Source organism: Gastrolobium bilobum, unplaced genomic scaffold (assembly GCF_033153095.1).
Source record: "Gastrolobium bilobum isolate Gb01-03AN ecotype WA unplaced genomic scaffold, APGP_CSIRO_Gbil_v1 utg7600, whole genome shotgun sequence".
NCBI lineage: Eukaryota > Viridiplantae > Streptophyta > Magnoliopsida > Fabales > Fabaceae > Gastrolobium > Gastrolobium bilobum.
The window spans coordinates 1-54,894 of record NW_026897674.1 but is presented as its reverse complement, the minus strand read 5'-3'; the positions used below and the strand labels follow the sequence as shown (position 1 = coordinate 54,894).

General features: G+C 33.5%; 3 protein-coding genes and 1 pseudogene across 6 annotated transcripts; 3 read left to right on the top strand and 1 right to left on the bottom strand.

Annotated features, from left to right (window-relative positions):
• Nucleotides 1–2,851: 2,851 nt before the first annotated feature.
• Nucleotides 2,852–4,956, bottom strand: LOC133309235 (SWR1-complex protein 4-like). The gene is made up of 4 exons (XM_061509991.1): nucleotides 4,845–4,956; nucleotides 4,648–4,734; nucleotides 3,870–3,935; nucleotides 2,852–2,905 (listed from the first exon to the last, which is right to left on the bottom strand). The coding sequence occupies exons 1-4, from the start codon at nucleotides 4,953–4,955 to the stop codon at nucleotides 2,852–2,854; spliced, it is 318 nt and encodes a 105-aa protein (XP_061365975.1). The 5' UTR covers nucleotide 4,956.
• A 9,866-nt stretch (nucleotides 4,957–14,822) lies between these two features.
• Nucleotides 14,823–16,263, top strand: LOC133309234 (coumaroyl-CoA:anthocyanidin 3-O-glucoside-6''-O-coumaroyltransferase 1-like; annotated as a pseudogene).
• A 15,865-nt stretch (nucleotides 16,264–32,128) lies between these two features.
• Nucleotides 32,129–33,553, top strand: LOC133309233 (coumaroyl-CoA:anthocyanidin 3-O-glucoside-6''-O-coumaroyltransferase 1-like). Its single transcript, XM_061509990.1, has one exon. The coding sequence runs from the start codon at nucleotides 32,129–32,131 to the stop codon at nucleotides 33,551–33,553; it is 1,425 nt and encodes a 474-aa protein (XP_061365974.1).
• An 11,092-nt stretch (nucleotides 33,554–44,645) lies between these two features.
• LOC133309186 (probable receptor-like protein kinase At5g38990) lies at nucleotides 44,646–46,686 on the top strand. 4 transcript variants are annotated; one of them, XM_061509923.1, is made up of 3 exons: nucleotides 44,646–45,015; nucleotides 45,232–45,941; nucleotides 46,014–46,686. In XM_061509923.1, exons 2-3 carry the CDS (start codon nucleotides 45,290–45,292, stop codon nucleotides 46,493–46,495), a joined length of 1,134 nt encoding a protein of 377 aa, XP_061365907.1. In that variant the 5' UTR covers nucleotides 44,646–45,015; nucleotides 45,232–45,289; the 3' UTR covers nucleotides 46,496–46,686. The 4 variants fall into 4 exon arrangements, with proteins under 4 accessions (XP_061365907.1, XP_061365909.1, XP_061365908.1 ...); XM_061509925.1 differs by having other exon boundaries at nucleotides 44,646–45,055; XM_061509924.1 differs by having other exon boundaries at nucleotides 44,646–45,055; nucleotides 45,222–45,941.
• Nucleotides 46,687–54,894: the final 8,208 nt, after the last annotated feature.

Here is a 54,894-nt window from a genome sequence, read left to right as displayed (position 1 = left end):
CTTCTATACTTAACAACCACTCGCCCAGACGTATCATTCTCAGTACAACAACTGAGCCAATATGTTGCAAATCCGATGACCACCCATCACACACCAGCGTTGAGGGTCCTTCGTTACTTAAAAGGTTCCCCAAGAAAGGGTTTATTTTTTCCTTCAAATAATGCCCATAATCTCTCAGCCTTTGCAGATGCGGATTGGGCTTGTTGCTTGGATACACGACACTTTGTTACTGGTTTTTGTGTCTTCATTGGCTCTGCTTTGGTCTCTTGGCATTCAAAGAAACAGAGCACAGTTTCACGTTCTTCTACAGAGAGGTTGAGTATCGCTTTCTTGCTAGTTTGACGTGTGAACTACAATGGATTCACTTCCTTCTTCAAGATCTCTGCTTCTCTACAACAAAGGCCACCTTTGTTTTTTGTGACAATAGATCCGCTATTTATCTTGCTCATAATCTCGCTTTCCATGAGCTCTCTAAACATATAGAGCTAGACTGCCACATTATACGTGAAAAGATCACTAGTGGTCTCATCCATTTGATGCCAGTTTCATCTTCAGCACAAGTTGCTGATGTTTTTACCAAGCCACTGCATCCTCAACCATTTACCACAAATATTTCCAAGCTTGGTCTCATTGATATCCATCGCTCAGCTTGTGGGGGGTATTGACCAATAATAATGCCAGCTAGGATAATGACATAACAGATTGTTTTTTTTTCCAGTTGTAACTGTAATTAGTCTTTTTCTTCTTCGATGTAATATAAATAGTGGATCTTAAGTTGTACTCTTCATAATATCAATAACAGTTTTACTCTTCAGATTCAAAGCTTTCTTTTCTCTCTGATCCATTTCTTTATATTGTGCTTGACGTTTGACGGGTAAATATTTTCTCGGCACTGTATTTCTTTTTGGCATTGTTTCCATTCTAAGAGTTTCTTTACAGATTGATTTTCAATGGATGGTTTTAACGTTTTGAAATTTTGAAACGTTACATGCGTGTTAAATTTAAATTAAGTAATAGTAATTTGCAACGTTTCACTTAAATTAGGATTTGCAACACTAGCTATGAGGAGTAAGCTACTTGGAGAAAATGGTATTTATGAGGCAGTGAGTGTTATTGGAAACACGGTTACAGTTCTGCAGGGTGATCCTATGAAAGGGGTTGAAGCGTTTGCGTCAGCAAGGGAAAAAATAGAGTTGAACGTGGAGCGGGTGTTGAAAATCGCAGGATCACCAAAGATGAACTTGTATGAGACTGACTTTGGTTGGGGAAAGCCCAAGTTGCATGAAATACTTCATGCAGATGATGGTGCAACAATCTGTCTTTCTGATTGTAGGGACAAAGAAGGTGGCGTTGAAGTTGGGGTATCATTCAAAGGAATTCAAATGAAGAAATTTAGGATGTGTTTGGCCGGGTGAGTTTTATTTTATTGTCTAAGAAAGTTCACATGGGATTTAAAGAAGATCATATTTGGTAGGGAATTTTTAAAAATTTGCCTATGGTTCTAATTTGGATGAGAATGTGACATGTTCTAATTCAGTAATTTGTATAAGAATGTGACATTGTGCATAAAATCTTATCCAGATTACCACTTGAGAATACCACCCTATAAGTTAAGAAGTTTTTAATTTGTGTGTGTGTGAGTTATGGTCATGTAATTATAAGTTGGGACAATTTCAAAAGCCTCCTCTATAATGTTTCTTAGAATCATGTTCCTTTAGGGGGCGTTTGGTTGAGGAGAAATTTCTTGAATACTAGGGAAATGTAATTGATAGGGTAATAGTTGGAAAGTGAGATAGGTAGGGAAATGTAAATAAATTTGTTTGGTGGGAAAAAACTTTACTGGGGAAATTAGGTAACTTTTATAAAATCTATGTTTGGTTGGAGGTAAAATATAGATGGGAAAACAAGTTGGTATTACGAAAATAACCCTGATTTTAAAATCATGTAATTTCTAACCAGAAAGTCTGGTTGGCTCCCTGTGATGACTGATTGTATTACTTTTTTATTTAACGTTTATTTTCTGAATGCCCATTACGCATGCTTGATTAGGAATTGAGTTTTATGAACTTTGTTGGAATATAATTATTTCTCCATTTTATGGAAACCACATATTATTCATTTGAATTTTTCACACCAATTATATTGCATTTGATTGGTACTGTTTCGGTATCTGCTGTGTTATACATCTTTTGTTGACAATATCTAACTTTTCTTTTTATCAAAATAGTAATAATGATGATGATAATAATAACAACTTATCTTATTTGGACCCATGCTTAGGATCCTGGCGTCTAAACATGTAGTTTAAAAATTCTTGTATCTATACCATTCATGTTGATTGGTAATTTGGAGGCTGGTTGGTTGTTGCCCATGGAAGAAGTGCAATTTTGTTCGATTAAAAAAAAAAGGTGCACTTTTGACAACATTCATTATTCTCTCCTTACAATTACGTCGTACTCCGTCTCGATTTTTCTTGCAATAACGGATGGCATCTACGCCTTCACAGTAAATTTTGTTCACTTCGAACATCATTACTTCATTTTTATTTTTTTTATGAAGCTTTTATTTTTTAAGCTTTCCAGAATAAATAAATTAAAGCTATTTCGAGAGAGTAGTAAACTAAACATTTTTCTGATACGTATGTAACTAGAAACATCAACTTAATTAAAAGGAAGCAAGCATAAAATAGTAACTCTGTATTGTGTTGATAACCATCTTACTAAAATCCAACATCATTGTCATTTGAGTACACACATTGAATGGAGAAGTAATTTGAACCTGGTTAACATATCACATTTATATTAAATTACAGAGTTAAGATGCAACAAACAAAAAACAAAAAACAGAAGTATCACAATGAAGCCACACTGCCTTCATTAAGGAAAGGTCCATATACATAGTCACACTGCATTCATTAAGGAAAGGTCCATATACATAGGAATTACATCTGACTTCAACGCAGAATATTTACTTCATAAACCCTACATCAAACACAGTAGCTTGAATGGTTCATGTTGTTAGCCTTTGGAGTTTATCTGGGAAGACATAGATCATCAAATTTTCACATCATCAAGAGGCAAACATCATAACCTGATGCATGAGCACTTTGTCAATGCCAATGAGAAAAGAACTCCAATGTTCTTCTCCACAGCATGACTTTTTCCCCGTTGTAGCATGACAAAAAGACTAGGACACAATCAAAATAATGAGGCAAGCTAAAATGTGAGGCAGTTGGCAGTACATAATGCACAAAATGAAGACCGTGCTGACAGAATAAATACCAATGAGTGAAACTGACAGACATAAAAGAAGAATATTGTAGAATGTCAATATGTTTCAACTTTCAACTCTCAAAAGAGCACGGATTAAGGGTGAGTAAATTTATAAATGAGAAGCGCAATTGAGTAACAGATTAAGGGTGAGCACATTTAACACTTCATAACAGAGATACATGTAAAAATACTTGAAGAATGTCAATATGTTTCAACTTTCAACTCTCAAAAGAGCACAGATTAAGGGTGAGTTAATTTATAAATGGGAAGCACAATTGAGTGTACAAAAGAAAAAGACACAAAGCGATGCTAGGTTCAGATATACAGAATTCTCCAAATTGATCACAAATTTCCCCCTTTATTTACAGCTAACTTGATCATCAGTGAAATATAAATAATTTACCAACTAGCAATTAAACAATGGGGAAAGATCAACTTACAGCAGTGTAAGTCTTACACCTAATCCTAGTTGTTGATCTATGTGCATTTAACGACTATTTCCATGCTGATAGATAACATTGGGTGTAAGTCTTACACCCAATATTTCCATGTTGATAGATAACATAAAGTTTTGCAGAGACTAACAGAAGAACTTACCCAATGGAAAAGCTGAAGATCATCTTTACGAGCAGAATTTGTGAAAGGAAGCCATTGCCAAGTGATCTGAAACATCAAAAGATCAAATGTATAATAATAACATCACAATGTCAGTCGAAAATGCATTAAGATAAAATGTTAGACAACATACATCATTTGGTATTTTCTTCTTCAAGAGATTTTTAAGCATTAGCTTATAGGTTCAGAAACACACATGAACAACCTATACATTCCTCAACCTACATTGTCACAAGTAACAATCAAGCTAAACTAAAATGAAAATTTTCCACCTGCATGATTGAGTATTTTGCAAAGAAACGTTACCCTAGTATAGCTCATTCTTCGTTTGTAAAGCAAAACAGTTTAAATGCGTAACCAAATATAAGAGGACATCTTATTACATGCTTCTTCTTCTTTTCATTTTTGGGAATCTTGCTTTCGTATGCCTAATAATGTTTCTTCTTATATCCTAGGTGGAAAAAAAGAGAGTAAAGACAAAGTAACCTCGTAAAACTATGACTAGGTTCACATGCTTCATTAATTAATCTATTTTACAATGCATGAGAAATAAGCCAAACTGAGCATCCTGTATCACTAACTGTATAAGATAAGAAAAGTGTACAGCTTCAAACCCCAATTTTGGTCAAACTCACTAACATGACCATGCTGTATCACTAACCAAAGCTCCAACAAACAATTAGGGGGTGAAAAAGGAGAACATGTCAAACAAAATTCAATTAAAGAAAAAAGAATTATTGAAAAAAAGAAGAGAGAAAACCTTTTCATTTGATGGAGGCCTTTTTTTCAATTGAGACGAATCAACAGCAGGCATAAGAGCTGTCAATCCACCCGTAAGCGCATACACCTACAAATTTTCAGCAAACCAGCCCAAAAAAAATGTTAAGTTGGCTAAACCCTAAGGTGCAAAAAAATAAACGGAGTGTAGATTGGTGAAAACAGAAAGGGAAAGGGTACCTCCCGCGAAATGCCATCTGGTTTTCTCTGAGATTCTTTCTGAGGTCGAGACTTCTTCTCCAGAGGTGGGAAGGAATTTTTGGGTAATCCCTGGATGTCCTTCGCATCCATAGAAAAACCTCCCACAGCAACCTCACTTCCTGCTCACTGATGATGCTTTCCTTTGGTTTTCAGACCAGAAAGAAGACGATGGTGAAGCCTATTTTGCAGACCCATTCGCTTGCATGCTTCCTTGTGCCTCAGTGCAAGTCTTGGTCTTTGAAAGTGACAACTCTAACAAGTCTGCTTATTGCTTTCCTGCGACATTGTCCTTTCACGCGCAAACAAGGGGTACGCTCGTTTTTGGCTTTGTTTAGTGGGTGAGAAATTGTCGAGGTTTTTGGCAATACCACCTGGTGGGAGGAGTTCTTTGGCCGACTTTTTGAGGCGAAATAGCTATGCATCTACGTTTCCTATGAATCACATTTAGGTGGCTAAATCAGGAACCACCCTAAACCAAACGTTTACTTCTTATATTCCCACTCATCAGATATCTATCATTCTGAACATTTACCCTAAACCAAACACTCCCTTATGGTTTTTTCTTTTGTTATTTACGCCCAATATTTTTTTCCATGTAGTTCACCTTCTAATTTTGTTAAAACTTAAATTAAACTATCAATTTTACCCTTATAAAAAGAATAACTATAGAGATGAGAATTTTATACTGTAATGTTGTTTTTTATTCATCCAACTTTGATTGTTTTCTAAAATTTATACTAAACTGTTAAAATTAATTTCATCCCAACAACATTGAGAGAAAATTTACAATAAAAGCAGCAAGTTGACAACTAATTTCAATCTTTCAATAAGACGAAATATTCACAATATCATTTACAAGAATGAATGCTTAGAACTATTATTTTTCTTCTTACAAACTTATATATCTTTCATAAAAAAAATTAAGTTATATAAATTTATTAATATTTTAAATTTAATAAATAAAATTAAAGATTACTTAAGTAATCAATTTATATGTGAATATTTTTTTATGGGTTCAAAAATTAAAATGAAAAAAATTGTAAGTCAAAATATAAGTAACAAAGAAAATAAAAATACTGGAAAATATATTAATATATTAAGGAGTAAATTTGTCTATTAATATATAATACTCACCAACATTACGCTAAATCTAGGAGCAAATACAAATAGATGAGAAGTGAATTAATCACGAGTAAAACATGAAAATCTAGAAAAATTTAAATAAACGAGTAGCCGATTCAGTTAAAAGAAAAGAGTTGAATCGGCTCCTCAATTATCATAAATTGAATTAAATGGTTAGCTGATTGACTTAAAATACAAATAATATGAATTAAATTGAACTCTTGCTAACAATAATTGTGAATAAAATACAAGTCAATTTTTTTTAAAGATATATAAATTTGTAAGAAAAAAATAATAGTTCTAAGCATTCATTCTTGATAACAATGTTATGACTATTGTTTTGTTGGAAGATTGAAATTAGTTGCTAACTTGCAACTTTTATTGAAATTTTTCTCTCAACATCGTTGAGGTGAAAACTTTGTTGAGAGATTGATATAAATTTTAGAAAACAATCACAGTTGGATGAAAACAATAACATTGCATAATAAAATTCTTATCTTTACAATGATTATATTTACATGGGTAAAATTGATAGTTTAATTTATTTTTTGATAGAGTTAGAAAATAGGCTGGATGGAAAAAATCATAAAGAGATAAACAATAAAAAAATAACCATAAAAGAATACGTAATTTAAAGAGAAACCACAAGGGTTTTAAAATTTTAATTAAACTTTTCCCTAATAAATTAAGCAGTTTTTAATTTCTATGCGACAATAAATTGTAAGGATCTTGAAGACCTCTTATGCATTATGGAATAAATATTTTGATGATGACAAAGGGTTTACAAAAAGTCTCAAATTGAAGTTGAATTTTGAAGATACAAGTGGTTAGGTATTTTTAGATATTTTGTTTACTGAATTCAAAAAGTTTTTGAAAAAGTTTAGAACACATATTCACCCCCTCTAGGTGTTCCGTAAGCGTCCTGTGTAAGAAGTCACTTGCCCAACAAGTGGTATCAGAGCTTAGTGCTATGAGTGATTGGCTATCTGCCAAAGAGTTAAAGATCCTATGGCTTCTTTCCATCAGGATATTCCTCTTGAGGGTGGTTCCACCTATCGCCCTCTGTTTTTCAATAGGATTGATTATCCCTACTGGAAAACAAGGATGCATATTTTCCTTGAGTCGGTAGATCTTAAAATTTGGTATAGTGTAGAGGAAGGATATCAGCCTCCAACTAGACTAGATGACAATGGTAAAAGTGTGCTTAAAAAATACACAGATTTTACTAGAGCAGAATTAGAGAGTGCCCAATACCACTCAAAAGCAAAGAACTTAATAGTTAATACACTTGGTAAGGATGAATACTACCGAGTATCTTCATGTAAGACCGCACGTGAGATGTGGCTCATTTTAGAAACAACCCATGAAGGTACTAGTGAAGTAAAGCGTTCTAAACAAAATGCATTATCTAGAGAGTTTGAGCTCTTTGCGATGTATGAGGGTGAGTCTATATTTGACATGCAAAAACGTTTCATGCATTTAGTTACATCAATGAATGCTTTAAATATTTTTCATGATGATGAATTGTTAGTTAACAAAATTTTGAGATGTCTTACTAAGGAATGGGATGCAAAAGCTTCGACTATCTATGAAGCTAAAGATCTCTCCATAATGTCCATTGCTACTTTATTTGGAAAGCTTTAGGAGTACGAGTTGGAATTAAATAGAAGGGCTAACCGTGAGCTTAACAAGAAAAATTCAAAGAGTATAGCTCTAAAAGTTTCTTCTTCCCAATCCAAGGAAAGTAAGAAAAGTATTGATACTTCTTCAAGTGAATCAAGCACCTGTGAAGACGATGAAATGACAGTGTTCGTGAAAAAGTTTAACAAGTCGTTCACCAAGTTCTTCAACAAAAAGTTCAACAAAAGGAGAAGAAGGGCCAATAACCCAAGTAGAAAAGAAAGCAACTCAAACAATGCTTGTTTTGAGTGTGGAAAGGAAGGTCACTTCCAAAAGGATTGCCTGAAAAAGAATAAATATGACAATGGCAAGTTCAAGAAAGGTAAGAGCAAAAAGAAGAGAGCTTACATGGTATTTTCGGATGACACTTCAAGTACTACAAGCTCCTCATCAAGTGAACAAGCAAACCTTTGCTTAATGACACAAATTGAAAAAGATCAAATCAAGGTATATTCTAGCCACTCTTCTAGTTCTATGTGGGATTCTGATTCAGTATGTGATTCTAATTCAATATGTAGTTCTAGCTCCTCTTGTGATACCTCTTCTATGGTTGGTCCATCATATGATGATTTGTTGTATGCTTATAAGTGTTTGCAAGTTGAAAATGAAAAATTAACCTCTAAGGTTAAGAAAATTAAAAATGAGAAAAATTGCTTGCAAGACAAAGTTGATAGTTTGACCACCATTGTAAATGATCTAATGAAAGACAATGAGGATTTTAAAAATGAAAATATTTTCATGAATTGTCTTGTTGGATCATGTGATGATGTGAACCCCCCCTTCCACTATTTCATGTACTAAATGTGTTGAATTATCTAATGAAGTGGATAGTTTGAAGGTAATGGTTGATAGAATGACTAGTGGGAGATATAACTTGAATGTTCTCCTTGGTAGACAAAGGGTTGAGACTACAAAACATGGACTTGGTTTTCACAAACCTCCATTTGCTCAACCAAGAAAGACAAACCATTATCCTCTTAGGTTCATGTCTAAACTACCATTTAAGAAATGTACATATTGTTGCATGAGTGGTCATCTTGTATATCAATGCAATATTAAGAAATGTGGCCTAAACAGAACTAATCTTAAGTGGGTTCCTAAGAGGACTATAAATGTGAGCAACATCGCTTCAACATCTTATAGACCTCAACCTAACACATCTAGCATGTTCTGTAGCCCCAAGGTTAAGAACATGATATATGTTCCTAAGAAAACTTAGTGAGCATGTATGCATCATGTGTCATGGACTATTTTTTTTTTTATAAATCATTTTGCACATGATGTCTAGTTGTTGTTTGGTGTTTAATATGACATGCATAAACTGTTTTTAACTCATCTTATGTTATACATGTTCAATATAAATGTTTTATATGTGGATAGAAAGCCTATTTCATGTACTACATGCCTATAAAGTTGAATAGTTCACTATTTTAATCTAATATTCAATTCTGTCAAAATAGGACAACAAGCCTATTTCAATGTATCTTTCACAAATAATGCTTATTAGCAATCATAAATGAGTTATCCTTCATATAATGCCTATTATTCATACTTGCACTATTTGATAAATGCTTGATCTTGCTAATATGCCGAGAAAGGGAAGTGTGGAAGATGATGTTGTAGGTATTTGAAAGAAAATGGAAATGAATGAAAAGATGAAGATTACATTGAAGAAATTGGCAAATTGAAGAACCTCTTAGACTAAGCCCAAAAGTTGCAAAGAATCAAAACTTGATACAAGACATGGGTAATCTTTGAATATATGATATATTTGTTATATGTCTTATCCATCTTTAATCCTTATTATATGCTATAATTGATTTTGATGATGTCAAAGGGGGAGAAAATATGAATATCATCAAATTGAGCTTATGAGCTTATGCATATTGATGTGCGTCTAGCATATGATGCTTTCTAACTTAAAAGAAGCAAGGAATTAATCATAAATGTGTGAAAAAAGTCATAAATGCAAGAAATATTGATTATTCCTTCTCAATCATTCTCTCACTCAATTTATGTGTTTTAATAGCAGGAAACGCCACAAAAGGAAGCAAAAGAGAGAAGTCCAGTTTTCCAGCTGGCGCACGGTGCGCGGGACCTAGCGCACGGTACGCCAGCTTGGCGCACGGTGCTCGGGACCTGGAGCACAGTGCGCCAGATTAGCGCACGGTGCTCGGGACCTAGCGCACGGTGCTCGGGACCTAGCGCACGGTGCTCCAGCTTGGCGCACGGTGCGCGGGACCTGGCGTACGGTGCGCCGTTTGACAGCTTCAATTCTTTTTCTCATGCAAAGTGCGCCAGACTTGGCGCAAAGTAGCGATATTTTTCAGTGTTAATCTGATGCGAATTACTCAAAAATGGGGCCCAATTGGAGAGCAATTGAAAGTAGATTTTCCCAAAACCTAATAAAAGGATTAGAAACAAAGGAAGGAAGAACTTTTTGACAATCAAGAAGAGAAAAACAACAAAGAGAGTGGGAATTCCTTGGAGCTTCTAGGAGATTCAAGGATTCGATCATCAAGACGGAAGAGCTTCATCTTCCTTTTCTCTTTTAGGTTCTAAATGCTATTTTCTTTTCTTTTTATTTTGTCAGACATGAATATGTCTGGCTAGTTTTATTATTGTGGTAAGGGTCACAACCCTTGATGTGAACCCCTTGTGATTTGGTTAAATTTATATTCATCTATGTTAATTGAGTTTATTTTACCTTGTTCTTCATCTTATAATTCTTCTAGAACTGATCACTCTTTTAGGATTGCGAGAGTTAGGGTTTTCAATAGGAATATTATAATTCTAATTCCTGACAAGAGGTAAGATAACTGTTCATGTATGCACTAGGGATAGGCTACATAAATCGCAAACGTGAAAGATTCCCTGATTCGAAAGGTCAACTTAAAAAAGGATAAAGGATTAGGATTCTAATAGGGTTGATAAGGTTAAGATCATTAAGGAATTAAGGCTTAACAAATTAAATAAAAGATAGTGAGTCGTTTGATCAATTGCATAATTGAATGTAAACGTTAATTCAAGTTACAAGGTGGGGATCATAAAGGTGTTGGCGTCTCTTTACCGCAATATTTTCTCAAATATTTTTCCAACCTATAATATTTTGTTCTTGAATTCTAAAAGAACTTCTGAATCATTTACATTTTCTTAAATTGTTCTCATTCATTCTAAAAACCAAAATTGTTCTTAAAACCATTTTTATTAATCCAACAAGAGAGGAATAATTGTAATAACTTCGGTGCCTCAATCCTCGTGGAGACGATACTCTACTCATCATTTTATTACTTGGTACGATCGGTGCACTTGCCGATTTTACGCAACACATATTTTGAATGGAAGTTTTTGAGAAGTTTTGAGAACATATGTATGCCTTACTTTTAATTAGCATAATAATTTTGAGTATGCATATGTTTAGGGGGAGTATGTGATTACATGATTTTAATATCTTATGCTACTAACTCTTACTTGTCTCAATTTGAGTTTAAGTTGTCATCATCAAAAAGGGAGAGATTGAAGACCTCTTATGCATTATGGAATAAATATTTTGATGATGACAAATGATTTACAAAAAATCTCAAATTAAAGTTGGAGTTTGAAGATACAAGTGATTAGGTATTTTTAGATATTTTGTTTACAGAATTCAAAAAGTTTTTGAAAAAGTTTAGAACACCTATTCACCCCCTCTAGGTGTTCCGTAAGCGTCATGTGTAAGAAGTCACTTGTCCAACAGATCTGAATTAAATAAAAATAATTATTATCCCGTTGAAGCTACAAAGATGGGTCTTTCTTCTTTCAATGGATTATGTGTTTGCAACCACATAGGCCAGGTGTGTGATTTTAGGAGCATATCGTCACTGACTCACTACTACAGAAGTAGATATTTTCGATTTTAGATGATTTTATTGTTTTGACCATTGACGTCGTTATTGTTAAAATGTATAGGGTATACTCGATCGACTACAGCGTCATTTACCACACTTATTTTTTTCTTCTTCTAAAATTGTGTTTGATAGAAAATCTCGCTGAAAAAAAGTTAAAATAGTCCAAAATCCCAATGGCTATAAGGGGTTTATTACTCTCAAGTAACAGTAAAATAAATTTTTGTTCCTACAGACACATTCAAAAATAGGACCCACCAAGGTGAGAGAAAAAAAACAAAAAAAAGGGAGTGGCTCAGTTACCGATATGAGGACAGGAGATATTGTGGTTTTGCTGTTACTTAAGATAAATAAAACCCTAATAATAATCATAATATATCGAACAAGAAAAGTAACTTGGACAATTAGAGATATGGCGAAAGATTATATATAATAGCATAATAAAAAATCAAAATTTCTATCAAAGACTTCCAGCAAATTGAAATTCATGCAAGTATATCTATCAATGCAATATGCTGTGCTGGAAATATAGTAGTCATTATTCTTATACATCTGATGTAATAATTAAATAATATATAATATTGTTATAATAGAATTAGAAACAAAACAAATAATTTTAATTTATTAGTTCTTTGTCATCCGCCAACCCATCAGAAATGACCCAACCTGACCCACATTTAAAATTCGGTTGAAAATATCAACCAGTGCCGTTTTGTGACAAGTTAGCAGGTCAATTATTTTAAAAATAGAAAGAATTCAATATTAATTTTATATTTAAATTAATTTCATTTCACATTTTTTCCAAACTCAAGTGTAATGTAAGTTAATATTCAGTAAAATATCTATAAGAACTTATTTTTTGGCTTCATATATGGATAATTTTTTTTTTTTAGTATAGCTTGGAGGTATTCCTATTTAACCTTTGAAACTTGAGGCAGGGTTTGAACCCCTGACTCAAGCAAACCCTTGGGAACTGAGCTACCCTTGGAGGTTAAAAAAATTAAATTTTTGTTATAAATAAAATGTTTTCTTCTTTATTTTTTTTAGAAAGGTACTCAATTACTCATATAAAAATTTTGGATATCAAAAAAATTAAGGATAAAACTAATCTTATGTTGCATAAGATAGTATACCTCATGTTGTGGAACAAAATTAAGGTGGGTCCCATCTTGATTTTTTCTTTTTTAGTGGGTACTACCTTGATTTTGTTTCACATCATGAGGTACACTATTTTATGCAACATAAGATTATTTTTACCCAACAATTAAACATAACAAATAAAATAAGGATAAAATTAATCTTATGTTGCATAAGATAGTGTACCTTATGTTGTGGAACAAAATTAAGGTGGGGTGGATCCATCTTGATTTTTTCTTTTTTCTTTTTTAGTGGGTACTACCTTGATTTTGTTTCACATCATGAGATATACTATTCTATGCAACATAAAATTATTTTTACTCAACAATTAAACATAACAAATAAAATATTTCTTGGTAGTAAAAAAATAATGACCCAACGGGCCAATCCGTTTTGAACCACCTTTATGCAAGGCGGGTTGAAACGGGTGCCATTTGTGGCCGGTTAAATGAATGAATTAGATGAACCATTTTGTCACCTCTAGATCACTATCTATCAATAAAGCAAAAAGACAAACAACCTTTGTTATGATGTCTCTAGCTATTCAAAGGTGTTTTTTTTTCTTAGTTTTAACATTGATTTTTGTAACTGATTGGGTGCTGGTCACGGTAGTTAAAAGTGACTGTTTGAACCCCAATGTCAAAAGTTCAATAGAAAATTACTTTTGAAAAGATCTTTAGCCTTCGCTACATCCGAGTCGAATTGCAACCATGGTGTCATAGTAGCAAGGTAGAAATGTCTGCAAATAATAATATCTAGAAAGGAGATGTGAATATTGTCGTGTTCTATCTCATAGTCAAGTGGAGCTACACCCAACTTCTGATGGATCACATCTTTCCATTTTCGGAAAGAAGTTTTTTACATGGGAGAGGCAACTAAAAAATTGAAGAGAAACCCAAGTGTGGTGGCTCAATTGGTAGCATGGAAACTGAGTAGTGGGAGAATACATCAGTTCGAATCCCATCAATACCATATGTGGAGGGGCATAAGTACCGTAATTCTTAAACTTTGGATTAGTCTCATAGGCGTCTCAAAGAGTCAAATTCGTAAGAATACCATGAAGTTCTGATTCGCCTCAAAAAAATAATTATGATCAGTTTCGAAAGAAATTGAAGAGAATTTTTTTACATGCTAGTAGTTAACATCAATCCTTTTTGAAATCCGACCATCAGCAAATTTTCACATGCAAGTAAGTCGTTTTTTAAGATAGTCCACAACGCGACTTACGAGTAACAACGATCGATAATAAGTTAATTAAGTGTGTATTTTTGGTAGGACTTATTTTCAACTCGTCTCCTCTAACTAAGAACTATTTTTGGAAAAATAAACAACTCTTTTTACATCAACATCAACATCAACATCAACAATACTTTTATCCCAAATTAATTGGGGTCGGTGGTAGATGAACCCACATGAAAAATACAAAACGGTTAAAAAGAAATAAAATAAAAAATAAATAAATAAATAAATTAATAAAAATTAATAAATACATAAAAATACACAAATAAAATAATAAAATAAAATAATAAAATAAAATAAAATAAAATAAAAATATATGTATATATATAAAAAAAAAGTAAAAAAAAAAAAAAAAAAAATATGGTACTTTGCACCAACTTTTAATGAACAAAAATAAGTTAGTTCCATTTCCTTGTGGTACTTTGCACCAAGTTGATTTCTCTGTTCCGTGCAAAGCACCACAAGGAAGAATGCATGGTGAAGGTAATTTGCTTTGTACAAAGGAATTATTATATGATGAGATATAAATTTTCTTATGCACTCTCTCATCTTGCTGACACCTTGGTGCTTTTGAAACCAGTTTTGATGAGGTTCAAGTTAAACATGTTTGACTGGACCGGTGGTTGCTTGCCTCCAGGTTGGTTGGTTGCAGTTTACTTAGTTAAAACTAGTAGTTATCTATATACCTTAAACGGAAATGTTACTAATTTTGGGTATTTTGATGTTGACATTTCTGAAATTGCATTACTTTGGAAAGAGGGTTAGAAGCTTAACATATTGTTATCACCTATAAAAGTCTTCTCGTGGTCCTTCTTTCTTTGCTACAATATACAGTACTTTCTATTTTATTTCTCCTCTGATTGAAAAACATTCTGGTTATTATTGCTAAAGTTCCATGGCTGAAGAGGTCAAGCATCATCACATGGTGAAGGTCATAGATCAGTGTCAAGTTAGTCCTCCTTCATCCTCTGTTCCTTCCACCTCCATTCCTCTGTCTGTCCTTGACATCCCTTGGCTTTCCTGCACTTTAATGAAATCGATTTTCTTCTATGAGTTCCCTTATTCTACACGGCACTTCCTTCAAACAGTGGTTCCCATTCTCAAACACTCTCTTTCACTCACTCTCCAACGCTTCTTCCCCTTCGCTGGTAATCTCGCTTTCACTCCCAAACCCCACACTCCTCACATACTCTACTCCGAAGGTGACTCTGTCTCCTTAACCGTCGCAGAATCCACAGCAGATTTCACCAGCCTCGTATCTGATTCCCCCCCAAGAGATGTTAGAGATGCTTATCCACTTGTTCCCGTCCATCCTTCATCACGTACCTTAGAAGATGGCACGTTGTTACTACCAAGCATGGCCATTCAGGCCACGACTTTTGCCAACTCTGGATTCAGCATTTCCCTCACTTTCAGACACGAAATTGCAGATGGTAGAGCTTTTGATCATTTCATGAAATTTTGGGCCACTGTTTGTAGGTCAAAAGGGGACTTCACTTCACTTGAAGGCTCTCTTCCTATGCCGGTGCACAAAAGGGACATCATTGAAGATCCAAAAGGTCTTAAGCCCATTTTCTTGGAGACGAAGTGGAATTTGCCACGACAAAGCATAGAACACAACAAGAGCCTTGTCCATGATTCTCCTAGCGACATGGTGAGTCATAGATTTATATTAAGCCGTAACCAAGTTGAGAAATTAAAGAAGTGGATCGCTTTCAAAGGTCAAAGTATGGGTGTAGAGACATTGCACTTATCAACTTTCGTTGTGACATGTTCTTTGGTTTGGGTTTGTAAGGTAAAATCAGAAGACAACAAAGTTGATAATGTTGCCAATAATGATGATAATTGCTGCTTGGCTTTTCTAGCAGATTGCCGTAACTTTCCTGAGCTTTCAATTCCATCCACATACTTTGGAAACTGCTTGACCAGTGGGCTTGCGACACTTATGAGGAGTAAGCTATTGGGAGAAAATGGAATTTTTGAGGCAGCGAGTGCTATTGGAAACGAAGTTAGAGATGTGCAGGGTGATCCTATGAAAGGGGTTGAAGCGTTTGCGTTATCTAGGGAAAAAGTAGCGTTTGCGTGTGTTGAAAATCGCAGGATCATCAAAGATTTATGCGTATGAGACTGACTTTGGATGGGGAAAGCCCAAGTTATATGAAATGCTTCATGCAGATGATGGTGAAACAATCTGTCTTTCTGATTGTAGGGACGAAGAAGGTGGCGTTGAAGTTGGGGTAGCATTCAAAGGAATTCAAATGAAGAAATTTAATGCCATCTTGGAAGACCAACTTAGAAATATTGCTTTTCCTGAATCTGCCGTCAACTCCGCATGAATTGCACTTCATGCACTACTTAAGCTCCAATATTGTTACTAGCTAGGGGTGTGTGAGTTCAGAGACTTCAGACCATATGCATGTAATAATAAGTTAAAAGGTTTTTAATTTCTATTCGTGAGTTATGGCCATGTAATAATAATAAGTTTTTAATTTGTGTATGTGAGTTATGGTCATGTAATAATAAGTTTTCCCCGTAGGTGTTTGGTTCAAGTTATATTTTTATTTCCCCATGCATCTCATTTTGGTAAATTTGGATGTCCATGTTTGGCAAAAGTTTTTGAAATACTTCCCCATCTAACACATTTCCCTAACATTTCAAGCATGTGTGTAAAATGGGGAATAAATCACTATTTGGAAAGACCACTTGGATGGTGGTATTTGTAATTAGATGGGTAAATAAAAAAAAGGACAACATCTATTAAACCAAAATACCCCTAATCTAAAGTGCCAAAGAAAAAATTCCGTACACTAAATCGAAAAATTCCATAAAGTGTAAGAGTTAATTTTGTCATTTCACCCCACTTTCTCATCTTTATTTTATCTTCAACCAAACAAAGACTTAGAAAATTTAACTCAATTTTCCTTGTAAAACTTTGGTCAACCAAACAATTTTTTTTACATTTTCCTACCAAACTCACTTTCCAATCATTTCCCTATCAATTACATCTCCCTAGTATTCAAAAAATTTCTCCTCAACCAAACGCCCATAATTTTTCTTAGAATCATGTATCTTTTATGGTTATTTTTTTATTGTTTACCCCCAATAATATTTTCCACGCAGTACACCTTCTAATTTTGTTAAAACTTAAATTAAACTATCAATTTTTCCCTTATAAAATAAATAATTGTAGAGATGAGAATTTTATATTGCAATATTGTTTTTTATTATTTATCCAACTCCAATTGTTTTCTAAAATTTATACTAAACTGTTAAAATTAATTTCATGAAAGCTGCAAGTTGAGAACTAATTTCAATCTTTCAATAAGACAAAATATTCACAACATTGTTAACAAGAATGAATGCCTATAACTATTATTTTTCTTCTTACAAACTTATATATCTTACATAAAACAGACTTGACTTAAGTTATATAAATTTATTAATATTTTAAATTTAATAAACAAAGTTAAAGATTACTTAAGTAATCAATTTATAATTGAATATTTTCTTTATGGGTTCAAAAATTAAAATGAAAAAAAATGTGAGTCAAAAGATAAGTAACAAAGAAAATAAAAATATTGGGAAAAAAATATCAATATATTAAGAAGTAAATTTGTCTATTAATGTATAATACTCACCAACATTACACTAAGGCTTTGTTTGGGAGTTTGGAGGGGAAGGGAAGTAAGGGGATCCAAGGGGGAGGGAGGGGAAGGAAGGGAAGGAAATTGAAGGGTATTCATTTCTCTTGTTTGAGAGTTAAAAAAATGGTAAGGGAGAAAAATAGAGGGTTAATGAGATATTTTTACCATTTTACCCCATTTTTAAAATAAATATAATTATTATATTGTACAAATTAAATTACACTTAAAATTTCTAACAAAATTATTTATGTACTTTTCACAATATTAAAATAGATCATATTTTCGATGAAATTTCTACGTTGCAAACAATGAAAATTTCGTCACAAAATTATTTTTTTCGTCAGAATACTTTTCGTCGAAAAGCGACAAAAACTTTTCTCCGATAAAATTTTTCACAAAAATAAATTTTCTATCAAAATTTAGTTTTCGTCAAAAGTTTTGATGAAAATGATTTCCTCCATCAAATGTTTTAAACAAAAAAAGAATTCCGTCAAAACTTTTGATGGAATGGTTTCCGTTCAAAATTTCGATGGAAATGTGTTCTGACAAAAATTTCGACGGAAATTATTGTAAAATTTTTTAAGGGAAATGTTTCATTCGAAAATTTCTTCAAAAATTTTTATCGAAATATTTTTCGTCAAAATTTTTTACGAAAATATTTTATGACATAACTTTTTGACAGAAATGTGTTTTGTTGAAAATTTTGATGGAAATGAGTTCTGTTGAAAATTTTGATAGAAATGAGTTCTGTCAAAATATTTGACGGAATATTTTCCGTCGAAAATTTTTTGTCAAAAAGTTTAACGAAATATTTCTCTCGAAAACTTTCGACAAAATTTAAATTCTGTAAAGATTTTGATGAAATTTTTTTCGTCAAAAGTTTTCGATGGAGATGTGTTTCGTTAAAATTTTTTATGGAAATATTTTTCGTCAATTTTTTTGATGAATTTGTTTTTTTGTGAAATATTTTGACGAAATTTAGATTCCATAAAGAATTTTTACAAAAAAAAATTTCGTCAAAATTCTTTACAGAAATGGTTTTTGTCACAAATTTTGACGTAATTGTTTTACGTCGATACTTTTCGATGGAAATGTGTTTCGTTAAAATTTTGGCAAAAAATAGTTTCATTGAAAGTTTTGACGGAATTTAGATTCTATCAATAATTTTGATTGAATTTTTGTCTGTAAAAAATTTATGTCAGTGATTATGGCAAAATTTGGTTTCGTCTCTAATTTCGTCTTTAGTTTAGACGAAATTTTTTTTTACGTATATAATTCTCATCAAAAAATTTATCACTATTTTTGACAATATTTTTCGTCGATAAATTTTGTCGGTATTTGAGACTTTTCTAATAGTGCCGCATTTAAAAATGACTCATATTTATGTAGTTTTCACAAATTTAAATTGACTTGTTTAAGACACACAGGGGATCCCAAGTTTTGTCCCAAACAAATGACGTTGGATGGCAAATGTGACGGCGTTCGTGGAGGCTTCGACTGTTTTCAAGAATTCAACTCGAAATATGGAGCAACGCCATGGCTATGCATTGCCATTGTGGAGATCTTCCCAATAATAAACGACTATGCACATGTGATGTTGTTTGTGGAAGATGAGAAAAATCTTGCCTGCACTCCATATTAATAATACAATACATAATAGTGAAATATCACAATAGCAGCATCTTATATATTGGAGATTTTAAAAAAGCCCTTACATCCCAATTATGTATTATTCGTTATTACAGCTAATGAAGTTTTAATTTTGTTATTTAAAAAAAAAAAAAAACTTCTACGGAGGACCAAGAAACTTAAACTCGAAACTGAATTGATAACAACTGGTAGTGTTTTGTGTAAGAAATGTCTCGTGTGCCCATGATAAACGCATATGATTTAATAATTAATGAAAGGGCTAAATTTGTACCCAAAAATAAATAAAATGAAAGGGCTAAATGACCATTGGCAAATGACTTTTGGGGAAAGTTTTCTTGACTGCTTGATCTGAGTAGTCATATTCATTAGATTTGAAGAGTCATATCTTTTGCATACATAATTTATATAAAGGATATAAACTTATTCATTCATTAATTGATCATATTAGAGACGACGTCTTAAGGTTTTTTTTTTTTTTTTTTTTTGGATATTTACGTCTCAAGATTTCCATCATGAAGAGAGCGCATTAAAAAAGGTAAAGATATTGATAAAAATTTCATGAAAAACCTTTTTGAATAACAAACAATCTTCTGCGATCATGGACAAAGGTTAGTTCATTTTGACATAAACATATAACAATGTGAAAATCATGAAATTTTAAGATCTTTATTCGTGTTCTTATTATTTCATGTTTTAACATGAAATAATAAAGAAAATCTAACATGTGGTACCAGAGCATGGTTAGAAGATCTATGATTTTCCCTCAATAATGGTTGTTGCATTGATCCACGAATACTTATAGATGTGTGATTAGAATGCAAACTTATTTTGAATTAGGATCGTAATTATTTTCTGAAATTAGAGAGCAATTTTGTCAATTTTGTCATTTTGATTGTTAAATATCTATACTTCAACAAGGCCGTTTTTTTTTTTTACTGGACAAATATCATTGAATGCCTCATTGGATTGCGGTTTGTGTTTAAATAAAAATAAAAAAATAAAATGTAGAAGTTACGTAACAGTGTTTTTATCCCTAAAGAAATGGTTGATGTTCATCTTGAATACTTTTAATACATTAGCATTATTGATTTCAATGAGTTTATTGCTTCTAACGTGCATTTCAAACAGTAAACCAAATGCCATTAATTTTTTTTTTTTCTCAAACCATTGGAAGGCCATTTCCTTTTTTGTAATAATTGCAGGGGTTACCCATGCATTTATTGGTGTTATATTGTGCTTGACGTTTGACGTGTAAATATTTTCTCGGCACTGTATTGCTTTTTGGCATTGTTTCCATTCAAAGAGTTTCTTTACAGATTGATTTTCAATGGATGGTTTTAACGTTTTGAAATTTTGAATTATTAAAATATTTATTGTATTTTGTATAAATTTATTAGGAAAAAATTTATTATGAATTCTAGCATACATATATAAATTATTTACTAAATAATGTCACATAACATTAAAAATTCAAATCAATAATTGCTAAATATTTATGAATTTTAGCATACTAATCTTATTTTTTTGATTTGAATGAAGGGAAATACTTGAAAGTTGAAACACAAAAGCTTCTTATCTGGATGTGCCAAAAGATTACAAAAAAACTTTGCACATTTTCCATTGCTATTATCAACATTTGTCGAGACTAGTTATGCTTTTTTTTAGGCGTGTTCGTCTTTTTTGAGTGAAATTGGTCACGTTTATTTTGAACCTGACTGAGTATAATAGATCCATAAATTGATTCCAAACTATTATTTATTCGTAATTAGTTATTAAAATAGTAATATTTTAATAATTTTGCCCATAATTGAACCCTAAAATTCTTAAATTTGTGTAAAATGAAAGAGAAATACACTAAAGGAAAGGGGGAGGAAATAGATTACTGACTAGAAATTCTTCAAGAAATGACATAAGGGTTTGGGAGAACAACTTTCACTCTTGAATTTCTTTGAAAATGGTGATAATCGGAGAATTTAATTTCAATTTGAAATTACAAAACACAAGATTATTTATATAACACAATACCTTTTTCATTATCAACTACAAAGAAATTACGAAAATAAGCAAATTGACGGGAATTGATATTTATACAGAGAGAGTGCACGCCTGACCTTAAAATAGGGCAAGAGGCAACAGTGCACCTGTAATTAGGCCCCGTGGCGACAAAACAAATTGAAAGCGGTAAGTACCAATGATCGAGAAAAATGTTATAAAAATATAATTAATATAAATTAATGTGACCTGTATTTATAAGTTTAAATTTTAAATTTATTAGAACATGCGATGTGTTTATAAATTTGATCTTATTATTTCATTTTATTAATATATTATTAAATGTTATGGAATTTTATAATTGAATTAAATGGTGACCTTCACAGTTTTTAAATTGAATTAATTCTAAAATAAAAAAACTTATGACATGTTCGGTTTGTGGTAAAAATGGGAGATCATAGCATACCAAATAAAAATAAAAATGGGAGATCATTGCCCCACTTAAATACTCAGGCTAAGATGACTCTCCTCTATGCGAAAACTGTATTTAGTTTGCATTTCGATCATGGGTTTTATAAATTTCGATCAAGGGGTGAGAGTGTCCAAGGCTTTATAAAGGTCATATTAGTTGCCCATACAATCAATGTGAGATTATATATCTCAACAATTTTTTCTCTAATTATCAATTTTTGTTTATAAATGGAACAACTATGATTAGAACGGATTTTTTTTGGGTGCTACGATAGCACTTGAGTCGGTGCTCCTCTTTGCCAAATAAGAAAAATTTAATCACATTTGATTCCAAATGATTTTGACTATTTCTCTTTGAATCCTTACTTTGTTTCTTTTTTTGGAAAGGATATTAATACATTTTATTAGAGGTAATGAACGAATCAGAGGTCTTTCAAGCTTTTGACCCGACTTAAGAAGACAAATGTTTATATCTCTAAAATTGATTTTTAGAACCAGACTTAGACTTATAAAAACTCGTTTAATAAAAAGATCTCAGACTCCAGTTCAAAAGTCTGACCTTAGAGCCGCTCAGGCTGACCTAGTATATACTAACTTTTATTTTTATTTTATATTTTTTATACTACTCATAATAGTCCTCTTTTGCTCTCAACACATTTCATCGCATTTTATTGGTTAAACAAATTTTTTGAATGACTTTATTTTATATTATGTATTTGAATATATATTGAATTTATGAATCTTTTGAAATTATTAGCGTTGTTGATCATATATTCTGTTTGGATAAATTTTTGTTATCATTTTTTATAAGCTAAATCAGGTTTTTATTTTTTGTAAATAAGTCAGATCACGTGCTGATAATTATATTTATAACAGGTTAGGTCATACTAACATATTTAAACATAAATTTAATTTTTTAAGATTAATGTCCAATCCGCTCGACCCGTTAATTAACTCTTACATCCCATGTAAAAAAAAGAAGCTCTCGAATAGAACTTGGAAAAATTCAAATTATTAAATTAAATATACCCCATGTTTTCTAGAAGAAAATAAATACGCGGTACACCGTACACCGTACACCACTACAGATATATTAGTCAGAATTAACACATGCATCTTTTTTGTTTTGTTTGGTACAGTGCAAGTTGACATAAATCCTTTTTGAAATCTAACCACCAGCAAATTAACACATGCAAGTTGTTTTTTATGATAGTCCACAATGCGACTTACAAGTAACATGGATAATACGTTAAGGGTTTCTTTGATGTGATGTATAAGGCTTGATAGTATAAACTTATACTATACGTTATGGCCTTTTCAGTTGTTTGGTGTGACTATCGTATAGTATAAGCTTATAAAGCAGGATTCCTTTATACATCAAAATGATGTATAACTTAATCCGACATAGGAGTGATAGATTAGGCCTGATAAGGGGTTGATGTATTAATATTGCTTACAAGTACAATTCTCAATAACTAATATATCATTTCAATATTTATATATTAAATTAATTTTTTTAATATATTAATTTTTAAAATATTGGAGGATATTATCTTATACAATACCATACCAAACGCTAGATAGTATTAAAATTTAATCAGGTCTTATACAATCAGGTCTTATACTATCAGGTCTTATACTATTAGGTCTTATCATATACTATGCACCAAACATGCCCTAAGTGTGTATTTGGTATAGGACTTATTTTCAACTCGGTTATACTGATCAGGGCTCTTATTGTTGGAATCAGCAGAAAGGTCATTTAAGTCTCGCTCTGATTGTAATTTTTCTTTGAGTTTGATGTTTGTCAATTTAAATGACATAAATTATGTCATTTTAAGAGAGAAAGACACAAAAAATAAAAATTATAGAAGAGAAAGTGGATGGTTTTTTTTTAATTTAAATTTTAAATAATTTTTTATTTTGTGTCTATCTCTCTCCTAGAATGACATAACTTTATGTCATTTAAAATGACAAACACTTTTTTCTTTTTTTCTTTTTCTTAATAGTTTGGACGTTGCCTCAATTGAGTGAACCAAGATAAATTATTGTTTATTCTCTTTGTTTCTCTTTTAGTTTGCTATTTGTGTGATAGTCGATTTCCTTCTCTTTGAAATAGAAACCAAACCAAATACTAATCAAGAGAAACAATGGCGCACCCAGGTTGGGGCACATGTCCGCAAGTGCGGACATAAAATTGATGATTTTTTTTTCTTTGTTGCAGGTTCTTATTTGTCTCTTGGTTCAATATTTATATTAGGAATAAATACTCTTTTAAGTCCTTAACAAAAAATACGATTTTCACTTTAGTCCCTTATAAAAAAGATTAGTCTTGAGGTTCCTAAGAAATTCAAATTGGATCAATTTAGTTAAAATCGTGATCCTCACAAATTCAAAAAAGACCCACATTAGTCGCTCAAAGGACTAAAATGTGTCCACTTTGAATTTCATAGGGACCATGTCACTAATTTTTTTTTGTAAGGGACTAAAGTGGGGACCGAATGTTTTGTTAGGGACCAAAAAGAGTATTTACTCTTATATTAGTTAGCAACGTACAGAGATGATTAAAACAACGTAGCAACGGAAATTGATTAGAGAGAAAACTTATTCTTCCTCCCCTATCACGTACATATTCCCATGCTCTCTTCATTATTTGTTTCCTTTTTCCTTTTTCTAAAAAGAGAGGATTGATTGTAGGTCTGACATTCTCAAATAAGTTAATCTCTAGAGAAGATTGTTAGAAATTTTTTAATTCCTCTAAACCTTTAGGTGATAACTATCACCTACAAGCCAAACTCCATCATACCAAATCATAAAGAAATAAGAACATAAAGGTGGAGGCATACCTGTCTCCATTGTAGCGGAATAACTTTGATCTTGTCTCTTGGGGTTTGTAGTCTTCCTCAGTCAAATCATCCTAAAACCAAATTTCTTAGTGTGTCGTCTCTCTCTTGATGGGGAAGAGAAACTAGGGTTGTTATTTGACGTCTTGGGGACCATAACCCTTATAGTGTTTTTATCTTTATTGTTGGGTCAATAAGCTCCCATTATACCTAGTTGGCCCAACACCGATATCCACTCATTCAGCCCATACTCACTTAGGAATCTATTTGGGAATATTTAACTGATCACTTTAATTTACCCAATATATCTAAATAGCACAATATAATTATTAATATAATATGTGACCCACAATGATTATTAGAAAATATAATTTCCTAACAATCTCCCACTTGGGCCACATATTAACTTGAGATAATTATATCATATATCTTTAGTGCGCAACTGTATGCTATTTTTCTTTAGATTCCTCCTTAGATACAATCTGGTCCACCTCCTATATCAATATGAGATAATGGCAGCTTTTGTCACTTTAAAGCGTAACTAAACCTTCCATGGTCATCGCACCAATATATTCAATGACATAGATCAAGTATGGATAAGTGGCATGGAAATTACATGCAATGTGATCTTACCATGCCTATTTCCAACTGGTCCTACTTTAATCTTTATGAGATCAATCCTAAATTTTCTGCATACACAAAGCAGAAACACAAGCACAAAATATAATATATTCAGAGGAAAAATAACATTGAATTCTTTATTCTGCAGAAAACAAACATAAGACTATTTTAATTATTTATTTACATAGAACACCAACATAAAGAACTCCTACTAAACCATAGTGTCATCGAACAAAACAACACACATATGAGAAGTATGCTCGTGAAAGACCTTAGGCACTAAGCCTTTAGTAAGCCGATCCGCAAGCATGGAATTCGTCCCTATGTGTTCTATGGAAATCTGACCACTCTGAACTCTTTCTTTAACAACCAGAAACTTTATATCGATATGCTTCGATTTTGAAGAGCTTCTGTTGTTGTTGGAGTACAACACTGCTGACCTATTGTCACAATAAATCTTCAGTGGCCTTTCAACACCACTCACTATATGCAGCCCTGTGACAAAGTTTCGCAGCCATACCCCATGGTTGGATGCCTCAAAACAAGCTACAAATTCAGCGGCCATAGTAGAGGAAGCTATGAGTGTCTGTTTAACACTCTTCCAAGAAATAGCTCCTCCAGCCAACACGTAGACATAACCTGACGTGGATCTTTTACTATCTTGGCATCCAGCAAAATCAGAGTCAGTATATTCGATGATCTCTAATTCATCTGACCTCCGATATGTAAGCATATAATCTTTTGTTCTCTTTAAATACCGCATAACCCTCTTGGATGCTTTCCAATGATCCATTCCTGGATTGCTCAAGTATCTTCCTAACATTCCCACTATAAATACTATATCAGGGCGAGTACAAACCTGGGCATACATAAGGCTTCCTACTGTCGAAGCATAAGGTACCTTTGTCATTTCTATCATCTCAAGCTTACCTTTAGGGCATTGGGCGAGACTAAACTTGTCTCCCCTAGATATGGGCGTATCTCCTGACGTACAATCCTTCATGTCAAATCTATCCAAAATCTTTTCAATGTAGGCCTTTTGTGATAACCGTAGGATACCTTGAGCGCGATCTCGAAGTATCTGTATTCCTAAGACAAAAGATGCATCACCAAGGTCCTTCATCTCAAAAAATTTAGTGAGAAGTTTCTTGGTTTCATGCAATAAGCCCATATCACTACTGACAAGTAAGATATCATCAACATATAGTATCAGAAATATGAATTTACTCCCACTGAACTTGTGATACACACAATCTTCCACTCAGTTCACCTCAAAGCCATAGGAGATAATAACCTGATGGAATTTGTGGTACCATTGACGAGAAGCTTGCTTAAGGCCATAGATGGACTTTTTCAATTTGCAAACCATAGACTTTGAATCTCCCAATACAAAGTTTTCTGGTTGCACCATATAAATTGTCTCATCAATGTTACCATTGAAAAATGTTGTCTTTACGTCCATCTGATGTAGCTTCAAATCCAAATGAGCCACAAGGGCCATTATTGTCCTAAAAGAGTCCTTCGTAGAAACCGGAGAGAAAGTCTCTTTATAGTCTATGTCTTCTTTCTGAGTGAAACCTCTAGCAACTAGACGTGCCTTATATCTTTCGATGTTGCCATTTGAATCCCTTTTGGTTTTAAATATTCATTTACAACCAATGGGTTTCTCACCTTTAAGCAACTCAATAAGATCCCAAACGTCATTGTCTTTCATAGATTGCATCTCATCTTTCATGACATCAATCCATTTATGAGCATTAGAGCTTTCTAAGACTTGTTGGAAGTTGATTGGATCATCTTCCTTCAAGCTTAAAATATTTTCATGCTTTTGAAGAAACACAATATACTGGAATTGCATTTCTCCTTTCTCTAGTGAATCTCCTTAATGGCACTTCTTGAGTTTGTTGAGTTTTTTCTATAGGTGGCATAGGGGGTGGTTCATTATTGTCTTGACCCAAAGCAATGTCAGGGACCAAAGCCTTTCCATAACAATGTCATGAATAGGGACCTGATCATTAATTGCTTGTTCCGTAATTGCATCTTGTATGATGACAATATTATGAAGAGAAATATTATTTTCTTCCTTATCAAAGACAACATTCCTTATTTTATCTTCCCCCTCAAACTCAACATCCTCAAGGAATCTGGCATTTCCCGTCTCAAAAAAAGGATCTTGTAGTGGGATTATAAAACTTAAAGCCCTGAGAGCGTTCAACATATCCAACAAAATAACAGCTGATTGTTCTTGAGTCCAACTTTCTTTCATTTGGCCTATAAGGCCTCGCTTCTGCTGGACAACCCCAAATGTGTAAATGCCTTATGCTAGGTTTCTTTCCATTCCATAGCTCATAAGGGGTTTTTGTCACTGTTTTGCTCGGAATCCTATTAAGGATATAAACTGCAGTCTTCAGTGCTTCTCCCCAAAGTGATTCTGGCAATGAAGAATGACTAAGCATACTCCTCACCATGTCTTTAAGAGTCCGGTTTCGCCTCTCCGCAACACCATTCATGCTAGGTTTACCTGGCATTGTGTATTGCGGGACGATTCCACACTCCTTTAGGAAAATCGCAAAGGGCCATGAACGTTGTTCACCTGATCCATCAGATCTACCATAGTATTCACCACCACGATCAGATCTAATGGCCTTAATTTTCTTGCCTAACTGAAGTTCAACTTCAGCTTTAAATTCTTTGAACACATCCAATGATTGTGACTTCTCTCTAATCAAATATAGGTATCCAAATCTTGAATAGTCGTCTATGAATGTGATAAAGTACTCTTGACCATTCCAAGAGGCTATAGGAAATTGTCCACAAATATCCGTATGAATCAATTCTAAGACGTCTGAAGCTCTGTTGGAACCTATTTTCCTTATGTTTTTCTGTTTCCCCTTTATGCATTCAATGTACACCTTAAAATCATCCAGATCAAGGGGTTCAAGAATTCCATCTGTCACAAGCCTCTGAATTCTCTGTTTAGAGATATGACCTAAACGCTTGTGCCACAGAACCAGTACAAACAAACTAAAGTGAGAGTCATACCCTTCTTTTCGCGCCATGCCTTGTATTTGGAACACTCTTTCTTCTTGTGTCCAGATTTCTTACAAAAGAAGCAGGTGAATTCCTGGTCCTGCTTCTTTTGCTTCTTTGGCAAAGCATCTGCATTATCCTTAGCTCTCTTTCTTTTCTTGTCTTGAGAGGTTGATTCCAAGTGAGCACTATCAGTCTTCTCTTGCTGTAGCCTCTCTTCCTCTTGCACGCAGTGAGAAATGAGCTCATTAAGAGTCCATTTTTCCTTTTGAGTGTTATAACTCACCACAAATTGACCGTATTGTGCAGGAAGAGAGATAATAACTAAGTACATGAGCAACTCAGAGAGCAGCTCTAACTTTAATGCCTTTAGTTTTCCAGCAAGATTAGACATTTTCATAATGTACTCCCTTATGTTTCCCTTTCCTTTATACCTCATATTTATGAGTTTGGACAAGGTTTGACCAATTTCAGCCTTTTCATTTTGAGCAAAGTATTTCTCGAGTTCCTTCAGAAAAAACTTGGCATCAGTAGTCTCAACAATCGAGCCCCTAAACGCCTCCGGAACGCAACGTTTCATGATCATCAGACACATGCGATTTGAGCGTTCCCACTTCTCAATTTTATCCGTGTTTGGATTTTCCTGAGTGGAAGTGGGTTTCTCAGTCCTTAGCGCATTGTCGAGATCCATGCAGCCGAGAACAATTTCCACATTCTCTTTCCATAGCTTGAAATTTGCCCCATTAAGCATTGGAAGTATATTCATTTGAGCAACATTGGCAGCGGTAGCAGAAACTATACAGAGAACCAAAAAAAGATAACATACTAATAACATGTCATGTCATATATATTCATACACGATATAGACAAATAATCCGAAGTAAAATGAGTTTATTATAAGATACCTAGCACAACATTAATATTTAGTCTGTGGACAAAAATATCAACTTGTAAGTGGTACTCTTAATGTAGTAATCAAACATTGACAATAAGTCATGTCAAATCATAGCCTTCCTGTGGGCCGATTATGAATTACATGGAGAATTCTTGATAATTGTCACATATTTATTACCACATGTATGTTTGTTACTTGGCCAAATAATAACCTTCCTGTGGGTTGATCATTATCCGCATAAGCAATAAACACACACATGATCACACAACATATGTTATTTGGTCAAACAATAACCTTCCTGTGGACCAATTATTATTTGCATAAATAAAATATATTTATATGACCAACCTATTTGAAATCAAATTAACCTTTATAAATTTGGCCACTTTGGCGGCGAACAAATCTATCATTTTCAATTTCAAATAGAAACCTTTAGGGATAATAAACACATTTAAAAATAAAATAACAACAATAAAGAAAATTATTCTTTATCAATTCTCAATGTATATATATATACATATTGTATCATTATATCATTATATCAATAACAATAAATACCTTTTCATTATATAAAAAATTAATGCCCAATCGACGCACATGTAAGCCTTTTCAAATGAAAGCTTGAAAATGATGCACACAATAAATACCTTTTCATTATAAGGCTTAAAAATTAATGCACAATCGATACACATGTAAGCCTTTTCAAATGAAAGCTTGAAAATGATGCACACAATAAATACCTTTTCATTATAAGGCTTAAAAATTAATGCACAATCGACGCACATGTAAGCTTTTTCAAATGAAAGCTTGAAAATGTTGCACACAATACCCAAAAATTTAAATTTGACTTTTGACAAAGAATATCAAATCTAAGAAAAAAAATCTCAAAACCAAAGACCTTAAACATTCGATTTCTTTCAAACTATAAGTCCAAAACATTCTATGAGAATTAATTGTTCATTTAAATTTGCAATTCAAACAACAAACCCTAATTATAAAGCCAAATTTTTTCCAAACATTCCATCTTTAAGAAGATTCAAAAGTTTAAATAATAAACCCTTATTAAACTGCGAATTCTAGATTTTCAAAAGATTGTAACTTTTGTTCCAAAACCAAAAATTACTGTCAGGGAACAAAAATAACACTATATAGCTAATACAAAATACATGAGATGGAACCCACATTCAAAAAACAGTAAACTTTATGCCAAAAGACAATAAAACAAAACTTTTCACGATTCATCATATATAAAAATCACAAAACTTAATTCCCTCATGATTCAGTATGATTATGGCTCTGATACCAATTGTTAGAAATTTTTTAATTCCTCTAAACCTTTTGGTGATAACTATCACCTACAAGCCAAACTCCATCATACCAAATCATAAAGAAATAAGAACATAAAGGTGGAGGCATACCTGTCTCCATTGCAGCGGAATAACTTTGATCTTGTCTCGTGGGGTTTGTAGTCTTCCTCAGTCAAATCACCCTAAATCCAAATTCCTTAGTGTGTCGTCTCTCTCTTGATGGGAAGAGAAACTAGGGTTGTTATTTGACGTCTTGGGGACCATAACCCTTATAGTGTTTTTATCTTTATTGTTGGGCCAATAAGCTCCCATTATACCTAGTTGGCCCAACACCGATATCCACTCATTCAGCCCATACTCACTTAGGAATCTATTTGGGAATATTTAACTGATCACTTTAATTTACCCAATATATCTAAATAGCACAATATAATTATTATTTTTTGGAGTTACCCAACCCTAATTACCTCTTTGAGGCGAGTTGACTCCCTCTGGTATCCCCACGAGCTTCGACTCTTTGAGCCGGCTATGGGACTAATCCGGAGTGCGGGGAGCAGTGATGACTAAAGGTTCAGCCCCCTCCCCAAGAATGCATTCAGCAGGAATCGAACACATGTCCAACCCCACTAACTCAGCGCCAAATTACCAACTGAGCTGCACTCATTGGGTGCACAATATAATTATTAATATAATATGTGACCCACAATGATTATTAGAAAATATAATTTCCTAAAAAAGATGACTTCACTGTGATTTCGCTTGCCTTCTGTACGGGTAGTGTTGACTTTTTTATTCATTACTTTAAAATAGAATTAATGATGATGTATGGATGTACTGGAGTATATTCTAATATTTATTTTGGATGATTGGTAAGATTTAGGAGGGAATGATTTGTCAAACTATTGCCTAAAACTTGTTATGGAAGCAACTAGATTATGAGCGAGTTCATAACCTTGTACATAAAGCGTTAATCTAAACTGTCTTTACAAAAAAAAAATCTCCCACCACTAAATGTGCGGACATAATTTTTTTTTCCTGAGTCCGCCACTGAAGAGAAATCTAATTAAACGGAAGTGTTAGTTAAGTTTGGGTATTTTGATAATGACATCTATGAACTTATACATATCAAAGACTTTCAGTTTCGAAAGAGGGTTAGAAGCTTAACGCATTTTTATCACCTACCTATGGCTGTAAATAGGCTAAGTTAGGTTTTGACTTAAATAGGTCAAGTCTGTGTATAAAACATTGGATATGGCCTCGCCTATTGCCCTGTGTAGGCTCTAAATTACAAGTCTAGCCTGACCTATATTTAAAAAATAAAAGTCTTAGCCTAGGTCTGCTAGCCTGTTTAAGCCTATTAAACATTCAAAAATTAAAAGAATAATTAAAATAAATTTATTTAATTATTAAAACTGATTATATAATAATTTTATTTATTATATTTTAAATAAATAATATGATACATGTCAGCTGTAGACTTACAGGCCCGACATGTACACAAAAACTTATGGCATTTTTTCTAAATATATTTTTTTAAAAGTCTAGAACTATTCTATTTTACTACTTATAATACGTATAATCAAATCTGATCTAATATAAAACAGGCCCATTTAACTCATTTACACCCTGCACCTACCTCTATTGCCTATAAAGTCTTCTTGTGGTCATTCTTTCTTCGCCACAGTACACAGAACTTTCTATTTTCTTCTCTGATTGAAAAAAATTCTGGTTATTATTGCTAAAGTTCCATGGCTGAAGAAGTCAAGCATCATCACATGGTGAAGGTCATAGATCAGTGTCATGTTAGTTCTCCTTCATCCTCTGTTCCTTCCACCTCCATTCCTCTTTCTGTCCTTGACATCCCTTGGCTTTCCTGCACTTTAGTGAGATCGATTTTCTTCTATGAGTTCCCTTATTCTACACAGCACTTCCTTCAAACAGTGGTTCCTATTCTCAAACACTCTCTTTCACTCACTCTCCAACGCTTCTTCCCCTTCGCTGCTAATGTCGCTTTCACTCCCAAACCCCACACTCCTCACATACTCTATTCCGAAGGTGACTTTGTCTCCTTCACCGTCGCAGAATCCACAGCAGATTTCACCAGCCTCGTATCTGATTCCCCAAGAGATGTTAGAGATGCTTATCCACTTGTTCCCGTCCATCCTTCATCACGTACCTTAGAAGATGGCACGTTGTTGCTACCAACCATGGCCATTCAGGTCACGGCTTTTGCCAACTCTGGATTCAGCATTTGCCTCACTTTCAGACACGAAATTGCGGATGGTAGAGCTTTTGATCATTTCATGAAATTTTGGGCCACTGTTTGTAGGTCAAAAGGGGACTTCACTTCACTTGAAGGCTCCCTTCCTATGCCGGTCCACAAAAGGGACATCATCGAAGACCCAAAAGGGCTTAAGCCCATTTTCTTGGAGACGAAGTGGAATTTGCCACGAGAAAGCATAGAACACACGAGCCTTTTCCATGATGCTCCTAGCGACATGGTGCGCCATAGATTTATATTAAGCCGTAACCAAGTTGAGAAACTAAAGAAGTGGATCGCTTTCAAAGGTCAAAGTATGGGTGTAGAGACATTGCACTTATCAACTTTCGTTGTGACATGTTCTTTGGTTTGGTTTTGTAAGGTAAAATCAGAAGACAACAAAGTTGATAATGTTGCCAATAATGATGATAGCTGCTGCTTGGCTTTTCTAGCAGATTGCCGTAACTTTCCTGAGCTTTCAATTCCATCCACATACTTTGGAAACTGCTTGACCAGTGGGATTGCGGCACTTATGAGGAGTAAGCTAATTGGAGAAAATGGTATTTATGAGGCAGTGAGTGTTATTGGAAACACGGTTAGAGTTCTGCAGGGTGATCCTATGAAAGGGCTTGAAGCGTTTGCGTCAGCTAGGGAAAAAGTAGCGTTGAGCGTGGAGCGTGTGTTGAAAATCGCAGGATCACCAAAGATTTATGCGTATGAGACTGACTTTGGATGGGGAAAACCCAAGTTATATGAAATGCTTCATGCAGATGATGGAGCAACAATCTGTCTTTCTGATTGTAGGGACGAAGAAGGTGGCGTTGAAGTTGGGGTAGCATTCAAAGGAATTCAAATGAAGAAATTTAATGCCATCTTGGAAGACCAACTTAGAGATATTGCTATTCCTGATTAATCTATCCTCAATTCCACATGAATTGCACATGCACTACTTAAGCTCCAATGTTACTTAGCTTGTTATTGGTGTGTGCGTTATGACCAGGTAATAATTAGTTAATATGTTTTTAATTTTTATGCGTGTGAGTTATGGCCATGTAATAATAAGTTAAGAACTAGGGGTATGTGAGTTATGGCCATGTCATAATAAGTCAAGAACTAGGGGTACGTGAGAAATGGCCATGTACTAATAAGTTAAGAAGTTTTTAATTTCTATGCGAATATCAATTGTAAGGATGTGTAGAGCTATCAATGCAATAAGTAATGGTCATGTGAGTAATTCATATTTTCTATCAAAGACTTCTAATAAGAATTCATGCTAGCATGTGTAGAGCTATAATGGTCAATATGGTAGTTGTTGCTTGTTGGAGGACAACACCATAATGGTCCTTGTTCGAATGCTGAAAAAAAAAAAAAAAAAAATCAATGCAAGGACCATTAATAGGGTGATGAAGCTGGCAGAGCAAGGACATTATAGCTTATTATAGACCAGCATTAGTCAGCCTCAACAAGAGGAGGTTCCAATTTCAGCCTAGAATTATTAAATTGATGGATGCCGTATTTCTTTCTTTGCTGGTTAACATTAAACTTGTTAATCAATGAGCTGTTAATTACAATTTTGTATGATTACAAAGTAAAAAGCAGAAGTCATAGTCTATCATAATATATCAATCAACAAAATAGGTTAAATAATAATTTTATTTAGGGTATGCTAACGAAGTCATAGTCTCGCTAATTTAGGTGAGTAATTAGGCTTGGCTGGGCTCTTATTTAAATAGTTTAAGCTTGTATAAAATATTTAAGACTTGGTCTGGTGTGTTAGTTTGTGTATGTTCAAATTATAAATTTTATCTAGCCAATATTTAAAAAAAATCTTGATCTAGATCTGTTAGCTTATTTTAACCTATTAAACATTTAATAATTAAATAATGTAATTTATAATTTTCATTCAACACAAGAATTGAAATCTTCCTACACACCCTTCGATTTCCGTGCTAACATAGATCCTGCATATAATTTTTTCTAATATATGGGTCTCACATGTTTTTTGTCTCTACAATATAAGATTTCAATTCTCATATAACTTGAGAATTATAAAACTCTTAAATAATACTACTTTATTATTTAAAATTATTAAAATTATAATTTTATTTATTTTATTTAAAATAAATAATATGATATATGTTTATAGATTCGACATATAAATAAAAAAACCTATGACAAGCTTTCTCGATAAGTTTTTAAAAGTTTGAATCTATTCTATTTGATTATGTATATATAGGGTTTTATAAGAGTTATGTTGTAGGAAGAATGATTGTGTAATGTTATAGAAATTCGTTTTGCGTGCCGTAATTTCTTTTTTTTTCTTTTTTCTTCAAAAAGTGTGGGTCCAACAAAATATTGTGTATGTAGGAAAATTTGTTGTGTCATGTTAAATGACAAATGCAAACTCCATATATATAATAGGGTTTTCTCTTGCTGTGAGATTTTATTTCTAAAAAATAAAAATAGCAAACATCTATTCTTAAAGGGGTAGCCCGGAAGAGGACGAGTACTTGAACCAAAAGTAATTTTGCTACGTGGTTTATGGGTCCGTTTGGATGAGCTTTTTTTTCTTCTAAAGCTACTTTTTTTCAAAAAAAAAAAAACATTTCTCGTTTTTAGTTCGTTTGGATGTCTCCTTTTAAAAAAAGGAGAAGTCACAAAAAAGTCAAAAATTTACTTTTTTCAAAAACTAAAAATTTTAACTTCTAAGAAAAGCAAAGCAGAAGTCAAAAGTCAAATATTTTTTTCAGAAACTAAATATTTTTATAAAAATATAAATAACTTTAACTTTTGTAAAAAATACTTTTAAAATAAAAAGTGAAAAAGTTATTTTATTTTTTTTAAAGCTGAAAGAAACTACCTCTAAAACAGACACGGTGCCAAACTTACAGTTGTAAAGGTCATAACATCTTAGTATCAGAAACTTGGAGAACCGAAAGAAGCAGCGAAGAAAAGTGAGATGGATGATTACTACAGCGTCAAAGTAGAAAAATCTGGAGCTTTGTTTCTGCTTTCTTCTTCAGCTACTTTTCTATGAATCAACCCCAACTCACCTGGTGATATTCATATCCCTGTTTTATATTTCAGATTTGGTTAATTAATAGATTATTTTGATTGGTATCAATATTTCCTCACACTTTTTTTTTTTTTTTTCATTTTCATTTTGCATATATAAATGACAATATCTACATTAAAAGTAATCCTCCGATTTATCAAAACATTTCCATAAAAGCTATACCATTTCAGAAATTTGCTCCTCTCAGAGCGGTGACTCAGTCCCACACTACGCAGAGAATTTGAAAATATCAAATTTTGTGATACTTAAATAGTTAAATTTTTATTAAGGATATGCTAAAGAAAATAACATGTCCTTATTTTCCCCAACGAAGCACGAAGACTAAATCAACATAACTATCTTAAGGACCATTTGAAGTTTAACGATCAGTGAATAAATAAGTTATTAGATACAGAGGAAAATATATTTCTTAAATATGTATGAAAATGTAATTCATGTTTCCTTCTCTCAGCATATCTTAGGTATTGCATCTGCTTCATTTCAATTTGCATATGTTTGACTTGGTGAAGATATCCAACATTTACATTAAAATTAGTCTAGTGTTTATATATGTAAAAACCTGCATGCGTGTGAACTGGTGATTGAGCTTCGTTCTGTGTTTTCGACGTAGTCCTATTAAGTATTTATATCTTGTAATGTCATGTTACTCTCACAAAAAGTGATGGTCTCACCTTGTTTTCTTTTTCCTTTTTTTTTTTTTGAGTGAGACCCATATCAAATGTATTAGAGTAACATGATAGTACAAGTTTTCTACAACATGATATATATATATAAAAACCCTTATATCAATGCTTAAACCATGAGCCATATAGTAATTGTATAGAATAAAGTCATAACAAACCACAACCTAGAGAGTGAGCCAAGAGTTTGGTCTAATTATGACTAAGCTGGATCTTAGAATTTGACATGTTCAAAGGACTGTAGATTCGAATCTCAAGAGTCCTAATTTCTGGAAAGGATGGAGAGACACAATCCTAAAACCGCATTAATTAGGTCCATTAGTATTTTGGACACCGGTTAATATTCTATCCAATAAATAAATAAATAAATAAACAACAATGAGTTTAATTCATAACCCAATTTATGTTCATAAGCTACGTTGATCTTTTTTAAACTCTGCTTCAATAATAGAAGAAGGAAATTATATTTTTGGAATCGGCATGTATAAAACTAATGCAGGGGCATTGGATGATGCATTTCAGATAAGGTTAGCTATGAAGATTGGAGTCAAGTACAGCTGAATATTTGTATAAAACTGAAGAAGTTGCAGGTAATTTTTTCATCTTATAAGATTACTGCATATAATATTACCAATTAATTCAACTAATACTTTCAGTTATACATATGGTTTCTTAGCTCCTGAGAATTTCAGCAAACCTATGCCCGGCTTGACAGATAGAAGTGATGTTTATTCCTTTGGTGCGTTTCTGTTAGAAGTGGTATGCAGAGATTCATATACAACAATTTTAAGGGAGATGAGAGAGCTCCCAAGTCCCAAGTGAAGAATTAGATATCCCTGTAATTTCAGATGGTGCACGTGTTCCTAACATAATGCAAGGGCTAACAGTTGAGCAGATCATTGATTCCACTATTGCGGGAAAAATAACACCGGAGTGTTGGGAAGTGTTCATAGATATCATTGACAGATGCTTGAAGTATGAACCAAATGAACGACCAGCTATGGGCGAAGTAGAGGTGGAACTTGAGCATGCTCTCTCATTGCAACAGGAAGCAGATGCCAACAACACTAGTGGTGAGTATAGCTTCTTATCGACCAGCATTACTCAACCACAACAATTACAAGAGGAGGCGCCAATTTCAGCATAGAATTATTAAATTGATGGATGCCGTATTTCTTTCTTTAGTGCTTGCCAAATCAATTACTTATTGGTCATCCTACAACGCATCCTGATAGTCTTCGTTTGTAACTGTGGCAAAAAAATTAATATATTGCTTTTTTAATAAAAAATTACGAAAAATTAGTCGTTTTGAAATTAATTATGAAAATACAGCAGTAAAACACGCCTACATGGGACGTGTTCCAATGGAGAGAGATACGTCCATGTGGGGCGTGACCTAAGTGTGAGACACGCCCACATGGGGCGTGACCAGGTTGGAGAGAGACACGCCCAATTTGGGCGTGACCGAGGAGAGAGACACGCCACATTGGAACGTGTTTCAACAGGTGCTGCCACGTGGCACAAAAGTCAACAGTTTGACCGTAAAACTTTGAAAGTCCATAACTTTTGACTCGGGTGTCCGAATTAGGTAATATTTTGTTTTGATTCCACGTAACTTTTCGAGATCTACGTAATGACATCTCATTTGACATGTTTTATCTCTCACAAAAAAAATTGTTTACAACAATGATACCATAAGAACGTTTAAACCCAAATTAATAAACAGAAACCACTATTATGATTAGAAACATTCATAGTAAAGATCCTTATAATTTTGGTAAAAATACATCAAAACGACATAGTTTTATTAAAAATAACATAACTTTGTTACCTTATAATTATTACTAAAAATAATCTAACATTTTTATAATCATGAACAAAAACTTAAAAATCAAAATAAAACGAAAAGCACTCACTTAACTTTTTAATAAGGATCTTTATTATGAATGTTTCTAATCATAACAGTGATTTTCTGCTTATTAATTTGAGTTTAAACGTTCTTATGGTATCATTATTGTAAAATCAATTTTTTTGTGAGAGACAAAATATGTCAAATGAAGTGTCATTACGTAGATCTCGAAAATTTATGTGGAATCAAAAAAAAAATTACCTAATTCGGACACCCGAGTCAAAAGTTATGGACTTCCAAAGTTTTACAGTCAAACTGTTACCTGGTGAAACACGCCCCAATAGGTCGTGTCTCTCTCCTCGGTCACACCTTAATTGGACGTGTCTCTCTCTAACAGGTCACGCCCCCCGTGGGGCGTGTTTGACTGCTATATTTTCGTAATTAATTGCAAAACGACTACTTTTTCATAATTTTTTATTAAAAAAGCAATAAATTAATTTTTTTTGCCTGTAACTGTTGTGGTCATCAGTTGTTCTTGTATTGTTTCCACCTTTGTTTTGGAACCATATTGCTATCCTCAGTATTACGAGACTCAATACATTATTTACTAATATATATATATATATATATATATATATATATATATATATATAGGAGAGAGATCATTTGAACTCAAGAGTTTATAAGTCTTACTCTCCATCCTAACCGTTGATTTCCGTCCATCCAACGGTTATAATTTAGGAAGTTATATTAATTAATTAATTATTAATTATACTATTAATGACAACCGTTGATTTCCGTCCATCAACGACTGGGATTTGGAGTAAGACTTAAAAGTCTTACTCTAGAGTCCAAAGAACCCTCCCCATATATATATATATATATATATATATATATATATATATATAATTGACTCTACCTATTCCACCCACCCATTAATGTTAATGTCATTTAAGTTATATATTTTTTTAATTTTTTAAAGGAGTATCTACTCTTATAAAACCAAAATATACTCAAGAGAGAATAAATTTCTTAAACTTTTAAAATAGGAAAAAGTTATTTCTCAAAACGACCACAATTCAAAACAAAATAACTAAGCAATATTTATTTTTAAAAGATTGAAAAAAAAAATGGTCAATATTAGTTCTCTTTATAATTAAAGAAAAAGACCATGTAATTCAAATTATAGTCAAATTACTCTTGTTAAGTTATATCATTAATTCATTCTTGTCTGGTCAATATATAATCATATATCATTTGGTGATTATAATTTGCATTGTCAATGGTATGATTTTATTGACAATGACTATTAATTATCTTTGGTTGGTCAACTGTAAGTGGCTATCCCGTAAACGGTGAGAGGAATTCTAGGCATAAAATTTTGGATGCTCCTTCTCTCAGGTAAAATAGAAAAAGAAAAAAATGGAAGGGACAAAAATGGAAAAAAAAATTCACTCATGTGAGATGGACCATTAAATAATTAAGTGGGTCTGGATCACTTAGGGGTGTTTGGTACGGAGAATTTGATAAAATTCTTGAAAAAGTAGTGTAGGTGAAATATATTTACCATGTTTGGTATGTGTTTAATTTACCAAATACCAGTATTTTATTTTACCAGGCAAAATGATTTTGTACTAAAGTCTGCAAAAAAAAATAAAAAATGCACTTTCAGACATGGTATTTTTTTATCGGAGAAACTGGATTGCTAAAACGTATTGCTAAAAAAAATGCCCTGAATAAACTTATCGAAAATGGATTACTAAAGCGTATTTGCTGACTGTGATTAAAAATTTGAACATAATGGGTAATTTCATAATTTCACTACACATTTTCATTAATATTTTACCATCAACCAAATATAGTATTAGTAAAAATAATCCCACTTTTCTAGAAAAATTGGCATTTACCAAACACCTTCTTGTAACTTACCCAGGCCAAAAAATATCCCACCATTCTGAGATATTTTTTTTCCCTAGTTATAAAAAATTTCTCTCATGCCAAACACCCTCTTAATTATTTTTCCTAAACGGTTATTGCTCATCTTCGAATGGTTAAATCATTGAATGACTATTAATCATCTTTGATTAATTGGTCAACAATCATTGATTGCTATCTTGCAAATGATCATTATTACATTTTTTATTGAAATTTTCATTAAAATATTGCATTATAATAATTTATCAAATATAATATTGTTGGCTCAATAAAAACAGCTGCTGTTAATAATGATGGAAAAAATATTTCTGCAGTTAATGCAGATAAGTTATTTGCATTTATTCTCAAAATGACGTCGTTTTGGTATTGAAATCTTAAAAAATTATAAATATAAAGATTATTATAACTCTGAAATAAATTAACACTACAAAAACATCATGATTTTCACCCCAAAACAATGTCGTGTTGGGCTTACTGCAGATAACTTATCTATAGTAACTGCAGAAAAAGTGAACCCAATAATAATATGTATCCATTCTGGATTTGAATTCTCTCACGTGAAAAAATGGTCGTTACTTGATTATAATTACTCATTTAAAAATTATTTATTTTTTTCTCTCTTATGTCATCATCAATGAATAGTTGTGATCAAATAACATATAGATTCTTAATAAAACTGCCATCTTTGGTTTTAAAGAATGTAAAAGCCTCTAAACAATTACCAAATTGGATGCTCGAAGGTCTATATATATTCATCTCATTTGGAGTCAACCTCTGTCCCATCTTCTTAAGAGTTAAGACTTCAAGTTAAGAATATCTTCTTGGAGAAACTATAACCATGAAGCTAGGAAGCATTCTCATTGTGTGGGCTTTGTTCGCTCTCTTCAATCACACCTATGGTACGACCACCATCACTTATTTATTAGACTAAACATCATTTTTAGTCCCTGTCAATATCTACGAAGTCCTTTTTAGTCCATGACAATAAAAAAGGACCAAATTGGTCCCTGAAATTATAAAAAAAGGGCCATGTTAGTCCTTATGTCAACTCCCAAATATGTAGAGTGGCCCTTTTCTTGTACTTTCAGAGACCAATTTGGTCCTTTTTTATTGCGAGGACTGAAAAGGACTTCGTAGATATTGCCAGGGACTAAAAATGGTGTTTACTCTATTTATTATTATTACTAGTAGTAGTTGTAGTAGAGTACATTACATTCTCAAATAAATTGACTTGTTTAAAACACACAGGGGATCCTAAGTTTTGTCCCAAACAAATGACGTTGGATGGCAAATGTGACGGAGTTCATGGAGGCTTCGACTGTTTTCAAGAATTCAACTCGAAATATGGAGCAAGCGCCATGCCTATGCATTGCCATTGTGGAGATCTTCCCAATAATAAACGACTATGCACATGTGATGTTGTTTGTGGAAGATGAGAAAAATGTTGCCTGCACTCCATATTAATAATACAATAAATAATTGTGAAATAACACAATAGCAGCATCTTATATATTGGAGATTTTAAAAAAGCCCTTACATCCTAATTATGTATAATTAGTTATTACATCTAATGAATTTTTAATTTTGTTATTTAAAAGGACCGAGAAACTTAGGGATGTATTGGATTAGGATTTTAAAAGTGTGAGATAAAAAATCTTATAGATTTTAAAAGACTATTTAAAAAAACTTCTGTGGGGGACCGAGAAACTTAAGGGCGTGAATTGTTTTGGATTACGTGATGAGAGTTTTCTAACCATATATCATATGCATATTTTCATTGAATATTCTAAAAAATTTCGAATCTGAATTTTTTGGGTTCTATTACATGAAAGTTTAGAAAAAAATTTAAATTTTTTTAATCAATACATTGAAACCTTAAATTGTTTTAAGGCTTTTGAAAAATAAGTTTTTAGTTATCTATTGACACAAGAATTGTTTGAAATTATTTCCTATAGTGAAGGAATTTCGTTCATGTATGTATTATTACGAAATATAAGGTTCATATTATGAAAGTTTCAATCTTTCTTTAAAGGGTTCGCTTTTTCTACAGTCAATGTAGATAACTTATCTACATTGAGCTTAAAACGACGTCGTTTTGGAAGCGAATGTAGATAACTTATCTATATTCACTGTAGAAACGTTAAAGCTTCTTTAAATTGATATTGTTTCATTGATATAAAACGAAAATTGGTTTGAGGGTTTTAGTTCCCCTGTTATTTTTTCACTATTTTATGTTGCTTTTAATATAAAAATCACATCTTTTTGTGCTAAGAAAAATCGCGACCTATAGCTTAAAATTCACTTTTTAAACTTCCAAAATTTCTCAAAAAATGGCTCAAAAATATGTTGTTTTTGAGATAGATTATATTAAAATCTCGTTGGTTTGTTGTTTCTGGGTTGTTTTGTAATGAAAATTGCTCAAAAATATGCTATTTTTGAGTTTTGACGAAGCTCCCGTAGCAGAACCCGATTTTGAGCGTGTCAACCTACCAAAGGAAGAAGAAAATAATGCAATAGATAAATCTCAAGAAATCCTACGGGTTAGAGTGAGATTGTGAGAGAGAAATCTTATTTATATTTTTTACTAAAAAGTCTCACGAAAACCATATCAATAGAAAATTCATTAAAATAGTTAGATTTTTTAATACCACAAGACTGTTTTTTCATTGTTTAAAATCTTGATTGAATACCAACGGATTTGAACGGATTATAAAATAATCTTTTAAAATCCTAATCGAATACCACGTGACTTTTTTTCAATCTATTAAAATCCTAATTAAATACCAATAGATTTTTTTGTCTAAAAATAATCCACTAAAATCCTTTGAAATCCCAATTCAATACACACCCCTTAAACTCAAAAATGAATTGATAATAAATGTTAGTGTTTGTGTAAGAAATGTCTCGTGTACCTGTGGTAAGTGCATATGATTTAATAATTAATGAAAGGGCTAAATTTGTACCCAAGAAAAATAAAATGAAAGGGCTAAATTTAGATCCATGGTCGTTTGTATAGAAAAGGCTTTGTTGGAAGAGGCTGTACCCACGATCGTGTGATCTCTCCGTCTCGAGGGCATTAGTCCTTGGCTTTCGGCTGACAATTTTAAAAAAAAAAAAAAATGACTTTTGGAAAAAGTTTTACTAATTACTTGATGGTAGTAGTCATATCCATTGGATTTGAAGAATAATATCTTTCGGAGATACATAATTTATATAAAGATAGGAACTTGTCCATTTATTCTTTGACAGTTAGAGACGCTTAAACTTGTCCATTGAATCTACCCTCAATTCCACATGAATTGCACCTGCACTACTTAAGCTCCAATGTTACTTAGCTTGTTATGGGTGTGTGCGTTATGGCCATGCATGTAATAATAAGTTAACAAGCTTTTAATATTTATGCGTGAGTTATGGCCATGTAATAATAAGTTAAGAACTAGGGGTATGTGAGTTATGGCCATGTAATAATAAGAACTAGGGGTATGTGAGAAATGGCCATGTAATAATAAGTCAAGAAGTTTTTAATTTCTATGCGAATATCAATTGTAAGGATGTTTAGAGCTATCAATGAATAAGTAATGGCCATGTGAGTAAATCATATTTTCTGTCAAAGACTTCTATTAAGAATTCATGCAAGCATGTGTAGAGCTATCAATGCAAAATACTGTGCTGGAAATATAATAGCCAATGTTCATATACATCACATGTAATAATAAAATAATATATAATATTGTTATAATAGAAACAAAACAAACAATTTTAGCTTATTTGTTCTTTGCCATCCGTCAGCCAATAAAAAAAAAAAAAAAGAAAAAAAAAAGCCCACTTCTCCAAAGTAGGTTGAAAATGTAAACCCATTTGGTTTTGTGGTAATTTGGAGGGTCGGTTTGTTTAAAAAATAAACAAGATTAAAAATTAAAAATAAATTATAGTTAATAAATTGTATAATTTATTTGATTTTATTTCACTCTCTCAATTTTTTTCAAACTTAAACCTAAATATATGTTAATATTCGATGAAACATCTTTAAGAATTTATCTTTGTCTTCATATATGGATAGTCTTCTTTTATTTTTACTAGTAGAGTACTAATATAAAAAATCTAGATAGGAAAATCAATTGGTCATATTACATGACCACTTCATAATTTCCTGCATACTCATTAAAAATGAGCTCCACATAATTTTCTTTTTTTCCTATTTAAATTTAAGTGGAACCTATGTATTTTTCTCTCATCAAAAGGACACAAAGCTCTTGCAGCAGCATGATAGACGATTACCCCTCTTATATATCACAAAAATTTAACACGAAAAATAAAATACTTCCTGAGAATAAAAAAAAAATAATGATCCGACAAGCTAACTAATTTTGACCCACTCTTATGTCGTCGGACGGGTTGAAATGAGTTAATAATTTGGAAATATTAACTAAACCTATCATTTATGGCGGATTAAACAGACCAACAGGATGTACCTATTTTTGTTATGATGTCTCCGGCTGGCTATTCATACGCAAGAGAGGAGGATGCCTTGGCATATATGTCAAAGTGCTTTCTTGTTAATTTTAACATTGATTTTTGTAATCCAATCCCAATGGGTGTCGGTCGCGGTGGTTAATAGTGACAGAGAAGGGATGGTCGACGACTCGACAACGTGGTCTCTTAATTTGACATTAATGCATCTTGACTTACTTGTAGTTCTTGAGTCAATTATTTAATTAACAAACCTAACCAAGAAACTCCAGAACTGATATGAACCATGATACCTTAGAAGGGACGCTGCGATGGAGGGCTAGAAAACTTTACGAAGCTTTGTTTCTTCCATCAATCATCTTCAGGTTCCTTCCAGCAGCACGCAACCTATCTATTATGTGATATGTGAGACCTCTCTAATCTGTATTTCGTATGGGCTATTATTTCATGATTGTCGAAATTTCTTCATTTTTTCTTAATATTATTAGTTTAATAATAGAAGGAAAAAATATTTCTGGAATCGGCATGTATGTATTAAACTAATTCAGGGGCAGTGGATGATGCATTTCAGATATGGTTAGGTTTGCAGATTGAAGTCAAGTACAGCTGAATCTTTGTGTTCGTCTCAAATTTGGAATAATGCTTCTCAAATGTTTGGGTTTTTGCCGCTCAGAGCATACAAGTGCATCTCGGAGACAGAGACAGTATCCAACAGTAATAGAGGAGCTGTGCCATCAATTTTCCCTGGATGATCTTAGGAAATCAACTAACAACTTTGATGAAAACAAAATACTTGGACGTGGAGACTATTGTACAGTATATAAAGGTTGTCTCCAACATAATGGTGCTACAGATTATACAGTGGCCTTAAAGCGAATGTGTGAGGGTACTGGCCCAGTGTGCCAACAGTTCAAGAAGGAAATAGAGTTGCTCTGCCAGCTTCATCACCCTAATTTGATGCCTCTTATAGGATTCTGCAATAACAAAGATGAGAAGATTATTGTGTACGACTACATGCCCAATGGATCTTTCGATGATCGTCTTCGTCAACGCAATGGGGACAAGATACCACTCTCATGGAAGAAAAGGCTAGAGATATGCATAGGAATATCAAGTGGGGTACACTACCTTCACACGGGAGCCAAACGCACCATAATTCACCGTGACATAAAACCTAGTAACATCCTTTTGGACAGCAATATGATTCCCAAACTCACATATTTCAGCCTTTACTTACAAGGACCACTTTTTTCCTCAAAGCCAAAACTTATTAAAACTGAACAAGTTGCAGGTAATTTTTTTATCTTATAAGATTACTGCGTAGAATATTATCAATTAATTCAACTAACACTTTCAGTTATAGGTACAATTGGTTTCTTAGCTCCTGAGAATTTCAGCAAACCTATGCCCGACTTGACAGATAGAAGTGATGTTTATTCCTTTGGTGCGTTTCTGTTAGAAGTGGTTTGCAGAGAGTCATATACTAAAATTTTAAGGGAGATGAGAGAGCTCCCAAGTGAAGAATTAGATATGCCTATAATTTCAGATGGTGCACGTGTTCCTAACATAATGCAAGGGCTCACAGTTGAGCAGATTATTGATCCCACTATTGCGGGAAAAATAGCACCAGATTGTTGGGAAGTGTTTATAGATATCATAGACAGATGCTTGAAGCATGAACCAAGTGAACGACCAGCTATGGGCGAAGTAGAGGTGGAACTTGAGCATGCTCTGTCATTGCAACAGGAAGCTGATGCCAACAACACTAGTGGCGAGTATAGCTTCTTATCGACCAGCATTACTCAACCTCAACAATTACAAGAGGAGGCGCCAATTTCAGCATAGAGTTATTAGTTGCGGTCATCAGTTGTTCTTGTATTGTTTCCACATGTTTCTAATTTTAGCGAGCAAAGTACATAAGCAAAATACCAATGAGAAAAAACAGAAGCAAAGGAACATGTGAATTAAATATACAATTAATTACTATTATCGAAAATAAATAACGTAGAACATACATTTTATGATGTGCCATCTAGTAGGGGTTTCTCTATAATTTGAGTATTTTTTTATAAAATGTTTCTATGGATGTATAAATCTTCCAAACCATTCTCAATGTGGTGTAGGCAGTGCGTGGATTTTTTAACTTATCCTTTAGGGGGCGTTTGGTATGAGAGATATTTTTTTACCGAGAAAAAAAGATTGTTAGGTATTTGATAGGAATTTTGTTATATCGAATAAGTTACAAAAAAGTGTTTGGTTGACCAAAATTTTGCAGAAAAAATTGAATTAATTTTACTGATGCTATGTTTGATTGAGGGTAAAATATTGATAGAAATTTGAATGAAATTACAAAAATACCCATAATTTTTGAAACACGAAAAGTGAGTCATCGTTCGTCTTTATCTCTGTCGAGGTTGGAGGCGAAAATTTAGCCTCTCCTCAAAACAGTATACTATGGAACATTGTGGTTTAACAAAAATCAGAAAAATATTGTGCTTCATAAAATAAAATATCAAAATAAAAAGATAAACTTGAGAGTTCATATACGACAAGTACAAATGAGAGGTTCGGACTTTATGCTTCACAGATGAAACAAAGTGGAAAAAAAAAAGAACTTGTGAGGGTTTGAAGCACCTCGAGCCAGGCAACAGAGATGGACTATGCCAAGAAGAAGAAGATCTAAAATTACTATATTTTTACGGTTTCATCTTTTTCTTGTAATGACATAACTAATAAAGATATCTTCATTTTTTATTTTTAGGTACCTGAACATCCCTCGAGGTTTAATGAAATTTATGTCTTCAGGATTAACAATTTTCTCCATATTATGACCATCTTGATCATTTTCTCCTTTCCACTTTTTGAGGATTTTTATCCTTGGAACCGACCATTTTCCATGTTTTAAGTATAATTTATCAACATGAATTGGAACATTTACAGTTGGAATATTAGACTTATTGGTCAGTTAAACCATCTAACAGTCGATGTATACTATCTTTTTCTCATATTTGCTTTGCAAGAGGATTTATATGAGATAATGATAATGTATTCTATATTTTTCCAATTGTTTATTCTCTCCCCTTCATGTTGGAAAGACTAATAACAATAATCAAATGTTGATTTAACCAAATCTTCATTCATTATTTCTAGATATTATATATGGATATTCATATCCAACATACATTCCCAACTATATTTGAGGTTTCATCTTTGTGCTTTGTGATAAAGTAATTAGAATATAAATCGCACATATAAAAGTTATAATATCACAAATATTTGGCTCTTGACCATAAATCAATGTAATGGGGAGATTTTATGATAACGCATGATATGTACCGGTAATGTAGCATATAAAATAATATATCTCTATGTCGAAATGAGAGACTTTTTGACCCTTATAACTTTTTATTAATAATTAATTATCAAATTGACCTTCATTATAAACTATTTCAAAAATTTAACCTCCTCAAAAAACATAACACCAATTTGCCCCTGTTTGACCGTTGACCACCAAGCCTACTCGGGTACACTCCTCTCTACCCGAGTATTTTTTGGAAATTTATACCTACCCGAGTAGGGAGGGGTATACCTGGGTAAATTTCTTGACATCTGGAAAATTATTTAAATTATTTATCCGGGTATGTAGGGGGTGTACCCGGGTAAACTATGTTATATAAGAATCTGAGAAAAATAAATACAGCAACAATTAATAATCAGCATAGGTAGTTGATCAATTTGAGTGGTTGATGATTCTCCTATTCTCAGCTCTGTGTTCAGTCCCTCCACTTTTTGCTTCAACTCCTCCTTATATGCATCTTCTTCTTTCTCGTTGGATTCTTTGGTTCTAGTCTCTTCTTTCACTCTCAAGTTTTCCTTCTCAATCATAATTATATTCTTCAATATTTTAAGCTTGTTTTTCTTAGATTTTGTTTTGTTTTGTTGGAAAAATATTCGAAGTAAGAGATCGCTGAGAATTTGCAGGAAGATGAATATGATCTGAGCTTGAGGCCAAGGATGAAGGCGAGTTTGCTTGAAAAATCGATGAAGGAAGAAGACGGAGTACCGTTTGTGATTTCTTTTCCGGTTTGACATAATGCAATGTTTATGAAATTAGTTGGTTGGATAATTGATTTCGGTGAATTTACTATGTTAATATTTTGATTTCATAGCCGTTTATGAAAAGGATCACAATGCTCAAATTTATTATTTCATTGTTTTTAGATAGGATCAGTGTTAAGCAATTTTTTCAAAATAATTCAAGCAAATTATTATTTACCCGAGTACCCCCTACCTACTCGGGTAAATAATTCAAACAATTTTTTCGATGTCAAGAAATATACACGGGTACACCCCTCCCTACCTAGGTAGGCATAAATTTTCAAAAAATACCCGGGTAGATAAGAGTGTACCTGGGTAGGCTTGGTGGTCAACGGTCAAACATGAGCATATTGGTGTTATATTTTTTGAGGAGGTTAAATTTTTGAAATAATGTATAATAAAGGTCAATTTGGTAATTAATTATTAATAAAATGTTACAAGGGTGAAAAAGCCCGAAATAAGAGCTTTGTTCTCGTAAGCAATGATCTAGCTATTAATTGAAGACGTTTAATAAATAATCTGCTAAACAATTTTGGGTATAATCATTAGCAACATTTTGTTCAATTGTGATTCCAGTGTACATACAATAATTGGTTGATTCACATTAAACTTAAAAATCAATGAGCTGTTAATTACAATTTTATATGATTACAAAGTAAAATAAAAGTAGTCAGTCTAGCATAATATATTAAAAACAAAATCATCTGAGATGTAAAATACATCAATAATTTTTTATCATAAAACTTTAAAGTGGAAATCTGCTCACCATGTCAGATTTCAGTTTATTTAATAAGATGTTAGTTTTAATTATTTGAATTGATAATTTGTAAAGAATTAATTTAACTCAAAATATTTAATTATTCAGTGAAAGCATATTAATAGTTTTATATTTAATATTCTATTTCTTTGACATAATCAAGTTTTACATAACGTTTCAGATAGTTTTAATTATTCCATTTTAATCACGTTTCAGATACAAAATTAAAGTTGTTATGTTTGTTTACCAAAAAAAAAAAAAAAAAAAGTTGTTAGGGAAGAGAACGCGTGCAGGGAGGAGAACACCATGCTTGACTTGTAGGGTCAATTTTTTAACTAACCTAACCAATTAAGAAACTCCATAAATGATGAACGATGATGCCTTAAAAAGGATATTGCACTGGAGGGGGAGAAGTGAGAACACTTTTTGAAGCTTTGTTTCTGCCATCATCTTCAGGTTCCTTTCTACACCTAAAGTTATCTATTATGTGAAAATGTGAGACCTTAAGATTTGTTTATCTCCATATGAACTATTTCATGATTATCGATATTTCCTCATTTTTATTCTTAATATTAGTTTTACATAACTTACTAACTCTCCTATTCTGTTTTGGTTTGTAAATATCTTTTTGGTCCTCAGTAAATTTTACGATGTTTGTTTTAGTCCCTAGCAAACTATTTGTAATTCCTAAAAAATTCAAAATGGACTCGTTTATTTAAAATCGTGGTCCCTCGCAAATTCAAAAAAAATCCATATTTCCCTCAAAAGGATTAAAATTGGTCTACTTTGAATTATGTAGGGACCACGAGTAGTCTTTTTATTTGCTAGAACTAAAGCAGACATCGTAAGATTTGCTAAGGACCGAAAATAATATTTATAATCTCCTTGCCCACATCCGGGCCCATAACTTATTCGTTCATCGTTTTTTAATTCTGAATTAATTCCTTATAATTCATCCAAAAAAAGGCAACTGTTATTGCTTTTGGTGTTTGGTTGCGAGACGTCGATGATGCATTTTAGCTATGAAGATTGAAGTCAATTACAGCTGAATCAATCTTTGTCGTACCAAACAGGTGTCTGTCTCAAATTTGGAATATAATGCTTCTCAAATGTTTGGATTTTTGCCGTTCTAAGGATACAAGTGCATCTTGTTAAGGTATCAACACACAAATGCAAGAGACAACCAAACGAATAATCTACGAAAGTTTTTCTTTATTATCAAACTCTCTTTTCTTGCTCTGTTCTTTCTATGACGATTACATCTCCTTATATGGTAGCTTGCTAAAAATAACTTAAACACCTATTAAAAGCTATTAAACGCAATAAAACATAAACCGTAGAAAACTTACACCATTTAACAAATATCAAAACCAAACCCCCATAACACTTAACCAACATTAATTCCTAAACATAAAACTTCTAGAGACCCATTAATCTAAAAATCCGTACATTTAAGTTTATCTAATAACACTCCTCCATAAACTTAAATGCTTCTTCCATCTTTCATCCCAAGCATCTTCTTGCAATTGTTGAGCAGCAACGTCGGCAGTGGCTTTGTGAAAATGTCCTCGACTTGCTCTTGACTGGTCACGTGTGTTAACTCCACATTTCCTTCCTTTACTTGATCCCGGATGAAGTGAAATCGGACGTCAATATGCTTGCTTCTCTCATGATTCACCGGGTTCTTGGCTAACTCTATAGCCGACTTGTTATCAACTCGAATCTCGGTTGGGCCGACTTGTTTTTCCTCCAACTTGCTTAGTAAATTCCTAAGCCATACTGCATGACAAACACACCAAGATGCTGCTACATATTCAGCTTCACAGGTAGACAAGGTTACAATGGGTTGCTTCTTCGAAATCCAAGTGAATGCCGTGTTGCCCATGAAAAACACATAACCAGCCGTGCTCTTTCGATCATCTACGTCTCCACACCAATCACTGTCAGAGTATCCAATCAACTTGTGTTTTGCTGAACTCGGGTAGTGTAACCCGTGTGAAATTGTACCTTGAACATACCTCAAAATTCTCTTTACCGCCTTCCAATGTGTGTATCTTGGCTCCTCCATGAACCGACTTACTACGCCGACACTCAACGAGATATCCGGCCTCGTGCATGTGAGATAGCGTAGGCTTCCCACCAAGCTTCTGTATTTGCTTGCATCAACTAGATCTCCACCATCATACTTTGAGAGTTTTGAACCGGGTTCCATAGGAGTTGAAACCGGCTTGCAATCTGCCATCTTAAATCTTTTGAGAATCTCCTTTGCATATGCCTCTTGAGAGACAAAGATACCCGAGTTGTCTTGTCTGACTTCCAGACCAAGAAAATATTTCATCAGACCAAGATCTGTCATTTCGAATTCTCTTGTCATTGTGCTCTTGAACTCTTGTATCATCTTGGCATTGTTTCCCATAAAAATGAGATCGTCAACATAAAGAGCTACAATTAACAAGTCTCCTCTATTTTTCTTAACATAAACAGCGTGTTCATATGGACATTGTTCAAGTCCATTCTCCTTGAAATATTTGTCAATACGAGCATTCCATGCCCGTGGTGCTTGCTTCAACCCGTAAAGTGCTTTCTTCAATCTCAGCACCTTCTTCTCTTCTCCTGCCTTCATGTAGCCCGGCGGTTGTTCCACATAGACTTCTTCTTCAAGAACACCATTCAGAAATGCCGACTTTACATCCATTTGATGTATTGGCCACCTGTATTGAGCAGCCTGTGAGATGAGTAGCCGAATTGTCTCCATCCTTGTAACAGGGGCAAACACCTCGTCATAGTCAATTCCAGCCTTCTGCTTATAACCTTTTGCAACTAGCCGAGCTTTATTTCGTTCTATCTCCCCTTTAGCATTCATCTTCTTCTTGAACACCCACTTCACTCCAATGGGCCGACTTCCGTTTGGTAGCTCGGCTAACTCCCATGTGTTATTTCGGTCAATGGCTTCTATCTCCTCATCCATGGCATCTTGCCATTTCTTATCTCGGATGGCTTCTTCAAAACTTATGTTTTCAGAGTCTGCAAGAAGACAAACAAAATGTACCTCACTTGTTGACTCATATATGTCCTGTATGCTCCGCATCCTGGGTTGTCGTACCTCGTCTTCATCATCAGAAACTTCAGGGCTTGCTGGGTTGATAATTTGTGTTGAGATTCTGCCTTCAAAATTCACCTCGGATGAATTGCTCCAGTCCCACTCATTTGCTTCATTAAACCTTACATCTCGGCTCACTACAACCTTCTCGTTGACGGGGTCAAACAGCTTATACCCCTTTGTTTTTTCATCATATCCCACAAAAACATATTTCCTGCTTTTGTCCTCGAGCTTAGTTCTGAGCTGGTCTGGTACGTGTGCATAGGCCACACTACCAAATACTCTAAGATGTTCCACTGATGGCTTTTGACCGCTCCAAGCTTCTTGTGGTGTTTTGTCATCTAAACTCGAATGTGGACATCGGTTCTGCACATACACAGCACACTGCACAGCTTCCGCCCAAAACTCCTTCGGCATCTTCTTGTTTTTGAGCATTGACCGAACCATGTCAAGAATAGTTCGGTTCTTCCTTTCAGCCACACCGTTCTGTTGTGGTGAGTATGGTGCTGTTAGAAACCTCCTTATCCCCTGTTCCTCACAAAATGTCAGAAATTCTGTCGAGGTATATTCCCCACCTCGGTCAGAATGCACCGATTTGATATAGCTTCCTGTTGCCTTCTCAATCATCACCTTGAACTTTTTGAACACATCAAACACCTCGGACTTCTCCTTCAGAAAATAGACCCAAGTTTTCCGTGAGAAATCATCAATAAAAGAGAGAAAAGGGTGGAGGAGACATCTAACCTAGCCACAAAAGGCGAGATGAAGGATGGTGTCTTGTTAATGACACACAGTGAAGGAAGGTCAGACGATGACATGGAGTGGTATCTTGACACGGGTGCGAGCAACCACATGTGCGGACATAAGCACTTATTCAAGGAGATGAGAAAGGTGGAAACCGGACATGTTTCATTCGGGGATGCCTCGAAGGTTGAGGTAAAAGGCCGAGGTACGATCTGTTTTTTACAAAAGGACGGGTTAATTGGCTCAATTCGAGATGTGTACTATGTACCCGACCTAAAAAGCAATATTTTAAGCATGGGTCAATTGATGGAGAAAGGTTACTCGGTTATTATGAAAGACCGGGTATTGTATTATGAAAGAACCCGGATTGATGGGTCCACACAAGTCGGTATGTATTAATTCCAGAGGTTGCTTAGCCCGAAACCTTGCCGTCTTCTGAAACGTAGTCCTGGCATGCTTGCCAAGTACACAACTCTCACAAAATTTTCCTTCAAAGTTTATGTCAGGTAACCCGTCCACCATCTTCTTCTTTGCCAACTCGGTTAGACCACCATAATGTAGGTGACCAAACCGGAGATGCCACAGTGACGCCTTATCTTCTACCTCGGCTTGTAAACATTCAACCTGTACACATTTCAAATTCAGTTTATACATACGATTCTTACCCATTTGAACTCGGACTATCACCCGACCTCGCTCATCTTTCAAATACAATACCCGGTCTTTCATAATAACCGAGTAACCTTTCTCCATCAATTGACCCATGCTTAAAATATTGCTTTTTAGGTCGGGTACATAGTACACATCTCGAATTGAGCCAATTAACCCGTCCTTTTGTAAAAAACAGATCGTACCTCGGCCTTTTACCTCAACCTTCGAGGCATCCCCGAATGAAACATGTCCGGTTTCCACCTTTCTCATCCTTCCTTCACTGTGTGTCATTAACAAGACACCATCCTTCATCTCGCCTTCTGTGGCTAGGTTAGATGTCTCCTCCACCCTTTTCTTCTCTGCATTCTCTTGCAAAATGTCCAACCTTGCCACAATTGTAACATTTGTCCGAGTTACAATCTTTTGAATAGTGACCATACTTGCCACACTTGTAGCATTCAATGTTTGAATAATGTGACCGACCTCCTCGACGACCCCGTCCTCTTCCACGCCAGTTCTGTTGACTTGATTGTCCTACCTCATCATTACAACCTTCTTGACTTCGGCCTCGGCCCCTACCACCACGGCTAGTACCTCGTCCACCGCGGCCACGTCCTCTACCTCGAAAGTTTTGAGAATAGAGAACCTTCTCATCTTTAATTGTTGCTTTGGTCTGAAGCGCTTGTTCAAGAGTCTCCTCCTTCTTCTTCTTTCTTTGTTCATGCGCTTCAAGAGAACCCGCCAACTCATCAATAGTGAGTGTAGACAGATCCTTGGACTCCTCTATCGCACAAACCACGTTTTCGAACTGGTCTGTCAAAGATCTCAGGATTTTCTCCACCACTCTGGTGTCAGGTATAACTTCTCCATTCCGTTTCAACTGGTTCACAACTC

Coding starts and splice junctions, on each gene's coding strand:
- LOC133309235 (XM_061509991.1), bottom strand. CDS start 4,955: ATGGATGCGAAGGACATCCAGGGATTACCCAAAAATTCCTTCCCACCT. Junction 4,735..4,844: donor CAGATGGCATTTCGCGGGAG/GTACCCTTTCCC, acceptor GAAAATTTGTAG/GTGTATGCGCTTACGGGTGG. Junction 3,936..4,647: donor GGCCTCCATCAAATGAAAAG/GTTTTCTCTCTT, acceptor TTGATGTTTCAG/ATCACTTGGCAATGGCTTCC.
- LOC133309186 (XM_061509923.1), top strand. CDS start 45,290: ATGCTTCTCAAATGTTTGGGTTTTTGCCGCTCAGAGCATACAAGTGCA. Junction 45,942..46,013: donor TAAAACTGAACAAGTTGCAG/GTAATTTTTTTA, acceptor TTTCAGTTATAG/GTACAATTGGTTTCTTAGCT.
- LOC133309233 (XM_061509990.1), top strand. CDS start 32,129: ATGGCTGAAGAAGTCAAGCATCATCACATGGTGAAGGTCATAGATCAG.